We start from the raw sequence: 69,943 nt of genomic DNA on the forward strand, positions 1-69,943 counted from the left end.
CGGGAAGGGGGCTGTCCAGGCACACAGGTTTTTGTTGCTTTCTTCTGCCTGGATCTCTCCCCCACTGCCCCCCTCCTGCCCCACTCAGACTCTACTTCAAAACAAAACAAAAGCAGGGTCACCTCTTGGCCAGGCTCTATGTCCCTTCTAGACACTAATTCTAATGCCAGCACCTCCCACCCTTCCCAAGGTGTTGCTCCAGCGTCTTAGAAAAGCTCCAACCCCCAGGGCTCAGTGGCACTAGCTTTCAGGACCTGCACAGGCTCTGAGGCGCCAGCAGTGCGCTGCCATACTGGCTGCTCCCTTGGCACAGTATCTCCACCTCAGCCTGGTCCCTTTCTTTCTCAGCTCACAAAATAACTGCTGGAAGATGGTGGCCATGAAGACCCTCTCTCTGCTGCTGGTGTCCCTGCTCCTGGCAGTGGTGCTGGGAGAGAAGGAAGAGGGTCACTCCAGGTAGGGGTGAGAAGGGAGGGATCAGGTGCAGGGGACGGGACTGGGGAGATGACTGGGTTCTGATTTTCAAGAAGGAGGTGAGATGTGGCCAGCCCCGTGGCATAGTGTTCAGTGTGCTCTGCTTTGGTGGCCTGGGTTCACAGATTCGTGGGTTCACGGGTTTGGATCCTGGACACAGACCTACATCACTCGTCACCCATGCTGTGGTGGCGACCCTTATACAAAATAGAGGAAGATGGACACAGATGTTAGCTCAGGGCTAATCTTCCTCAGCCAAAAAAAAAAAAAAAAAAGGAGGAGTTGAGAAAGGGAGGAATCCCAAGCCAAGAGGAAAGAAGCTTAAGGGAAAAACCTGCTAGCAGTCTGAGTGCAGAGTGAGGACAGAACCAGAGGGTATTTATTATGAGCTACTCTTGCAGCAGTAGAGGCTGTGGTTAGATCTCTGGAAGGACTTCTCAGTGGTTAAGTGTCTGAAATAGATGACAGCATCTTTCTTCCTAATGAAAGCCTTTCTTCCTAATGAAAGCCTTAACCACTCATTTATGCATGCGTTTGATCAAATTTTATGGAGGGCCCCTGCGTGTCAGGTACAGGCGATATTTGCGAAGAGTGGTCCATGAATGTCTCCTGCCCTCATGGAGCATCTAGGCCCAAGGGGAAAACAGACAAAGAACCACGTAGGCGAGTTGCAAACTGTCATGAGTACTGTCGTGAGGAAAAGCAAGGATAATAATAGTGAATATAGCAGGGGACTCTGTTTGTGTTTTGAGGGACCAAGAGAGACCTGAGTAAAGAGATGGGCTTTCTCAGATGCAAGGCTAAGCCATATGCCCATGTGAATTCGGCTATGTAGATTTGAGGCACGGCTGTCAGAGCCACGTGCAAGGAGAGACAACATCACCTAGACGTTGAGAACGTACAGCTGGGCCCAGACTGCCTGGGGGTAAATCCTGGACCTACCACCCACTCTGTGTGCTAAATTAATCTCTCTGCACCTTGGTTTCCTCATTCACAAAAAAGGGATATAAATAGCGTCTACCTCCTAGAGGTGTTGTGAGGATTAAATGGGTTTATGTATTAAAGGGCTTAGAGAGGACCTGCGTCATTGTTAAGTGCTGTTGTATAAGAACTGCTATTGTTCCTACTGACTGGGAACCAAAGAAATGAGTCAGGTAGGGCCAGGGCAAGAGGAGTAAAGGAGGGAACCGTGATTCTGTCCTTTGGGATGAAGGAGACCCCTGATCCCTCTCTGCCCAGAAGCCAGAGCCACACACACTGAGGAACCAGGAAGCGGGCCCTTGAGCTGAGGATAAAGTCCTAGGGGCTTGATGCATAGACAAGAGGATGTCTCCATAAAAGCTAACTCCCAAGAAATGAGCTGGTGCGTTTTCAAATGTCGGCCTCTTGTCAGGGACAATCATTTATCCCAGCATTGTGATTCCTCGCACCCCCTGCCCCTTTCATGGCCTCCTGGTTTCTATCTCTCTCCCCTCCCTGCCCCTCAGATTCCACACTAAGGTCAGTGGCTCCAGACCTCGAGGCCCCAGGTACGCTGAGGGAACTTTCATCAGTGACTACAGTATCGCCATGGACAAGATCCGCCAACAAGACTTTGTGAACTGGCTGCTGGCACAGAAGGGGAAGAAGAACGGGTAAGTTGTGCACCCCCTTCCAATTCCCCATACTCTGGCTCTATCTTCCCACATTCAGAGCAGGCACCACACGTGGCCACATGGACCATGTGATGCACAACTCCAGGTGGTGTCTTTCACTTAGGTGAGGATGGTAAGCTTGACAACATAGTGACCCTGGCCAGGACCCTGACTCGGGCAGCAGTCCAGTCTGGGGGCAGGACTAGGGCAATTTTCTAATCTTTTTCTTCTAAGAAGAGGGGTCGGGAAAGATGTGGGGGGCTCACAGAGGATCCCCAGGGGGCTGGGGATGAAGGCAGAGAGAGCTGAGCTGCTGCCAATGACTATTTGATGTTGGCCCCTTCAGACTTTAGAAACAGGATAAACTGCCTTCATCCTTCTTCCTTCTCTTTGCCAAGTCTCTTTCCCTGCCCTTGCTGTTTGGTTAGCATGGTAGATTCCAGAAAGCTGTTCACTAGCAGCTGAAGACAAGCAGTGGGGAGGTTGGGGGGAGAAGGAGGTACCCTCTCCTCCTTGGGTTGAGGTACCAAAAGACTAGAGGTCTTTGGACTGGAGAATTTCTGGTCTCCCTCAGCCTCACCCACTCTCTAATCTTTATCTTACCAGCTGGAAACACAACATCACCCAGAGGGAGGCCCGGGCTCTAGAGATGGCCCATCAATCCAACAGGAAGGAGGAGGAGAAGGAGCAGCAGGGGTGAGTCAGCCCACAGGGGAAGGGGCAAGGGTGGGGCCTCCTGATCTGCCCCCACCTCACTGTTCCTTTTCCCAGACTCCAGAGCAGGGCAAGGCCCTGAGATAAGCATCCCTTTCCACTCAGAGTTCAAAGAGGGGTCTTTATCGAACTCCTGGAGGTCAGCCCAAGATTAAGGGGGAAGCCTGGGAAGAATGGGGGGTGCGGGTGATGGGGCCCTGGGAGGGGTCTTGGGGCCAGAGTTTCTAAGATTGATGACTTAGTGTGCAGAGTCACTGAGTCAAGGAGAAGGGCAGCAAAAGAGACCTCAGGAACTGCCTTCCCTGCCAAACTCTAGGAAGGCTCTTTGTGGAAGAGGGGGACCCTCCCAAGGCCCTGATATCAGTTACCTTCTCTCTGAGGAATCTATGGCACACATCATTCTAAAGCATGAATGTTCCCAAAGTAATCTCTTGGGTTTTAGAAATTCATTCTGGGATACGTGTAGAGGTGAATGGGCGGGATGCCTCCCACCAGGATTCTGTTTGACTTTGCTTGTATTGAAGAGCCCATATTTCCCTGGCCAACAGATCTGGGTGGAGCTTTGAAAGCTGAGATAACTGAGAGGCAGCTGTATTGACTCCCTCCCACCAACCCCAGTGCCCCCTCAGAGTCCCAGGCCCTGTATTTACTCTCCTGGGTGGGGCCCAGGCTAAAACAGCCTGCCTGAGGCTTTCTCCTTTGCAGCTCCCTACCCAAGAACCCCAGTGATGGAGATTTGCCAAAGGATTTACTGATGCGAGAGCTGCTGGCCCGGATAGTGGATCAGATGGAGCTCTGCAGGCTCAGGTGGGGGAGTTTGGTGGCTTTGAGTGTCTTGCAAAGTGGTTATAAGTTTGAGCTTTGGGTTCAGATCTTCACCCGAACAAACCCTGGCAAATTATTTAGACTCTCTGAACTTTGCTGTTTTCATGAAAATCAGAGCTATTTAAACCACTTCATGGTTTGTTTGTTTTTTTTCACCCTCCCTAAAGCCCAAGGACATACTTGCGTATTCTAGTTGTAAGTGGCTGGCCCCATAGTGTAGTGGTTAAGTTCCACACATTCCACTTCGTTGGCCCAGGTTCACAGGTTTGGATCCTGGGAGCAGACCAACACTGCTAGTCAGCCATGCTGTTGCAGCGACCCACATATAAAGTAGAGGAAGATTGGCACAGGTGTTAGCTCAGGACTAATCTTTCTCAAGCAAGAAACGAGGAAGAGGGGCTGGCCCAGTAGTGCAGTGGTTGAATTCGGTGTGCTCTGCTTCAGTGGCCTCGGGTTTGCAGGGTTGGATCCCAGGCGCAGACCTACACCACTCATCAAGCCATGCTGTGGCAGTGACCCACATATAAAGTAGAGAAAGATGGGCACAGATGTTGGCTCAGGGCTAATCTTCCTCAACAGCAACGACAACAGAAAACAAATTTAAGTACTCCTAGTTCTTCTGTGTGAGCCACCACCACAGCATGGCTACTGACAGATGAGTGGTGTGGTCCCCCTGACCCCTGGCCTGGGAACTGAATCTGGGCTGCCAAAGCAGAGCGTGCCAAACTTTAACCACTAGGCCATCAGGGCTGGCTCTATTGTGAGGTTTAAATAAGACAATGCAAGGAAAAAGCTGAGAGCAACCTCTGTGGAGTAATAAGAATTCAGTTATGTTGGCAGCTGTTATTACTACTTATACTTCTTTCGAAACTTCCTCCAGGTGAAATGCTGCTCTCATCTTCCCTGCCCACCCAAGCTGAGCTGCCCATCCTATTCTCAGCTTTCCCTCTGTACCCTTGTACCATGGCACCTTAGCAGCGATGGAAGCCCTAGAGTTGGAGGCATGTCGTCCTTCTCCTTAGCCACTGCTGGTCTCAATGGTCCTTTTTTGTTTTGTATTTTTTTTTTGAGGAAGATCAGCCCTGAGCTAACATCCGATGCCAATCCTCCTCTTTTTGCTGAGGAAGATTGGCCCTGGGCTAACATCCATATTCATCTTCCTCTATTTTATGTGGGACGCTACCACAGCATGGCTCGACAAGCAGTGCCATCGGTGCGCGCCCGGGATCTGAACCTGCAAACCCCAGGCCGCCGCAGCGGAGCGCACGCACTTAACTGCTGCACCACTGGGCTGGCCCCTCAATGGTCCTTGAATCCACCTCACCAGCTAGGAAGTCCTTCAATCTATTATGTCCCAGAAGCAAGGATGGCTAAATTCCATGGAGAGAGCTATCCACCTAAAGGGTGAGACAGGACACTCGTTCAAGATGCAGACACCAGACACCTAGGCACAGAAACCAAAACATATTCTGACTTTGATGCTGGGAAGCTAGGGAGGGATTGAGGTAACAAATCTGCGATGGTTTCCTGTAAGAGGGTAAGAAGGGAGAGAAGAATGTGACCAGAACGATGGAGAAGAGAGTATGAGAAAATCTCCGTAGGAAGGTGGGTAACAGTCTCTGTGCTTTTTTGAATCATTTTGATTACCTATAATTAAAAAGGTAATTTGGAGGTAGCAATTGAACTATGGCTGGTTGCCAAGATAAATTTACTTTGCTGACTCCAACCTGAAAATGACCCTCCTCTCTACCACTTCCCCTCCTCTCTCCATAGGTTTCAGTGACTCTGACCAAACCCAGCTCAGGACTGGATTCTGCCCTTCACTTACTCAGCTCCTGTCTCAGTCCCATTCCAGGGTACCCAAGAGAAGCTAAACCAATAAAGTTTAAGCTGAAATAAATCTTTATGCTTATTGACAAAACTCATTCAAATGTCTACTGAGCACTAATAGCGTGTTTCTCTGTGTGTGCATGCCCCCCAATGCAAAGGAGATATGGCTCTTAGCCATCTGATAATTCGTCTATTTCTTCTGCAAACACTTATTGGAAACTTAACATAGGCAGGGACTGTGCTGAACACTGGGTATACAGCAATGAAGGAAACTGACACAATCCTTGTCCCTGAGGGGTTTACAGCCTAGTGATGGAGACAGATCTTAGTCTTTAAGCACACATCCCCAAATGGGGCCAGCCCAGTGGCGCAGCAGTTAAGTTCCTGCACTCCCCTTCGGCTGCCTGGGGTTCACGGGTTTGGATCCCAGGCACGGACCGGCACACCGCTTGGCAAGCCACGCAGTGGCGGCGTCCCACACAAAGTAGAGGAAGATGGACACAGATGTTAGCCCAGAGCCACTCTTCCTCAGCAAAAAAGAGGAGGATTGGCATGGATGTTAGCTCAGTGCTGATCTTCCTCACACACACAAAATATATATATATAAAAATTTTTTTAAAAGTTAAAAAAACCACAAGCATATTAATAATCACATAACACGCTACACGATGTGAAGAAAGACTAGGGTGCTATGAGAGAAGACAGAGAAGAAGCCTTATCTAGATGGGGTGGGGAGTCAGGAGGGCCTCTCTGAGGAGATGACTTTTTTTTTTTTTTGTGAGGAAGATCAGCCCTGAGCTAACATCCATGCCAATCCTCCTCTTTTTGCTGAGGAAGACTGGCCCTGGGCTAACATCCGTGCCCATCTCCCTCCACTTTATATGGGATGCCGCCACAGCATGGCTTGACGAGTGGTGTGTCTGTGTGCGCCCGGGATCCGAACCCGGGCCACCAGCAGCGGAGCGCGTGCGCTTAACCACTACACCATGGGGCCCGGCCCTGAGGGGATGAGATTTAAACTGAGTGAGATTTGAAGGATAAAATGGCCAAATAAAGGATGAGGGAGTCTTAATAAATATTAGCGAGTATTATTATTATACAGCAAAATGGGCAGTGGAGAGAATAGCACAAGTCGGGGCTGGACAGGGAGGCTAAGGCAGGGCTTTAAAGGCCACATTAAAGCTTTTGGATTTCATCCTCTGTGCAAGGGCAAGTCCTTGAAGGATTTTAAGCAGGGGCCGGTCAGAGATCTATTTGCATTCCAAAACAATTCACTGATGGTAGTGAGGATTATATTGAGATGAACAGGGATGAAAGCAGAAGAGGAAGACCAGTGAAGAGGCTCTTGCAGGATTCCAGGTTTACACTAGGGTGCTGGTAGTGGGGTGAAGGGAAGTAGGCAAACTCAGGTTGTCCAAAAGTCAATAGCTTTATCTTCCAGTGTTCAAAGCCTTCCCCACCTCAGTCTGCTGCCTTCTCTCAATGCCCTGCATCCACAGAAAGCAAGGCTGTCTCTCCTTCTTCCCCTTAGCATGGGTTATCTTTGCCTGGAATGTCCTCCCCTCTTCCCTTGATCTAGTCATATTTTAGCAGACTAGAGTCAAACACGCCTAGACTGAAATCACTTACTAGGTCTGTGACTTGGCAAGTTAGTTCCTCTCTCTGAAGCCGTTTCCCCCGTCTGTAAAAAGATTAAAAAGTACCCACCCCGTAGGGTTGAAGTAAGTATTAAGATAAGGCCTAGCACAAAGTAAATGGTCAATAAAAGTTAACTTTTGTTATTATTATTCACATACCTAAACCTCAGTTTAAAAATACAAGAGCATTAGTTTAAAATCGGGGAGTGGAAAGCTGGATTGGCTGAAGGGCTAGGCCAGTAACATAAATGAGCAAAGTAGGGAGGGTGTAAGACAATGGAAGGATGGGCACTGTGAAAATGGAAGAGACGTGCTCGCCTAAAGGCATTCTGGTGACCAAGCAAAACTCTTTTGAGAATTGAATTTGCCTGAGGGCTGCCACTTTGCAATCTCTTCCAGCTCTGACATTTTTGGTTTCCTTTCCTCTCAACTTCTGCAGTGTTTACCACACAGTTTAGAGCATGCCTTTGCTCAGAGGATGTATTTTAGTGATTCTCCATGATAGGACTGATTGTCTTGGGGAGAAGTTTGGATCTCTATTTCTGGATTCTTGGGTGTTTCCAGGGATCAGTGAATCAGAAAGCATTATTTTTACAAATTTTGTACAATGTTCTTACTATAGACCAAGTGTGGTGCTCAGTACCTTATAAAAATCATTTTTTTCCAACTTTTGAAATTTTTCATCCTCCTTTTTGTTTTCTTTGTTTCAAATTTATAAACACTATTTAAAAAATCATGGTGGGGGCTGGCCCGGTGGCGTAGCGGTTAAGTGCACGTGCTCCACTGCTGTGGCCCAGGGTTCGGATCCTGGGTGCGCACCAATGCACCACCTGTCAAGCCATGCGGTGGCAACATCCTATATAAAGGTAGAGGAAGATGGGCACAGATGTTAGCCCAGGGCCAGTCTTCCTCAGCAAAAAAAAAAAAAAAAAAGAGGTTTGGCATCGGATGTTAGCTCAGGGTTGATCTTCCTCACAAAAAAAAAAAAATGAGGAGGATTGGCAACAGATGTTAGCTCAGGGCTAATCTTCCTCACAAAAAAAAATAAAAAATCTTGGTGATCTCATTTAAAGCTTCATCACAACCCTTTAAGATAATAACATAATAACTTAACCACGTACTACACTGCCTCCACGAGGCAGAGAATTAACAGCCCAGGTTCTCTGCCACCTTGCCACAAGGCCAGTGAGTCACTTAAAGCAAGTGAGGGCAACTGTGATGGTCAGCATTCATCCGTGTACTGGAGCAGAGCACTTCTGAGAGCCATTGTTAAATTGTCAGGACTTTTGTGACCAGACTGTAAAACCATTGATAGCTTGAAATTGGCCATGGTCAGAGTACTTACACCATGGCAAGTGGCAAATGCTATAAATCAGAGTTCCTCCCTCCCAACGTGGAGAGGTGGTTGGTTTTTTTTTTTTTTTTTGTGAGGAAGATCAGCCCTGAGCTAACATCCATGCCAATCCTCCTCTTTTTGCTGAGGAAGACTGGCTCTGAGCTAACATCCGTGCCCATCTCCCTCCACTTTATATGGGACGCTGCCACAGCATGGCCTGACAAGCGGTCCGTTGGTGCGCGCCTGGGATCCAAACCCAGGTCACCAGCAGCAGAGCGAGTGCACTTAACCACTACGCCAAGGGGCCGCCCGAGAGGTGGCTGTTTTTGTTTTTTTGTGTGTGTGTGTGAGGGAGATCAGCCCTGAGGTAACATCCATGCTAATCCTCCTCTTTTTGCTGAGGAAGACCGGCCCTGAGCTAACATCTATTGCCAATCCTCTTCCTTTTTTCCCCCAAAGCCCCAGTAGATAGTTGTATGTCATAGTAGCACATCCTTCTAGTTGCTGTATGTGGGACGCGGCCTCAGCATGGCCGGAGAAGAGGTGCGGTGGTGCACGCCCGGGACCCGGGCCCGGGCCGCCAGCAGTGGAGCGCGCGCACTTAACCACTAAGCCACGGGGCCGGGCCTGAGAGGTGGTTGTTAAATATTTACCAGCACATTACTGGTCAGCACACTTTCTCTAAAACTATAAAGGAGAACAAATGTGTCTGAATAAGGGAATGGGCATGTCTGCTTGAGGTGGAAATGAGGTTTGTCAAGGGCGAATGTGTGTACCTAAGGGAGTGAGTATGTATGTTGCATTTGATGGTACAAATAGTTAAATCTGAGGTCATGACTGTGAATGAGGGACCAGTGTATGTACCTTAAGGGGTCGTATAGTGAGTAAAAGAGTGAGAAATGAAGCAGACGTGTCTAGACGGCGTCAGTGAATACTTAATGGACAAAGTTTTTGTGTTAGGGAGTGGTGTAGTAGATGAGGATATGAGGTCAGTGTGTGTATATATGGGGCTAGTGTGTTTTGCACAGAAAACGGTGGGTAGGTATATTCGAAGAGGTCAGTATGTATGAGAAGGTGTCTGAAAAGACTAGTATGTGTTGGATGGGACAAATCTGCCTCTGAGAAAGTAAGTCTGTTTCTTTTGTGTGTGTGTGTGTGTGTGTGTGTGTGTGTGTGTGTGGAAGATCAGCCCTGACCTAACATCCGATGCCAATCCTCCTCTTATTTTGCTGAGGAAGATTGGCCCTGGGCTAACATCTGTGCCCATCTTCCTCTACTTTATATGGGACGCCGCCACAGCATGGCTTGATAAGAGGTGCATTGGTGTGCGCCGGGGATCCGAACCTGCAAACCCCGGGCAGTGAAGCCGAGTGTGTGCACTTAATTTTTTTTTTTATTTTTCCCCCAAAGCCCCAGTAGATAGTTGTATGTCATAGTTGCACATCCTTCTAGTTGCTGTATGTGGGACGCAGCCTCAGCATGGCCGGAGAAGCAGTGCGTTGGTGCACGCCCGGGATCCGAACCCAGGCCGCCAGCAGCGGAGCGTGTGCACTTAACCACTGCGCCACGAGGCCAGCCCCAGTAAATTTGTTTCTACGGGAGCTTATGCCGTCTGAGTTTAGTGTTTAAGGGTACACGTATGAAAGCAAATCTGAAGGTATGACTATGAAAGGCTGAATGATTGTTTTAGCCTTCGTCCTTGCATCCTTTAACAGCGGCTTTAGCAAGACAGAACGTTATTTCTCTTTCTCATAAACATCCAGAATCAGGCAGCCCAGAGCTGGTGTGACAGCTCTGCTCCACGAAATCCTCAGGGACCCACGCTCACTGGACTCATGGTTCCATCATCTCTCAAGGCCCAAAATGGCAACTAAATATTCTACCATCAATCTCTACTCCCCTCCATTTTTATCTTTTTACTTGAAACCTCTCTGGTAACATTCACATTCATGGTTTCACTTTGATCTGTAGCCCAGTCTAGCTCTTTCTGTAGAACTTTATACTAGTATATCTAAGTGACAATTGGCCATTTCTCTTGTGATGTCTCACAGAGTTCAATTTCAATATGTTCAAAAACTACTCATACTTATTTCCCCAGCTTCATCCTTGGTCTCCTTCCACCCCCAATGGCACCACCCTGTTGCCCAAGCCAGAAAATTGAGCATCCTGCTGACTTTCCCCACCCACTCTGCCCCCATCTTATCAGTTTTACCGCTTCACTTTCTTAATATCTCCTGAATCTGTCCCATTCTCTCTATCCTTACTGCCACTATCTTTGTTCTGGCCCCTCATCATTTCTGGTTTGGATTGCTACAATTGACTTAATTAAGTCTAGGTTGCCACTAATTTTTCTAAAACAAGATCTTGATCTTATGACTCCCTGACTTAAGAATCCTCCATTAGCTCCTTGTTTGTTTGACTCACTATGCTATCGAAATCACCTATGGAGCTTCCTAAACACACAGATGGCTGATTCCACCCCAGACGTGATGAATAACAATCATAGCTGATTATTTATTTATGCACCAGGCATTGCACTAAATGCTTTTGACTTAATCCTCACAACGACTTCATGCGTAGGTATTACTCCTTGACAACTGTGGAAAGTGGGCCACAAGAGATTCCAGACTGCTTGAAGTTACCAGATCACATATAGTGGAAGTGAGCTATGGAGCCAGGCAATCTAACTCGAGTCCAAGTTATTAACTGTGAGGCCTTTGCCACTCAGAATCTCTGCGCATGATTCCAAAAGGCAAACTCCATGAGTGTAGAATGGACTGGGTTTTATGCTCAATACGGAATCCTTGGTGCTCAACTCAGCGCCTGGCACGTAGTAGGCAGCTATTGAGCACCGGCTGACCTCCGGCCAGAGGCTGGGGTGGCGGTGGAGCGGCAGTCGCGGGAGGAGAAGAGGGTCCGAGGCGTCCATGCGGGTGGGGAGCACAAGGCCGCACAAATGCGACTGAGGCCCGTCATCCTGACCGCACGGCTCCCCCGCCGCCCGGCTTCGCGGAGCTCTGCCGGCAGCGGAAGGCGGGGCCGCCGGGCCCCCGGCGGTGGGACACCTTCGACCTCGCGGCAGGAAGTCGGCACATAGCTTCCGGCGCGCGGAGATGACGCGTGGTCCGCGCTTCCGCGTTGAGGAGCCGGCGGCGGATCCCGGGACTCGGAGACCTGGGGTCCCGGCAGGGGGGCGCCCTGAGGGCCCAAGGCGGGGATGCACCGCCGCGGGGTGGGAGCCGGCGCCATCGCCAAGAAGAAGCTTGCCGAGGTGAGGGCAAGAAGGAGGACCCACGGCCACCCCTGAGCCGCGAGGCACTGAAGTCTTTCGGAGCAGAGCTCTATATCCTCAGATCGCCTCCGCACAGAATCTGACACGAGCTTCTCGGGTTTCCGGGAACTAAGTTTCTCCAGCTTCCGGTGGATTGAAATGTCAGCATCCCTATGTCCACCAGCCCTTTCCCCCCACTTCCCCAAATTTAACTACAGACGAGTCGTCTATTCTACTTCCTCATCCCTCTCCCTAAGAAAAACCATTTAAGAGAGACCCCCCCTCTTTTCATACTTCAGCTGAGGCAATGCAAGTGGGAGCCTCCAGCGCCCACTCGCTCAACTCATGCCGGTCTCTTTGTCTGACAGGCCAAGTATAAGGAGCGAGGGACTGTCTTGGCTGAGGACCAGCTGGCCCAGGTGAGTCGGTTCGAGGGCTCCAGGCAGGAAGGGAGACCCGACAAGGTTGGACAGGGCGCCTTTGATATAAACTATATTACCGAGCAATGGGCTCGCTCTGCTCTCCGCGATCAGAGACAATCACAACGAGTTAGGGACTGAGAAACGGAGTTTTAATTCGATTAGCTGCCGTAACCGGAAAGATGGTAGACTAATGTCTCAAAAAACCATCTTAAAAGATTACAGAATCTTGGGCAGTTATATAGAGAAAATGGACAATAAGGAGGGGGTCCAGGGATGTTGGTCTCCAGGCGTGACGGTTTCCAGGCATCACATTCCATTCTTCTGTCAGCTGTGATGGATACCTTGTAGGTGTGTTTCCTGCCTGTGGTCAGCCTGTTCCTGGAGAGAAACTCATAGAACAAAGTTTTAATTTATCAAGCTATTGGGGAGTACATATGTAAGTGTAGGCCATAAATCAAGAGAGCATGTGAATTTTTTAGAGTAAGTGCAGCGCAGCGAGTAGTCACACAGAGGAGGGGCTGGGGCCATTTAGTGTAACAAGATGGCCTCACTTATGCTCACTTACAACTAGATTGTTGGATTGAACTAAAAATAGGGTATTTGGCAAACCTCGATTTCTGGGCTGCTGAGGTCTTGTAGGTGACTTGCTAATAACAATGATAGCTAACATCTTTGAGTGATTACATGCTTATAGCGTCCCAGGCACATGTCCGTTTTCTTTACATACACTGTCTTTCTTCGTTCCTCCTGACAATCCTATCGGGAAGAAACTCTATTCTTCCTAGTTTAGAATTGAGGATACTGAGATGTTCAGTTATTTATCCGAGGTTATATGGTTAGTAAGTGGTAGAGCTGTTTGCTTTAGGTCTTTTGGGGTTTTTATTTTAAATGCCTAAGAATAACATGAAAATATTGGCTAACCTGTGGCACCCACCGCCACCACCATCATCTCTAGGTGCAGACCAGAAATGCGTGTGAGTGATGGGGCTGTGGCTCCTGCACAGTTTCCTTCTTAACACTTCCCTTTTCTGTCCATGCCCTGAGTTTGCTCGGTTATTGTGACTGGTGAAGAAGAGGGAGGAGGCAGTTAAACCAGGAACCGGGCTCTTGAACTGAGGAAAGATGGTAGACACAGGCTATGTTCTTCCAAAGCTCCTACCCATAGGGGAGATGACATGGAGGAATCAGCTGGAAATGGTGATTATAATAATGTGTAAGTTTCTAATATGCAGCAAATGAGGAGATGTTGGGCCAGGAGTGGTTACTCTTGGGGCAGAAGATAGGCTGTGTTAGTTAGGGAAAGAGAAGGAGTAACAGGACATCAGAAAATCCTCAAACCTTTTGTACTTAGCTTTGAGATGTAATCTGGTAGACCTACACCCCTCCCTCCCGGATTCTCTGTCTGGAGTTGATCCCCAAGGAGGTCCGTGACTCAAAGATTAAACAACCACTGCACACGTAATTCATGCCAGGCTTCATTTTTCTCCTATCTAGCCTTTCTGTCAGTGGCTGAAGATTTCCAACTGCGTGAATGCTGCATTCCCTCATTTTTAAGACAAAATGGGGGCCGGCCTGGTGGCGCAAGCGGTTAAGTGCTTGCACTCCGCTTTGGCAGCCTGAGGTTCGCAGGTTCGGATCCCGGGCGTGCACCGAGGCACTGCTTGTCAAGCCATGCCGTGGCGGCGTCCCGTATAAAGGAGAGGAAGATGGGCATGGATGTTAGCCCAGGGCCCGTCTTCCTCAGCAAAATAAGAGGAGGATTGGCATCGGATGTTAGCTCAGGGCTGATCTTCCTCACACACACACAAAATAATAAAATAAACAATTATTATTATTATTTTTTGCTGAGGAAGACTGGCCCTGGGCTAACGTCCGTGCCCATCTTCCTCTGCTTTATGTGGGATGCCGCCACAGCATGGCCTGACAAGTGGTGTGTTGGTGTGCGTCCGGATCCGAACCCGGGCCGCCAGCAGCAGAGCGCACACACTTAACCGCTATGCCATGGGGCTGGCCCAAAACAATTATTTCTAAAAAAAAAGGATTATTAGGTGCACCTTCAACTTAATAACAGTTTTTCTGGGAAAAAGAAGTACCACATTAGAAGTGCACGTTGATTGTTAGATGCTTCCTGACTTTAGAACAGGAACATGTGGAAAAAAAATGTGTATTTTAAAATTGAGGAAATAGTACAGCATCTCATTTCTGCTGACAACACTACTGTGAAGGAGAGGCAGGGATAAAAAGAAAGAGAACAGTAAACAGCATAATGGTAGGCCTGAAGGAGATAGGTTATTGCAGCATTTGCCCTGCCACTGAGCCAGGGACCTATTTTTGGCATCTGATTATCACTTGGCCGGGCTGCCCTTAACCTCCCCTTTGTCCATCCTACAGATGTCAAAGCAGTTGGACATGTTCAAAACCAACCTGGAGGAATTTGCCAGCAAGCACAAGCAGGAGATCCGGAAGAATCCTGAGTTCCGGGTGCAGTTCCAGGACATGTGTGCCACCATTGGGGTGGATCCTCTGGCCTGTAAGGAGTTGTCTCTAGGGGTCCAGTGTTCTCCTAGGGTTCCTAAGGGACAGAAGCTCACCTAGTTGTCATTCACTACTGTTGGGGTATCCTCTAGAAGGGCCGGCCGGGAGATCCAGAACATGTTGTCTTTAGGGAGTACCTAGCAGGATGACTGAGTGCCCAGTTTGGTGGGAAAGATGGAGAGGCTGGAGTGCAAGCTGAGTGGTCAGTGTACATGATCTTCCCTTGAATGATCTACTGTGGAATTTTTAAGGCTATTTTTTCCCTTTATTAAAAAAAATTTAGGGGCCAGCCCAGTGGCGCAAGCTGTTAAGTGAGCGCACTCTGCTTCGGCGGCCCAGGGTTCGAAGGTTCAGATCCTGGGCGCGCACTGACGCACCGCTTGTCCAGCGATGCTGTGGGGGCGTCCCACATAAAGTAGAGGAAGATGGCCACAGGTGTTAGCCCAGGGTCAATCTTCCTCAGCAAAAAGAGGATGTTAGCTCTGAGCTGATCTTCCTCACCAAAAAAAAAAAAATTTAGTTTTAATAAAAGTTGTATGTGATCATGTAGTCAATCAACAAAGGAGAAAAAAGAAAAGGAGAAAGTAGAAGTCCCTGACCCTATCCCATAATTGCACAAATAAAGTACGGTTATCAAGTTAAATCTTTCTAGACACCTTCATCATATTTATAAACTTTTTTTTTTTTTTTTTTTTTGTGAGGAGATCAGCCCTGTGCTAACATCTGCCAATCCTCCTCTTTTTGCTGAGGAAGCCTGGCCCTGGGCTAACATCCATGACCATCTTCCTCCACTTTATATGGGACGCCGCCACCGCATGGCTTGCCAAGCAGTGCGTCAGTGCGCGCCCGAGATCCGAACCGGTGAATCCTGGGCCGCGGCAACGGAGCGTGTGCACTTAACCGCTTGCGCCACCGGGCCGGCCCTATAAACTTTTTTTTACATATATGGGATTAAGCTATAATTACTACTCTATAACTTGCATTTTTCACTTAATAAAATATTGTCTGCAGTGGATTTTTGAATGCCAAGTCTGCATATTCTTTCTCTTAGCCTTGTCTAGACCATATGTCTCATTATATTTCACTGTATGCTTTGGGAAAGGAAAACTCATTTTTTATAGAATCTTGAGCCAGAATTAGCAGCCAAATAGAAATGCCTTTTAGATTGCTCACCCTTTACAACCATCTGAGCCTGTTCTTTAGCAGGAATTACCAAGAATCAGATTGTATTGAGGCTCCTGAGTAGTCAATGGAGCAGAAAGATTTAAGGCTAGGCAGGGCTATCCCATAGGCTATCCCATAGGATAGATGTTTTAATTTAGCTTTGAAAGAAAAGATGTAACTAATGAATAACCTAGCTTTTGTCTGTCTTTTAGCTGGAAAAGGATTTTGGTCTGAGATGCTTGGCGTGGGAGACTTCTATTACGAGCTGGGCGTCCAGATTATTGAAGTGTGCCTGGCCCTGAAGCACCGGAATGGAGGTGAGAGTGGCTGGGTCCTGTGGCCTGGGCTTTGGACTTCTCTGAGATGAAGAAAATCTTGAAAGATGAGCTCTCCTGTCCTGCAGTCTGTAGACCAATGAGGTCTTGAGAAGCTGTTTGGTCTTGAGAAGCATCTTAGCTGCTTCATGCAGTTGAGTCCATGGCACGTCTCTGTGGCCAAGGGTAAATGGAATTACCTGAATGATTGTCTTTATTCTCCAAAGACCTTTGGCCAGGAAGGTCTAGCTGCTAGTCATTACAGAAAATAGTAGGGAGGTAGGAAATAGGCCTTTCCCCCTGATTTACGATGTGTCTGGGTTATGATTTGCTCATTAGTAATTATTGGCCTGCCCTGCATCTCCAAGGTATGGAGACTCTCCAGCTGAGTCTCTGTGCTCCACAAAAGGTGGCCTTAAAAATGGTTATCCAGTGGTCTTATCTTAAGAAGCACATTGAATGGTCTGTGTTGAAGTTAAGTGAGAAAGAAAGAAAACTTAAAACCAGTTATAAATCATTGGCTATAAATAGACACAGCCTTGATGTCAAGAGAGCATTTATGGTTTTTCAAAGCTGATACTGCCTTTTTTTTTTTTTTTGGGTGAGTGAGATCAGCCCTGAGCTAACATCTGTGCCAATATTCTTCTATTTTGTGTGTGGGTCGCTGCCACAGCATGGCTTGATGAGTGGCTAGGTCCGTGCCTGGGATCCAAACCCGTGAACCTGGGCTGCTGAAGCAGAGCCAAACTTAACCGCTATGCCACCCCTCCAGCCTCTGCCTTTTTTTGTTTGTTTGTTTAGCCATAAAGGTAATCCTTCATCTGCTTTCTGTCCCCCCTCTCCAATAGGTCTTATAACTCTGGAGGAACTACATCAACAGGTGTTAAAAGGAAGGGGCAAATTTGCCCAGGATGTCAGTCAGTAAGTCTTGCCTTCTAGCCCCTTGGAGTATAGAGAGCTCTTTAAAAATCAGCTGGAAATCTTTTCTCCCTACTGCTTGTATGTCTAGGCTAGTTTAGGAATCATTTTTATTCCTCTTTATGATCAGAAAAAATGTTTTTATTTTAGAAAACTGAAAACACAGAGAGAGGTATTTCTCAGCTGAGAGATTACAGCTGTTAAACATTTTGCATTTTAGTATATTTCCTTCTAACCATTTTTTTCATGCATACATATATATATATATATTTTTTTTTTTGATGAGGAAGATTGGCCCTGAGCTAACATCTGTTGCCGATCTTCCTCTTTTTCCTTGAGGAACATTGGCCCTGAGCTAACATGTGTTGCCAGTCTTCCTCTTTTTGCTTGAGGAAGATTGGCCCTGAGCTAACATCTGTGCCAGTCTTCCTCTGTTTCATATGTGGGATGCCACCACAGCATGGCTTGATGAGTGGTGTGTAGGTCCACGCCCAGGATCCGAACCTGTGAACCCTGGGCTGCCTAAGCGGAGCGCACAAACTTAACCACTACAAAATTACCCCATAATTTTTTAACATACTTAGGGCTGTGTACACGCTTGAGATTATTTGAGGTCAAGGAGACTAGAGTAGGCACTGAGAAAGGCTAGGGAAGGGGTTGAGGTCAGAAGATGGGGTATAAATTGACCTAGTTCACCAGCCTTTATGTATGACTCCAATTTTAGAAAAGATGAAAAAGCCTTGTCAGTATGTGGGCTGGAGATTGTTTTCTGGGTTTTCTTTTTCCCTAATTTGAGTTAGTTGTCAATTAAGAAATCAGAAAATCTGGCAGTACTGGGCCTGTATTTCCAAATGGCAATAATCAGCTGGGGTGCCCCCTTTAAAATGGGTAAGGATTCTCTATTTTGCCATAGTTTGCACTACTCTCTAATGTATCTTACGTTCAGCTCATTCAGTCACATTTTCTGATGGGTTCCTATAGGCATATTTTGACCTGTGTCTGGTGTTGGAATAGTTTGCTGAGTGGAGAGCCTGACTCCTATACCCTCTCCCTTGAATGTCCAAGCACCATTTGGTGCCCTTTAACCCTGCCTTTTTACTGACGTAGTTAAATGTTGTGCAGCTTTTTGAGTCTTCTGTTAGGGAATCCTGCCCAGGGCAGAGCTGAAACTGCATTGTTGCTAGGTCTGGTCTGCCAAGGATCTTTAAGCAGCTCTTCCTCACCTCAGAGATGACCTGATCAGGGCTATCAAGAAACTAAAGGCACTTGGCACTGGCTTCGGCATCATCCCTGTGGGCGGCACTTACCTCATCCAGTCTGTTCCAGCAGAGCTCAATATGGATCACACTGTGGTGCTGCAGCTGGCGGAGGTACTGGTGTGCTTTCTGAGAGAGAGAGAGAGAGAGAGAGAGAGAGCGTGCGCGCGCGCACGTATGTGCACGTGGGTGGATGTGCACGTGGGTGTGTGCGCATGCATGTCAGGGCGCCTGGGAGGCGATTCTGGAGCAGCTCTGATCTCCTCCCCATCACTTAGGTCTTGTGCTGAGACTGTCTAATGGATGCATTATCCAAATCTGTGCTTATTGAGCAGACGTTTATTGAGCAGCTACAGTGGAGAGCACTGGGTTAGGCTGTGGGGCATAGAACGATGGATACCAGATAGTTCCTGCTCTCAAGGAGCTTACAGTCTAGTGGAGTAGACAGACATGCAGACAACTAACTGTATTTCCTTGGGTAGACAGATTCTTTGATGTCTTCTTAAAACTACTTTATGGATTCTTCAAAACAAATGTTTGATGTTGTTTACCATCCCCCTTTTCCTTAGCATGTCTTAAACATATACCATATTCCCCCAAATTCTTACCATGTATTTAGGGGAAGACATGTTCAGTTTTGTTCTACAATGTAGAACAAAACTAAATAAGGGGGGCTTTTCTGGATTGGGGAATGGGTAGGGTGAGGCAGGGCAAGGGCTGAATATTTAAATATTTTACATTATGAACAGTTTATGATTATCACCATTCCTTCCTCTCAGTTAATCATTCTGAATCTTCCCTTGTCATACTTGAGAGTTCTCTGAGAAAGTCTAAATTGGTATCTTAGTACCAGGGACTCCACTTTTTTTTTTTTGTGAGGAAGATCGGCCCTGAGCTAACATCTGCCAATCCTCGTTTTTTTGCTGATGAAGATTGGCCCTGGGCTAACATCCATGCCCATCTTCCTCCACTTTATATGGGACGCCGCCACAGCATGGCTTGCCAAGCAGTGCCTCGGTGTGCGCCTGGGATGCAAACTGGTGAACCCCGCCCCGCTGCAGCGGAGCGCGCACACTTAACCGCTGGCACCGCTGGGCCAGCCCCAGGGACTCCACTTTTTAAGACTGAACCCCTCAACCTTCCTCTGTCACCCTGAAAGTCACTTCTCTCTCGGCTGGAACCTCTAAAACATTCTTTCTCTAGGCTCTCTTAGGCTTCACCCAAGGGGAGTTCTTCCTCCTGTCTGGTTAAATCAGTTTCCTGGGCAGATGCTGGGTTCTAAGGAAAAGAACACTTTTTTTTTTTATTGTGAAATTTTGGTTGTACATTATTATTTATCAGTCACCATATAAGCAGCACACTCTTAACTTACTTCCCCTTCCTCCTTCCTTCAGAAAAATGGCTACGTGACTGTCAGCGATATCAAAGCCAGTCTTAAGTGGGAGACTGAGCGAGCGCGGCAAGTGCTGGTATGTGACTGTCAGAATGGCTCAGAAAGAAGGGCCCCAGGTGGGAGGAGGTGGGTGGATAGGTACCACACAGGCAAGAACTTAAGCCTCGCTCTGCTGGCCTCTTGCCTTAAAGGCTACTGCTGCCACACCAGAAGTGACCGCAGCATTTCTCTGAAGATGGCAATGAGAGGTAGAACTCACAAAGGCAGACTTCTAACCCTGGCATGTGTGTAAAACCAGGCTGCCACTGCTGCTGGGGAGTCACCAACACCTTCTCTCTCTTCCTCACCTGGAGAGCCTGGTCACATGGTTAATAGAGTTTATACTGGAAGTAGCACTATTAGTGCAGAGTGTCAAGAATTATTAACTACTTATGGTAATTACATATCTATAATGATATACTATTATATGGCGTATTATATAGCTATAGTTTTATATATACAGATTTCATGGTATTAATGAAAGACGTATGTTGTAAAGAGGGAGTAGCATGAAAATGTAGGAGCCCTGGCTTTCAATACCTTCTTCCTTATCCAGGCAATTAAACTATAGACTTAATTTCATCTCTAAAGTGGGGATAACAAACATCTGCTTAATGATAGTGGGCAGAACCAACCCATCTTGAGCATATTTCCAGCTGCAGGAACTATAAATCCATTCTAATACTAATATGGTTCTTCCATTATCTTCTCCAGTAAGGTTTACCCACGTCTGCCTGTTACCTAGTAGATTAACTGAAAGAGTGATCTCATTTTGCTTTAGGGAGCAGGAGCCAGTGATTTGCTCAAGGCCATATAGCAAATATTTCTGTAGCCCCGCATTCCTTCCACATCCCCCTTGACTTGTCTTTACCCTCTTTCTCAGCAGCACACGTTAAGTGACTTGGTGCCATTTTTCACCTCAGGCAAAGGTCAAGGCCAAAGAGGTCATTCCAGTTTGGTTTTGTTTGTAAATGTGTGAAGGCACTCGTGTAGATTTAGTCTGAAAACCCCAATGAAGCCAAAATAGGTTTGGGGATTGTTTATCTACCCTACTTGTCTGTGGAAACTCCCCTTTCTCAAAGGACTCTCCCTACCTTTTCCCTCCAGGAACACCTGCTGAAAGAAGGGCTGGCCTGGCTGGACCTGCAGGCCCCAGGGGAGGCCCACTACTGGCTGCCAGCTCTCTTTACTGACCTCTACTCCCAGGAGATCACAGCTGAGGAGGCCAGAGAAGCCCTCCCCTGACTTGTGGAGTATGGGAGGGGGCACACAGCAGACAGGGAGAAGAGGGAGGAGCTGTTGGTGAATAAAACCTGGACAACTTTGCTTAAAAAAAAAAAAAACAGAAAAAATGTTCCAAGTTTTTTCTTCCCTCAATATTCTTTACCCATTATTTTATTTTTTTTAAAGTGCCTTCACATTGCATTTTTATTGGAGAAAACCTCATTTACCCAGTAAGGATAACCTGAGTAACAGATAACAGTGAGCACATATAAAATGACTTGCACAGGTCATCTACAAGTTCATGGTAGAGCTGGGCCTAGAATGAAGGCTGTCTGTCTCCTGGCTAGACAGTCTAGTCTCTTTGTAGCCCTGAGACATCAATTACACCCTCTGTTAATTCAAACCTCTTCCTTATAAACTGTTCCTTATCTCAAGCAGATCCTACTGGACCAGTAAATAACATTCACTCTTTCAGTCTCTTCCAGCTTCCTCTGTAGAGGTTCCAGGTTATGGCAGACTCAGCTGAGTGTGAAGGAAATCGAGGTCAGTGTTAAATGGTGGTTAGAGGAAAGAAAACAATGGAATTCGAGGGGAATCAACCAATAGCAGATGTGGTACTGTTTCTCAAATTCCCTACTAGCTTTCCCTCCTAAACTGATCACCAAGTCCCTCTAGCCTTAGTGGGAAAGGGAATCATTTACTGAACACTGACCCTGTGCCCAGTTTTATGTACACCTCATTTAATCCTCATAGCAACCTTAGAGTTAAGTAGGTATCTTTCACTTTGCAGGTGAGGAATCTAATTAATTTGCCAGGGGCCACCAGCTTAAGCAGAACCAAAGCTGGAGCCTAGGTCCACTAACCCCAGAGCCCACATTTTCCTCTATCATGGCTTCGCAAGGCACAGGACATTTTGTGTGTAATTTCTTCCTATACACATGGTCAGCCAAGAGGAAAAGCCGCTGCACCAGAAAGCAAGAGCCTTCAATAGCAAGTAGGGAAGGTGGTGATGAGCTGGGAGGCCAGTGTTAAGCCCAGTCTTCGTAGTCTGAATACTAAATTCCTAAGGGCTGCTTTAGTACCAGCAAACTGAAAACCCAATGGTTTGGATTACCCATACTAAGACACCCTTCCCTTAGTGGGGGATATATAGTCTTAAGCCCATCTCTACCTCTACCTGCCCTTGTAGGACATGCTCACTTCCCAGTTTTCTGAATAGGTTATTTCTTGTGAAGCAACTGAGGCTAAGATGGCATTCCTCTCCTTGACTGCCAGAGCTACAGCCTCAAAAAAAGGATCCTATTTCTGGTTGGTGGAAAACTCTTATCACCAGTAGTCCTGCTTCCACCTACATCACGTAACCCAAGTTTTCAGCTTCCAGACAATTCACTGAGCACTTTCTTTCTCCCTAAGTTTCAGGCCTAGGTGAGAGGTGTGATTGTCGAGATGATCCCATTCTTCCTCTTCACAAACCCTCCCACACCCACAGGCACTTCCTCCTTCTGCCAAAACAAACTTTATTGCACCAAAAAGAAAAAAAAAACTTCATTTATGTACAGTCAGATATAAAGACATCTCTTTGACTCCTGTGCATATATTTCCTCAACTCAAGATTAGGGCGTAAAAGTCAGGCCAGTATGCCAGACATGCTCTGTCCATGGCAGGGCCAAGGAGAGGATTGTCACTTGAAAGTGGGAACACTTAAATGGATGACAGACAACACTGGACCAACAGACCAAGGGCATTCTTCTAAGCCCTGTACTAGCTCTGGGAATGGAAGAGGGAAATTGGAAGCAGGGTTCCTTTCTGAGTCTCCTTGTGCGGAGACCCAGCCTTCAGGTATTCGAGATAAGCTTCCGTTCCCCAAGCCTACTTCCTGTCCAGTTTCTCTGCTTCCTGCCCTCCCAAGTAGGACATTCTCCTTTGTGCCTAACCCCCTTCCCATCTCCCCCAGGGAAGTCCCATGATCCACAAGGCAGAGGCCTTCATAGCAGCGGGCAGAGCAGGTACAAGTTATCCTCTCCCTGATGTGTGGCTGGATACTGACTGAGACCCTGCGTCACGTAGATCACCAGTACCCCACTGGGAACCATAACAGTAAGAATCTGGAAAGTACGGGAGAACACATCAAAAAGGGGAACGATGGATTCTCTCAATGCCCTGTATCACAGGGCACCTAAAGCACATTTTTCTGAGCCAACCAGCTAAAGGATCACTGCAGCTAAATACAGATAGATAAGCAACACAGCCAGGCAAACACCCATCAGAGCCAGTGACAAAGAGCAGCTGAGAAGAAGGGGCAGGGGAGAGCAGGGGAGGAGTCTCTAGAGTCCCAGCCCCAATCCCCTCTGCCATTGGCTACCCTTGCTCCCCACAAGTCCCTGGGCATTGAAGTGAGGAGGGGGGACTACAGGCTGGGGTGAAAATACACAAGGACAGCCAAACAAAATACAATGGGACTAGCATTAGTCTCCCCCCGCACCCACCCTCCCCCAGGAGGAATACCCTCATTGTGACTAGTATTTAGGAAAATCTGTAAGAGACTATTCTATGTAGTGGCTCTAATCCCATACACACAGCAGCTGCCTGCGTTGGGAACTTTTCAAATCAGTGATTGTGGGAACAAACAGCATTTTCAGCTTCTTACGGTGCCTGTGCAGGCTTTACCAAGACCTCAGTTCAGTCCCAGTCACATTTACCTTCTGTCTTAAATCTAAGAAGGGGTGAGGAAACAGGGGGCAGGGGAGAAAGGTGCTCAGGTGCTAGGTAAAGCTTACTGATCAGCAGCCTAGACTCCACCACTGTTCCTTCTCTTTGGTCTGTCTAGAACAGTGACTATAAATTAGGAAAAACAAAATTATGCTGGCCTGTGGGAAATAATGGCGGAAGAGAGGCAAGGAGGAAAAGGGCACTGGGAAGCCCTGCTTCAAGACTGCAGACAGACAGACAGACAGACAACCACCCAGACTGCTTAAATGTCACAGACAGCCCCCCACCCCAAGCTCCCTTCCAGATATTCCCATGAATCATTTGGGCACTCTCCCTCTTGGAATTGCCAATTTCTGCCTCCCACCTATCCCTAAGGAGCTGGCCATGTGGAGAGGTGTGTTGGTTGTTTTGTTTTTGCCAGAGGCCCTCGCCCTAGGTGCTCCTGCATAGGTACCTTGGCCTCTGATATGGGATGAAGGTAGCCCCAGATGCTCGAGAGCCGAGGAGGTCAGATCTGGAACAGCCTCCCCACTCCCACACCCTGGGATCCGAGCTTGCTTGGTTCTTGCCATCCTGCAGGATGACGTCACGTCTGGAGGGAAATACACAGTGCCTCTCCATCCCTGGGGTGGGGGGAAGGGACTTTTCTGGGACTCTCGAGTTGGGGGAGGAGAGAGGGGAGCAGGGTCTAAACCCTCAGGCTCCCGTGCAGGTCTGTCTCTGTCCCAGACGAGCTGCTATCAGAGTCCATTTCGGCGTTCTCATTATGGAGCCTCTCCAGCACTTTCTGACGAATCAGTCCCAGGCGCATCAAGAGGGACTGGTAGTCAAAGTGGCCGCGCTTCTCTCCAAAAGGGTCCTGTGGGGGAAAGGAGACAAGCAGGATGGAAGATTCAAGTCTGGGTGGCTCACCCTAGAGACAGCAGCTTTGGGCCCATGTGAAAGGCATGCTCAACCTCTGAGTCACGGGAATAGAGGAGGGCGTGGCATAGATAGCTCCGAACAACAGACAACGTAATCCTTGTTTAAGAATATTATGGCATGTTTACCACCCCAGAGAGGTCTGACTTGGGCTGACATTAAAATGTGTTTGCATTCCTCAAAAGCAAGCCAATGTGGAGAAAGGGGCACAGTAAAGGCATGATAGATAGGGAAGAGAAATTAAAGACCGGCAATGTAATCGTTACGTGTGCCTGTGTTTTCAATTACCTCATAAAAACCATAAAAGGGGAAAATTATCCTTTATTCCCTATACTCAAAAAGCATAACTTGCTTTTCTAAGGTCGTAGGTAGGTCTAGAACTCAGGAGTTCTGACTTCCACATAAGCACCTGTAGTCTTCCCCAGGGACCATCACCACATTCCTGTCCAGGTTTCTGGGTATCACTCCAGGGTGACCTAGCCTCAATCCTAGTCCTTGTCATTAGATCAAAGATCTCCCAACATTAGGCAGAAAGGGGTTGACTGTCAAAGTCTCAAAAGTAACTATGGATGAGGTGGAGGATAAAAAATGAATTTAAAATGCTATACAGGGACTGTGGCAGCAAAGGAGCATTGCCAGGGTTCAAACAAGTGGAGACCTCTTTCCTTGGCAGTCACAAAAAGTTACACTATTTTTCCTCTCACATTCTGTCTGCTTCTCCCACATAAACTCCCTCCACACTTCTGCCCACCTATTACCCTCATGATCAAGGGCCAGTGGACACAAGTCACAGTCACTTTGATTACAGCCTGCATTTTTCACTTCTGAGGGTTATATTCCCCAAAGGCTGAACTCCACACTTACTCTGGAGCTGTCAATTTTCCAATCTTCCTTCTTTCATCATTGGCTCCATTTCCACTCACTCTCTTCCTCCCCAGATACTGCTCCTCCCTTTCCTTCCCTCATCGCGAGTTATTTTTCCTTCACAGACTGAATACTGCAGATGCTGCTGGATACCAGCAATGAGAATTCCTGATGGGGAACACACTACAGCATGCATCATCTTTGATCTACTCTCAAAAAAGGGGCAGGCAACAAGTTAACCCTGAGCCGGCCTTGCCCTTTGGGTTTCAGTGTGGTAGGCAGGTGGAAAGTCCTTAAGGAAGAATAGGGAAACTACCATTTCTAAGCAGCACCCAGGCAAACAAGACATTTACTCCTACTGCTGGTGGTGCTGGGTGGGTGGAGGAAATAGTCCAAGAGGAGCTGGAGAAAACCTTAACAGGTCTTAGTCACTTATCCAAGTCACCACATTTCTAAGCAAGACCACCCAGAAATGATCCAAAAGACATAAGAACTGGTCCTTCAGGACAGGAGGGTTCTCACCTTCTTACTAACCAGGTCATTTATATTGGAGCTTCTTTACAATTTGGTTTAGTAAGAATCTTTTATTTTTTTATTTCTTTTAATTATTTATTTATTTTCCCCCCAAAGCCCCAGTAGATAGTTGCATGTCATAGCTGCACATCCTTCTAGTTGCTGTATGTGGGACACGGCCTCAGCATGGCCAGAGAAGCAGTGGGTCGGTGCACACCCGGGATCTGAACCCGGGCTGCCAGCAGTGGAGCGTGTGCACCTAACCACTAAGCCACGGGGCCGGCCCAGAATCTCTTCTTTAAAAGAAGCTTAAATTCTCAATTTTTATTGGAAGGGGAAGCGTACCTCCCCAGTAGAAGCACAGAATGAACAATTGGTTACCATCCTTCTAATAGGAATCTTTCAACATAGAACACTGCATACCCAATGCTTCCCTAAGCCTTCTTTCTCTTAGCACCCCCTGTGCTAGGGATGGCATTCCAATAGATGACTCATAATCCCCAAGATTCTGAAAGGGCTGAAGGTTCTTGGTTTGAAAAGACCACTGAAGGGCCGGTCCAGTGGTTTAGCGGTTAAGTGCATGTGCTCCGCTGCTGGCGGCCTGGGTTCGGATCCCGGGTGCGCACTGACGCACTGCTTCTCCGGCCATGCTGAGGCCGCGTCCCACATACAGCAACTAGAAGGATGTGCAGCTATGACATAGAACTATCTACCGGGGCTTTGGGGGGAAAAAATAAATAAATAAATAAAATTATAAAAAAAAAAAAAGAAAAGACCACTGAACAAGAAGGGAAGGAGTTGCCGGATGATTCAGATTCCACTCATGAGTATCTACTTTCTGCCAGGAACTTAGAACCAACTCCATATGACTTTAGGCAAGTCAGTCTCCTCTCTGGGCCTTAGCTACTCAAATGAACCAGGTTCCTTCTGGCTCTGAATTCTAGGACAGATGTGGATGTCACCATTATGGGGGATTTTACATGGTCTGCTGTAAGCCTCTGAGGTCAGCAGCAGGGGCTGCATTACCTGCATAGTCTGGCCTTGAAGGTGCAGGCGATCTTTGCAGGCCACCTCATAGAAGTCATAATACTCAAGGAAGGACTTCTCCATCACCCCTCTGGAAAACAAGCAGAGAAGCTTACGTTAGGAACAAGGTGGGGAGGGGTCACCTCTTCACTATCTAACTTTAATGCCAAACTAAACAGCTAGAGTTCCCAAGCCAGATTTGGTTTCCTACAGAAATCTTTCTATGCAAAAAGGAACAGCTGACCGCCCATAGTTGATTTCCCTTATACCTTAGGGATTATAAAATGAGAATGACTGTTAATACTGATCATTCGAATTCCAACTTCAACTCATGACTTGCTCAATCTCATCTTTTTGCCGTAGGCCATCCCTAATCCCAAACTTTAATTCAAAATTCTCCTGGGAAATCTGTTTCATTAACTCTGTTCATCTCTTTTTTTTTTTGTGAGGAGGACTAGCTCCAAGCTAACATCTGATGCCAATCCTCCCCTTTTTTCTTGAGGAAGATTGGCCCTGAGCTAACATCCGTGGCCATCTTCCTCTACTTTATATGGACAGACGCCGCCACAGTGTGGCCTAACAAGCGGTCTGACGGTGCGTGCCCAGGATCTGAACCTGTGAACCCTGGGCCGCCGCAGCAGAGCGCGCGCGCGCGCGCACTTAACTGCTTGTGCCACCGGGCCGGCCCCTGTTCATCTCTTTTTAATACTCAGAAATAAACATGAGGGGGCTGGCCTCGTGGCGTAGCAGTTAAGTGTGTGCACTCCGCTGCTGGTGGCCCGGGTTCGGATGCCGGGCATGCACCAATGCACCGCTTGTCAGGCCATGCTGTGGCGGCGTCCCATATACAGTGGAGGAAGATGGGCACAGATGTTAGCTCAGGGCCAGTCTTCGTCAGCAAAAAGAGAGGAGGATTGTTAGCTCAGGGCTGATCTTCCTCACCCACAAAAAAGAAACAAACATAAACACTAAGAAATGGGTTTACTATGAAGTGCTCTACACCTCATTTGGCTGTAGAACAATTAAGTGTCTTTACTATGTCCAGGTCCTCATCAAACTGGGTGCTCCCTGAGGCATGGACTACGTCTTTCCCATCAGGCCTGGCACTCTCCAAGAACAAAGCAGCTCTCTGAACTTCCTCTTGCGTAACCCTCAGCCACTTGCTCTTGAAAAGTATGAACCGCATCTTTCCTTCTTCTCTATCTCCCTCTGGTGCCCAACACTGGACTTTGTCCCAAAGGTTCTCAAAGGTACGAACCAGCTAAACCTCCAAAAGAAATACCAAGTGGGCTCTCTTGACACATACCGTAGGGGTTCAGGGCAGGGACACTTTCCTTCCATCATGTCACAGACTGCCACTCTGATGGTCTCATGCCGAATGCATTCATTGTAATTTTTGCTGTCTCCTGGATGTCTCTCCTGTAATGTGACAGACACCACAGCATCCAAGTACAAAATTTACGCAAAGAGAAAAGCCAATGGGAAGAGACTTCAGGATTAGTATGGGGTACGTGACCTGAGCTAATGAACTGAAGGGATACCTTTCCCACTGTACGGCAGATGCATGAAGAGCAACTAAGCCTTTATTTTTGAGACCATTCACCTCCCCTTGTGCATACCAATACCCATCTTGTGTTATGGGTCATTCGATCTATAAACAGCAAACTAGATCCATGAAATTTTGCTAAGTCTGAAGATAAAAGGCCTCTCAGGTAAGGATTAAATGGAAAACAACCAAATATAAGAATGATGGTGGGACAAAAAGGTATAAATGACACTAGAAGTGTCAGTGTGGAAAACCTATAGATGTCAGGATGCTTCCTGGTTAACTCCTTTACATGTCTGCAGGATTCCTCCATCACTGAACCAACTAGTACAAATCTATCAGTAGGAGAACTTGAAATTTTCAGAAGAAAAACTCCAACTTTGGTCTATAAAGCTAATATGAGCATGCGGGCGTGCATAAAAGGGAATACAGTCCCCCATCCTTTAACTCTCCCTTTGCTCTTCAACGCTCCTCCCTCCCACCAACCCCAGGCAACTAGAGTCTTGGCCTCTGATAAAAACAGATGATGAACAGGAAAAGATATCTATCTTCAGCCTATCATCATAGTTCCCAAAATGCACCACAGCAAAATCACAGGGGTGCTGTGGGATATTTTAAACTTTTTGAGTATTCAACACCCATGAAACACCACAAGAACCACTAGCTTGAAGTAGTAGTTCAGTTTTAACGTTAAACTGCATTATATTCTTTCTGATGACATATTATCTTTGTGAAGCTGGATTTTCAGTCACTATGATAAACAGCAAGAAGCATGTGACAACAGTAGGCATCAGAAGTGGGTGTTGAGTCCAATCTGATCCCAAGATTTTAAAAAGTTGTGTGGCGTTCAACAACTGTACACATCCTATTATTAAATCATAGTTATTTTAAAAAGAGGGCCGGCCCGGTGGTGTAGATGTTAAGTTCACATGCTCTGGTGGCCTGAACTTGGCGGGTTCAGACCCTGGGTGCGGACCTATGCACCACTCAACAGGCCATGTTTTGGTGGGCAACCCCTATATAAAAGGAGAGAAGGACTGGCAACAGATGTTAGCTCAGGGCCAGTCTTCCTCACCAAAAGAAAAAAAAAGAAAGAAAGTTGTTTGGACCTAACTACTTAACAAACGGAATAGTTGGGCATTTCTTTCTGCCTGGGGAATTGTGAAAAAACTACCAAGATGACAGGGTGCTGTGAACAAAGAACATTGGGAGTATTAAGAATAGAAGTCACATTTTTTTTGTGTGTGTATGTGAGGAAGATCAGCCCTGAGCTAACATCCATGCCAATCCTCCTCTTTTTTTTTGCTGAGGAAGACCGGCCCTGAGCTAACATCTATTGCTAATCCTCCTCCTTTTTTTTTTTGTGAGGAGGACTAGCCCTGAGCTAACATCCAATGCCAATCCTCCCCTTTTTCCTTGAGGAAGATTGGGCCTGGGCTAACATCCGTGCCCATCTTCCTCTACTTTATATGGGACGCTGCCACAGCATGGCTTACCAAGCGGTGCGTTGGTGCACGCCCGGGATCCGAACCTGTGAACCCCGGGCCGCCGAAGCGGAATGTGCACGCTTAACCACTTGCGCCACTGGGCTGGCCCCTCCTCCTCCTTTTTTTTTCCCTTTTTCTCCCCAAAGCCCCAGTAGATAGTTGTATGTCATAGCTACACATCCTTCTAGTTGCTGTATGTGGGACGCCACCTCAGCATGGCTGGACAAGCAGTGCGTCGGTGCACGCCCGGGATCCGAACCCAGGCCGCCAGTAGTGGAGCACGCACACTTAACCGCTACGCCACGGGGCCAGCCCCCAAAGTCACATTTCTTGAATTTCCAAACAAGAAGAGACCTAGAAATCAGCTCCTTGGTTAGCCAGTGGGTTCATATCCATTTCTACCTACTCCTGAAATCAAATACACTATTTGGAAAGGATGGTTTAGGGAATAATTTTTGTTCATTCTTAAAGGGTATTTTCCTTTGTTCAGGTCTATAAAAGAATCATCACTGTTAGTGTTACAGTTTCAAATGAATTAAACTGTTTTAATCGCTTAGACTAAATTATCATCTTTTGGGAATATCACTGAACTCTTTTCCTGTGCTCTTGAGTAATCCTGGAAGGCACTCTGGAATGATGGAAGAACTCTGGGCTCCAGGGCAAATACTGGGTCCTACCCTGATCTGTGTGTCCTTTCTTTTGTTGTGAGGAGGATCAGCCCTGAGCTAACATCCACTGCCAGTCTTCCTCTTTTTCCTGAGAAAGACTGACCCTGAGCTAACATCTGTGCCCATCTTCCTCTATTTTGTATGTGGGACACCTGCCACAGCATGGCTTGATGAGCAGTGCATAGGTCCGCGCCCGGGATCCAAACCTGTGAACCCTGGGCTGCCGAAGTGGAGCATGCGAACTTAACCACTATGCCACTGGGCCAGCCCCTGTGTGTCCTTGTGAAAGTTAATCAACCTCAGAGAGGTTGATTACTTCACTTGAAAATGGGGATAACAATATTTACCTCACAGAGTTAGTACGAGGATTAAGTGAGAAATTATATATATAAAAACTTGGCAGTGTCTGGCATATAGCATACTCTTGGAAAATATGAGTTTCCTCTGCTTTCTCTTGGGCAGTGTTGACTAAAATATTCTTGCCCCACCTAGCTCCTTTGGCTCTGCAAGTAACAGTACTTCATAACTCCAGAAGAATGTCTGGCTCAGCAGCAGTTACTAGGGAGCACCTTAAGGTGATACTCGAGAACGGAGGCATATAGAAGAACCCAAAGCAGGCTCAGAATTAATTTCCAAATGACTCTACTGACTTCCACATGGTAGATTAATCCAAGTAAAATGGATTTAACTTGACAGTGTTACTGTAACTTACAAGGAAAAAAATTCATTATTAAGGAGCACACATGCCAGCTCCTTTTTTCTCCTGTGACAAATTTAATACATGGGGCTGAGGCAGCTCAAGAAAAAAAAGTCCCTTAAGCAGACCTCTCAGATCTCTTAAAACCCAATGTTCCACATCCCAGAGCTGGGCGCACCTGGCCTTACCTGCTCAAAGCCAGGCTCATTGTGATAGGGATTCTCAGTCATCAGGGACTGGATGGAGATGAGCACGGAAGAGATGCTCTGGGCTGGGCTCCAAGCAGGGCCAGTCCATGTACTGCAAAACACATCAGAGGGAAGGGAAGAGGATGAGGCAGAGAGATGGGAAAGGCCCTCACAGAAAGACCAGTGCACAAGTACCCTGGGGCCTGACAGCACCAACATAAGTGACTCAACTTTCTCTTTCACTATTAATACTCCGGACTTTCCCAGCCTCTGTCTCACCCTCATTCACCAGAAATCAGTCAACTGCCTAATCCTCTTATCAAGTGGGACAAAAGAAAAGAGGGTAAAGCAAGCAAGATAACTTTGAAGGGATTTTCTTTGGGCTAGGAAAGAAACAGTAGCCAAGGAAGGTTCCGTTCATCAAAACGAAAGGAATAGGGTAAGAAAACAGTTCCAAAGGCAGTTTAAATGTTAACCTCTGTGGATGTCAAAGAGCTTATTTATTTATGGGTGGTAATGGAGTGAGGAGAGAGAAGTTGAGCACAGAGGCACAGAGGGCACTGAAGCTATCTGGTTAGAGGCCATGTGGTGGGGTTGATGTTCAGGGATCCAGTTCTGTATCAAGCCCCCAAGGCGTGTTAAATTCTCTGAAAACTACAGAACTCTGCCAAAGGACAGGAAGGGAATAAAGGGCATTTCTAGATTGTGGGGGGTCTAAAAATGATATACGGAAAATATCTTGAACGTGACAGAAACGCCCAAATTGCTTCTCTCTTTCATAAACCTAATCGAATATTGGGAGGAGGGCAGCTTGGATATTAATGACATTTATTTTTAGCTCAATTAATTGAAGAGATGGCACCTGAGCTGGAAGCTAAACACACCCTGAGCCGGGACTGGCTTGTTGAAGTTAACCAGCCACCTCCCTTTCCCTGCTGGACTTGAGGAAAGCCCAAGTGAGTGATGCCGAACAGAACCTCCATCAGAACCTGCTCTTCATGCCTCTCAACCTGCTCTCTCCTCAGCTCTGCCCTCCGAGGAACTCCAGACCCTGTGCTCACTAAAGCGTCACATATTCAGGGATTCAAGTCAACAGGGTAAACTTCTGCTAAATTTCCTTTGTCAGTAAGTCAGCCCAATATTTTTTCCTAGGTAGGGAGAAGAGGAATGAGGCTGATAAAGTGAAGATACTCAACTAAGAATGCAAAGGAACCTTCTACTCTGTGATTCCTCATGTCAAATTTTCAATTTCAAGGTAGCTTCTCCTTTTCCACTCAACACACTTTTCCCACTTTTCCCCCACCGTCTTACTTCCCGTTTCTACTGTGAGCTGATGTATGCTCAAAATAGTTTTATATTGGCCTAATGAAGGAGGACCTAATACAAAAACACTTTCATGAACAAATTTCATACAGAAACAACAACTAAATTTCCTCACCATTGTGGGTTATATATACCACTATCCTACCAGCAAAGACAATTATATACACTAATGAGATAAAGAACTTCTCTAAGGACAACCTCCTTTAAAGGACTTCCTCACTGCCACAATCACAGAACACATCCCTGGATCTGAGAGATTAGAAAAAAAGAATCATGTCTCCAGTTTGTTTCAGCTGCCTTTTCCCCACACAAACCTGGAAATGTACTGGACAGGAAGAAAGAAAACAGGGACATCAGTTTGGACAACTTTCTCAACTTCAACCTGCATTTGTTCTCTGCCCCAGTGAAATTCAGACCACACTAAAAAGACCAATCCAGAATATGCTAGAAGACATTTCCATTCTGAATTTTTAACCCCCAAGGCAATTAAAAGGGAATGGATGAGAACTGCATGAAGTGAAATCTCAGTAGCACCCAGAAACAAAATATACTTTAAAGTTCTGTGTTTCATATCTGATGTGATTTCTAACTTCAGACATTTTTCATTCAGTTGTTAAAATATCATAATCATCATCATCACCACCACCGCCTCCAAAGCCACTCATTGAGAGACTCAGAAATAAGCCACCCACAATCTTGAATGGCACAGATCTGCAGCCTTTCTCAACCTGTTCGGAAGAGAATTAAGCCCTGACGCCCTAAGCGAGTGGTTCTCAAACTGGACTGTGCACCAGAATCACCTGGAGGCTTGTAAGACACAGATTGCTGGGCCCCACCCCCAGAGTTTCTCATACACGAAGTCTACAGTGGGGCCCCAGAATCTGCATGACTACAAGTTTCCAGGTATTGCTGCTGCTGCTCAGGGGGAACCACTTCACTAAGGCATCCATTGTATGTCATGAGTTAACTTCTGTTTTGTATCTAGAATGATACTAGTTGTGTACCATCCTGGGGAGAATTAAGGAAATAGTCACTCCAATCATCTTCTGTGTTCTGTGGTTCAGATGAGGAACGCTGGTTGATAAAGGCTGGCCTAGAGTAATTATTTGCTGACAACCAACTTGGCCACTTAGAAGTCTCCTCTTACCCTAGAATACTCAAGCAGACTTTCCCATTGCGGTAGAAGTTGGGGTTAAACCTCACTGTGTTATTGCCCGTTGTCATCAGTTTGACCCGAGGTGGGTGGATGGGATAGTCGGGCGGACACCGAAACACGAACAGGAAGAAACCCCCTTCATAAGGAGTGTCAAATGGGCCTGTGATCAAAGCATGAATCTGCAAAATAAAACCCCATCTCAAAATTGTGAGGTGATGTCCCATCCCAACCCCTCCTGGCTTCCACTTGCTACCCATGCCAGAAGCAGGACTCTCATCTGGTATCCATATTCCACATCCTCACGGTGCAGAATGAACAGCCTGTACTCACTGACACTAATAAATATGTTTGGAATTTGAAGAAATCCCATTACAGTGGAGTGGCATCTTACTCATGGGTTACATTCTAAAGTTAGAGCACAATGTGAAAAACCGAATCTAGTCAAAAATCACCCTCGAGTGTCCCTGAAAACTCCCTTAAAGCACAGTTGTTGTTCAGACTTTCCTGATTGGTGTTATGTATAACAAAAGGATAAAACACCAATGTGCAAAATATAATATGCATCTGTAAAATATTACCCTAGCATGCTTAATTTTAAGAAATATATACACATTTTTACTGAGTACCTATGTTTGGATTTGCCTAGGTTAAGCATGCGTATGATGGAACTCCACCCTCCATTTATGTGGCACAAAGAGGAGGGAAGATGAATGGAAAAGAAGAAAGGGATTGGAGGCCACAGCACCAGTGCCAGTAAGGTGCAGAGCTGAGGGCTGTGATGGAGGCCTAGGGTGTCTGCTTTCTCTGCAGAGGATCAAACCTACTCTGGAGGATGTGGCTCAGGCAGCATCCAGCTGTGTCAAAGATATAAAGAAAAATGGGGAAAACTCAGGGTCCACTCAGAGCCATTAGACCACCCCTAGAACTTTCCCCAACACTGTAGGTTAAAAAAGAATCAGCAGCACTTACAACAGAACACTAAATTCTCTTCCTCCAGCCATGATTATTAAACAAGATTTTCCTTCCTGAAGGGAGGAAAACCTGAACTGACTCAGTTATATTTCTTCTACAAAGGCTCCTAGCTTAAGTCTGCTCAGAACTTAAATACAAGAGGAAATGGACCTGCAGTCCAAGGCCTCAGTCTACAGTCCCTCCCTGGCCCGGTGGCACTCTGGATGATCTTTTAGCCCTCAATCATTTGGAATAGCCAACTCAAATGGTATCGACATGACATCAGTTCTGGGACCCCAGGGACTAGCGTATTAACACTGATACTTGACTGAGGACAAGATGTCCCAGGAAAAACATTTCCAACCACATAAAAAGAAAAAAAATCAATTTAAAGGGAAACCTACTCAAAACAAAATAGATATACCAACAATACAAAGTCTGAATTTTTACTCTAAGAAATTTGAAACTATGAGTTTTCATTTAAACAACACTAGATTTAGGAAATCTGATTTCTTCCTAACACCAGTTTAAGTGAAAATTCACTTCTGAGTGCAGAGCGCTCAATGACAGAGAAGCCTAGGTATCTGTATCAGGGGAATCGAAGCTTTCTCTGCGTTTGTGTGTGGAAGACAAGAGAGGAATGGTCTTTGGGGTGGAAGGGATATTCAAAAGCAACCAGCACAGACAGGAGCCTAAACAAGGCCCTTTAACTACAACACTGTTCACTCAAGCTTGCCCCATGCCCAGCCTTCTCTGCATCTGATTTACAGCACCATACTTAAAGGTCAAGAGTGGCAGGATGGGGGAAGAGTTGGGTAGTAGAATCAGTAGGGCAACTATATAATTTATGATCCAAACTGGAGCATTTTTGAGAGTGAAAAAGTGCCCTATTAATAGTAAGGCTCGGACGATAGGTGGAAACTGGGATTTTCCAAGCCAACCAGGACCTACTGGCGCCCTCATGACAGACACCTGTTCAAGACTCTGCTCCACCTCACTGTGTGACCCTGGGCAAGCCACTTACTCTCCTGGGGACTTGATTTCTTCATCTATGTAATCAGAGATGTGAGCTGGATAATCTCTTTTAGGCTCTTTGAACTTTATGGGCCCGATTTCCCAATAACCCCCGACCCCCATCAAGTTACATACCTTAGTCATGTCAACAGTATCAGGTACAACGAACATTCCTGGAGGAGGCTCCTTATAAATGGACATGATATCCCTGTATAACACCAAGAGGGGGTGGGGGAGGGAGTGAGGGAGAGGAGAAAAAAGGGGAATCCCTTGAGCAGAACAGTTGTTATCACCTCAATGAGGCCAGGGTTCGAGAAAGTGGTGCTTGGTACCACAAATGTTTGCACTGTCTTGTTGGCTGAAAAATCTCAGCTGAGTACTTGTCAGGCAAGCAGAGAGCAAATTATTATCAAAAGGGCATTGTTTCCTCAGGGGGAGGGTAGGGAAAGGGGAAAAAAAAAAAATCAAGAGATCCCAATGGCATCAGATGTCACCCTGGAAAAGCCACTCTCACTTCCTCCCACATGGCAATTCATTCACTCCCCACCTCCGAGATCCCAGGTAGTACGGCTGAATGCTAAACGAACAGTTTTCAGTAACTGGGAAGGCATAATCAACTCCACTAAAGCACTAATTCCATAAACCACACAGTGGACCATTGTTGGCAAGGGGATTATATGAAGCAAGTGAGCTAGCAGGGAGTAGTAATGGTCTTCTTGCCCAAGAGACTAATAGTGTAGAGATCTCTTCAGGCTGCCAAGGGGACCCTCTGAAATTGCTGCGAATCTCACATCCGGGAGATGCCATGTAGCGACAACTACAGAAGATGAGAGGATTTCGAGGCGATATCTCGCAAACTAGAATGGATCAGCTGTGAGTAAGGGTCTAAAGAAGGACATTCTAGGTAAGAAAAGTCTAGGGACTTGCTAGCATACACAGGGACATAAAAAAGTGCAAATAAGTGACAGAGCAAAGGAAAGAAGTACTGGCAGAACTCAAAGGTATGTCAGGATTGGAAGACTGAAATGGCTGAAGGAGTACCAGTTGAGAAGGAGTGCTGAGTTTCTTAAGTTAGAGCTGGCAACCCTGATGGAGCTGGCGTCCTGTGTCAGGCACTGGGCCTGGTACTTTACACATAATGGGCTATTTAATTTTTATTACAACCTTGAAAGGTACGTAGAGACACCTGAAGACACCTGGAACTGGGGAATGAGATTACCTAGATGAGGATGACAGTGATGGGGGCATGGGGAGAGAAAGAGTCTGGTCACCAGGAAACAGGTTTCAGGATTAATAGTAGCTAAAAGACATTACCCCTTTCCTATCTAATAGGTACTATGCTAAGCATTTTTGCTAAAATATTATCTAATAAATGATATGATCTAAGATCAGTCACCCAAGAAATAAGCAGAGAAAGGACTTGGGCCTTTGTTCCTCTATTTGAATTGGGTATATTCGCTTCAGAAAAGTAAACCAGATGGCCCAGAGGAAAAAATACCGGAGAGTCCTGAGTGGGATATTACAAACCAGAGTGAGACTGGGAGGAGGAAGCCTGAGCTCCTGGAACAGGTGTGAGAGTGGATAGCTTTGGGGTTCTAGAAAAGTGGTTCAAGGGAAGATTGCGGGTATGTGATGGGAGCGATCAAGACTTGGGGAGGGGACCATGTGAAGCGGGTTTAAGGAGAAGGGGAATAAAAAGGAGGTTGGCCTCGAGTTTGAGGCCGGCAAAGCAAGCTGTGTGTTACAAACGGGGCTCGGGAGGAGACGACGGGGGGGACCGAAGGGTGGGGCCTCGGGCAGCATCTAGCAAGGCTGGGGTGTGTAAGTGGGGAAACCAGCGGCGCGGAGGGCGGGAGGGGGTGTTACTGAAGCGCGAAAGGGTCGGGTTTCGGGCGGGAGGTATGGGGGAGGGTGTCCGGGCCGGAGGTGGAGGGCTCACGGGAGGTGGCCGAGGGGCGGGGTCGGACCTGGGCACGCGAGGAGGGCTTCGGTGCGTGTGGGGCTGGGGGCCGGGGAAGAGGGGACTTGGATCCCGACTCTCCGGGCTGGCAAGACGTGGGCCTTGGAGCTGGGCCGCTGCGAGGGCAGCGCGGAGGCAGCGGGGGGACTGTAGTGGGAAAGGGTGGGGGGCGGGGAAGGTCGAGCCCCGGAGCTCCAGGCTGGGGGAGGAAAAACCCCGGCTCACCGCTTGATCCGGAGTAGACACTGCGGCGCGGTTCGCTCGCCGTCCCAGTCGGAGCTGAGTGTGGGGTCCCAGTGGCTAAGCAGCGCGGCCCCGTGGGCAGCGGCCGAGGGCGGGAGCCCGGGCAGCGGAGCCAGGCCGCTCCCCGGCCCCCCGGCCCCGCCCGCTGCCGCCGCCGCCGCCCACACATCCGGCAGGAAAGGCGGCCCGAACCCGCCGCCGCTGCTGCTAACGCCAACAACACCAGCGACGCCGCTCGCCCCGGGGCCCGCCGCCCCGGCGCCCGCCGTGGCCGTCGCCGCCTCCTCAGTCGGACTCTCCGCCATCGCTGCTTCGCTTCCGGGACTGCTCCGCAGCACGTCCGCCGACCAGAGCGGCCGCTGCTCCCTCCCGCTCCCGCACCACCGAGAGCCGGGCCAGAGTGTCCCCACCCTCCGCTTCCACAGCTTGGGCCGCGCTGGCTCCGCCCACCCGTGCCCCGACCAGCGAGAGGCGCTCTGCAAGAGCGTCCACCCACGGTCCTCCAGGGCGGGCTGGGGGGAGGAACTAGCGGACCGCGCGAGGATTCTGGGCCTGCGTTGGTCCCGCGATTTGCTGGGGAGGTTCTGAGGCGTGTCGGGACGTCTGGGTGCAGTTGAGCCCGATTCCGTGGGATATTCTATTTTCAAGTGTTGAAAGGGGAGGAAGGGAGGGCCATATCCCTCCTTACGGAGAACGACCCGCAGATGTGCCCATGGGGATCCATCCACCTTCCTTGCAGGGAGGCGCTGAGGAGATGAATTGACTCGCTTAAGGCCCTTCCTGTCCGAAAGGCTCTGATTTCTCTCTGCACCCTCACCCACGGAGGGCATGCTGCCATTGCCGCTGCCTGCAACAGGATCAAGAGGAAGGAAGGAAGGAATCAGAACCTGCGAGTGAAAACTACCTCGTTTTAGAGTTTATCCAATATATGTTTATGAAGGGCCTACTAAATGCCAGGCAGTGTTGCTAGGCGTTGCCATAGGGATAATGCAATAGACGTAGAGAAGCTTGGTAAGGGGAAGTCAGAACTCTTGACTCCAAACTCAGTATTTTTGCTTCCCACAGGTCCTTGAATATACAAGAATGAAGGGGAAGTGAGTTTAAATCCTGGGAGGATTCCTCAGGACTTTCCTGAGATTTGTAAGGTGAAAAATAATACTACGGACTAAGTAAAACAGAAGCCTTCTAAAAAAAGCTTTCCCTTTTCTCCCCAGTAAGAATACAGGCTTATGTTTTTATCCGGAAAGCCTTGGGGCCAGATGTGTTTCAGAATTTAGAGTAACACTCCCAGGCAGGGCCTGGGGCAGCACCCAGTCACCAAACATAGATATTTTTGCAGCAAAGTCTATGAATATTCATACTAATGTGGGTACATTTATGAATATTCATACTAAATAGGACGAATAGCCTGGCTTTGGATTATATTTTGCCACCAAATTTGTTTTTTAAAAAAAGAAGCCCAGTGGGGCCGGCCCGGTGGTGTAGCGGTTAAGTGCAGGCGCTCCGCTTTGGTGGCCCAGGGTTCACAGGTTCGGATCCCGGGCGCGCACAGATGCACTGCTCGTCAAGCCATGCTGTGGCAGTGTCCCACATAAAGTAGAGGAAGACAGGTATGGAAGTTAGCCCAGGGCCAATCTTCCTCAGCAAAAATGAGGAGGATTGGCATCGGAGGTTAGCTCAAGGCTGATCTTCCTCACAAAAGAAAAAAAGAAGTCCAGTTTTCACAGCTTTGTGAATTTTCCAGTAAGGGACTGTGGACTTGAATGATAATGGCCCACATTTATTGAGAGCTAAAAATTTATTGTTTTAGCTGACATTTATTGAGTGCTTAATATGTGTCAAGCACTTTGTATACTTTGTCTTATTTATTCATTTCAACAACCCTATGAAGTAAGTACTATTATTAGTCCGTTCTGACAGATGGATAAACAGAGGCTTACAGAGGTTCAGTCACTTACACGGGTCACACTGAGAGCAAGCGGCAGAATTGGGGCTGTAAGCCAAATCTGTCTGACTCCAGAGAAAAAGTTTTAACCACTATGTGATACCGTCACAGCTTGGAACTCTCCCACATTTATCGCAGTTTACCTTGTACTACTTATGGTCCTTTGGCACCTGTTGCTCCCACCCCCCAACACACACACACACACACACACCCACACCCACACACTCTCTTGGGGATCGAGACTATGTATTATTTATGAATCCAGCACAGGGTCTTGGTACAGCTTAGGTACATAAAATGAAGCAAAATGAATTAATGCAACATTTTATGCAGATTTTGTATTTTGTTGGTATAGTGTTTTACCACTCTATAATAAAGATGCCAGAATATCTCTGAAAGGATATGCAAGAAACTGGTAACAGTGGTTGCCTCTGGATGGTTTGGCTGTTGATGAGGTGGGCCAAAGGATGTGTATCTTTATATATATACCTTTTGTGCCTTTTAAATGTTGTGCTCTGCATCTATTGCCTATTCAAGCTATATGTGTTATTCATTTTTAAGGGATTCTAGAAGTTTGCTTGGGTATTATTTATTAAGATGGTCAAAAGTCGGGCCGGCCCCGTGGCTTAGCAGTTAAGTGCACCCGCTCCGCTGCTGGTGGCCTGGGTTCGGATCCCAGGCGCGCACTGACGCACCGCTTCTCCGGCCATGTTGAGGCCGCGTCCCACATACAGCAACTAGAAGGATGTGCAGCTATGACATACAACTATCTACTGGGGCTTTGGGGGGAAAATAAATAAATAAATAGGTCAAAAGTCAACTTGCTGGGTAACCTCACACAAAGAAAAACACTACTCCGTAGCTCCTCCGTGGCTACAGTCTGCAGAGGCCCAACGATGGCCCATTGGGTAAGAGGGTTCCTCAGTGCATCCCGTCCTCACGATTGGACCATTGTTTTCAAGTACAGGGTCCATTAGCAATGGGGCAATGAACAGACAACACTCACCTTAGAGTCAGATAAAGGAGGTTCAACTTTTGATCTGTACTACTCTGCAAATGTCCTCTTTGAGCCTATTTCTGCATCCACAGAATGGTGATAATTCCTACTTCTCAGGGTTTTTCTGAGGATTAAGTGTGACATTTCCAGAAGTGTTTTGCAAAGTGGCAAGCACTGTCCACATAATTGGCACCTCACTTGCCCATGTACCCTCTCTCCTCGAGGCCTTTGCTCCTATTTTCTCTATCTGGAATACCCTTTCCCTCTAGTCTGCCAGGGGAAATCCTAGCTATTTAAACTCTCTGAGCCTCTGTTTCTCAATCAGTAATATCGGTAAAATAATAGTAGCTATAAAGAAAAGATAATGTGATAATGAATATGCACAATACCTGGCCAGAGTAAATGTTCAATAATTATTAACTCACTATTCTTACCATCTTCAAGGCTGGCTGGAATATTACTTTTTCTGCCAAGCCTTAACACCTCCAGGCATATTATTATTTATTCATTTTTAATTACTCCATCCTTTGGAGTAATTCATACCTTTATTATAGCACATACTACTTTTTATTTTAGTGGTTTGGTTACTCATCTGTCTAGCTACTACATATAATGTCCTCTAGGGCAGGAAGCATGGAGCACCTATCTTGTGTCTCTAAAACCTGACATTCAGTTAGTACTGCAGGATTGGTGAACAGAATGGAAATGAGGACATGTAGCCAGTTGCCCTTCCCTGGCCATGGGTCTTTAGGATTTCATCTCCTCCTCAGATATGCCTATTTTTTTTCCAAAGGGCTGAGCTAAGTTTGCACAAAGAATCTGCAAATCAAGGCCTGAAGGGCTGCAGAGGGTGGCAGCTGCTTAAAGGCCTGGCTCACCACCTCCCAAGGGGACTCCAGGGCCTCTAAGCTGGGGAAGAGGAAGCACCAGGGAGAGGTTAGCAGAACATTGTAAGTTGGCATTGCTTAGTCCAGTGCTCGCTGACTTTCTCAAGGCAACACCTGGCTGCTTTTCACTGGCAGCTTGGCCAGAGGGCAAGAGTGTGCCTTCTGGAGGCACTCCCATGCCCTCTGTGGACGGTTGACACAACTGAAAGGTCTTCCTTCAGGAACTTGGATCCAAGCCTCTCTCTCCTCCCCAGCACCGGACTGCCCTTCACTGAACCATCTCTTAGTGCAATGAAGTTTGGTAGCACCTTGCTCATGGCAACTAGGCAAGTGCCCTCCCCCAAGGACAGAGATCAGCAAGTGTCCTAGACTTCAGGTCACTGTTGTGCCTCAACCCTCTCTAAAAAAGATACATCGTGAGGAAACTTCTCCCCTTCCCCAAAGTCCTGTGTCCCATTGCCCTCTGGAGTAGTCCTTTCCCTCCAGGGCCTCCTAGCCTTTTGTCTTGGGCTCAATGCCAGGGATAGATGAAGAGTTCCCATCCAGGTCATAAATCCTGGACTAAAAGGAAAAATCAAAACTTGGACTGGAGGGCTGGCCCTGTGGCCTAGTATTTAAGTTTGGTGTGCTCCACTTTGGCAGCCTGGGTTTGTGGGTTAGGATCCTGGGCGTGGACTTACACAACTCATCAGCCATGCTGTGGCAGCAACCCACATGCAAAATAGAGGAAGAGTGGCAACAGATGTTAGCTCAGGGTAAATCTTCCTCAGTTAAAAACAAAACAAAACAGGGCCGGTCCCGTGGCTTAGCGGTTCAGTGCACGCGCTCTGCTGCCGGAGGCCCAGGTTCGGATCCCGGGCGCGCACCGATGTACCGCTTCTCTGGCCATGCTGAGGCCGTGTCCCACATACAGCAACTAGAAGGATGTGCCACTATGACATACAACTATCTACTGGGCCTTTGGGGGAAAAAATAAATAAATAAAATTATAAAAAAACAAAAAAACAAAACAAAACACCTTGGACTGGGTGATTATAAATAATGTTATATTAAAAAATTTAATAATGCATGTATTATGTGTTATCTCATTATGTGTCTCTCAGCACATCTTTATATTACATATCTCATTGATACTGTACATGTATATATTACATGTATTAGCATTATTTGCATATATTTACCTGTATTATCTCATTTTGTTGTCACAACCACCATGAATTGCTCTTATCCCCATTTTAGAGATGAGGAAATCAAGGTTCAGGGGAGATAATTAACTTCCCAGTTAGGAAATGGCAAGGCTGGGATTTGCACTCCCCTCTGACTCCCAAGTCCATGCTCTTTGCTACCATGCTGAACTCTTAAGGTAGTGGTTACTAATTGTTTTTTGGTCATTACCCCCCTGAGACTATAATGAAAGCGATAGACCCTCTCCCAAGAACAATGCACCTCTGTATCCACTCACAAATATTTTGCACTAAGCAAAATGGACCATAGACCCTAGATAAAGAACCTCAACGGTAACGGATGAACTAGCCTGATTGGCGGTAGGGGAACAGTCTCTCTTGACTCTCTAGGGTTTCATAGGCCCACACATTCTCAACCCTGCTGATTTGGATTTTTTTTTTAATTAATTAATTTATTTTTCCCCCCAAAGCCCCAGTAGATAGGTGCACGTCATAGCTGCACATCCTTCTAGGTGCTTTATGTGGGACGCCGCCTCAGCATGGTCGGAGAAGTGGTGCGGTGGTGCGCGCCTGGGATCCGAACTCGTGCCGCCAGCAGCGGAGCGCGTGCACCCAACCGCTAAGCCACGGGGCCGGCCGTGATTTGGAATTTTTTTTTTTTTAAAGATTTTATTTATTTATTTTCCCCCCAAAGCCCCAGTAGATAGCTGTCTGTCATAGCTGTACATCCTTCTAGTTGCTGTATGTGGGACGCCGCCTCAGCATGGCTGGAGAAGTGGCGCGTCGGTGCGCGCCCGGGATCCGAACCCGGGCTGCCAGCAGCGGAGCACGCTCACAACCGCTAAGCCACAGGGCCGGCCCTGATTTGGATTTTTAAGTCCAGCAATTCCAAGGCTGTTTGGAGCCCAGGATGAAGGGAAATTCTTACCAGCCCCTTGGCAAAAACTAGGTTCCTGAAGCTTCACAGGAAGGAAAAGGCAACCACCTTCCCTGGGGGCTGCTCCTTGATTACCACCAGAGGGTAGTGACCTGGCAAGGACGCCAACCTGACATCCCAAGGAGTTACTGCATTCCGTTTGTGTAACAGCAATACCAGTTAATCCACTGCTCCCTCGGTGATACCTCAGCTGCCAGTTGAACCTCAGGCCCATTCCTTCTCTTTGGCTCTGAGATTCCTGGGCTCTGCTTCACGTTCTATCACTGGCTTGCTGTGGACAACCTCGAGTTACTTAAGGTGAATAGGCTAAGAGGACAGGCAGCAGATTATGGTAGACCAGTAGTTCTTAACTGGGAGTGATTTTTGCCCCCCAGCTAGGAGACGTTTGTCAATATCTGATATTTGGCAATTGGTTGTCACAACTGGGCGAGGGCAGGTTGCTACTGGCATCTAGTGGGTAGAGGCCAGGGATGCTGCTAAACATCATACAATGCACAGGACAGCCCCCCACAACAATGAATTATCTGGCCCCAAATGTGCCAAGGTTGAGAAATCCTGTATCAGAAAACCATGACTATTGAATGAATGTTAGATGAACTTGGATGGAATTGTTGGCTGCTATATGATCTTGAGCATGTCACTGAACTTGTACAAACCTTAGATGATTCAGCACAGTGATAAGAACACAGGTTCTGGAGTTTGAATCCCAGCTTTAGTAACCAGCTGGGTGGCCTTCAGAGGATGCCTCACCTCTGAGCCTCCCTCTGTTTCCTTACCTATAAAATGACTTATTTCATAGGGATGTTGAGTTATTCATAGAAAGTACTTAGCACTGTGCCTGACATACAAGCACTCAAATGTTAGCTGATGTTATTACAAGTAACACTAGCCTCCTCACTTTTCCCCTCCTACAACACATAGCTTCTGTACCCACATATTCGATAATGTATAGTATCATTCACTATTGTTTCCACTCTGTTGATGCCCCAAACTTCTTGAGGGCAAGAACCTTAGATTTCTTTGCCTTCCCCAAGACTCCTAGGAGGATGCTTCGCACCTAAATACCTGCATGACTGTCTTTAAATTGCATGTAAATTGAATCAATTCTTTTTTTTGGGGGGGGGGGCAAGGAAGATCAGCCCTGAGCTAACACCTATTGCCAATCCTCCTCTTTTTGCTGAGGAAGATTGGCCTTGGGCTAACAGCTGTGCCCATCTGCCTCTACTTTATACGTGGGACGCCTGCCACAGCATGGCTTGATAAGCGGTGCATAGGTCCATGCCCGGGATCCAAACCTACGAACCCCAGGCCATCGAAGCGGAGTGTGTGAGCTTAACCACTATACCACTGGGCTGGCCTTGAATCCATTCTTATTGACTCACATTCTTTGGTGTTTTAACCCTCTTTGCTAGCTGCCCTTCAGCTGGAAGTTGTTCTTAACACTAATTAGGAATGTTCTTGATTTCACTATTTCACAGAAGTTTTGCAATAAGTTAAGGTATAAGGTTTTCATAAAATAGGTCCCACTTATGTGTTATTACTCCTTTTGAAACCATCCAATTTGAGACAGACCATGTCTATCAGCATCTCTGTGTTCATTCTGTCCCTGTGTTGCTCCTGCTAGGGCTTAGAGAAGCAGCAAATGAGGTTGTATCAGCTTAGCTTTCTCTCACCTAGGTTATCAGCCCCACTTTAGCCAAGGTGGGGGGGAGCCTGCTGAGCACAGGCTGAGACCACAAGGAGGACGCTGCGTGAAGCTCTCTAAGCATTCATTAGTTGGTTCACCGCCCCAAAACACCCTTTTTATCCCTAGCAAAGCTAAGATTGTAAATTCTCCAGGAACAGAGACCGTGTACCTCATCTGCATTACTCAAGAACATCTAAGAAAGGCTAATTGAGAATGAAGATGAAACTTACAAGTGGGGCTAAATGCAACAATTGGAGGCCTACATCCACCACTAACGCGCTATATAACTTCTTTGGGACTAAGTTTCCCTATCTTTGCTACCTCGATTGTGTGGCCAGAACGAAAATACATTGCTGTGGGACATAAATGCTGTGGGATAGCACAGCAGTTAAAGGTTTAGGCTGGCCTGAAGGGGAATTTCCACGTTGCCACATACCAGCTCTGTGATGTTGGACAAATTATTTTGCTTCCTTAAGCCTCGGTTCCCTCATTTGCAAAACAGGTATAATCACTGTACTTATAATTCCTACGGTTGTTGAGGTACCAAATGTAAAACACTTGATACAGAGCTTGGTGCAAATCAAACCCCATCAAAAATGTTACACATTATTATACTAAATTTGGAAAAAAGCACCAAATATCATTATTTAGACAGATCCACACTCCCCCTGAGAGACAGCGAACCCTCCACGTTCTTACAGTCATGGCCGTGCTACTTCTCAGCCCTGAGGAGTTCCTAATCACCAACGGCTGACCCAATCCCACTTCCCTTGTCCCATCTTTCCACCAAGGCCCTCCCCAAGGGGAAAGGACAGAGGCACAGGCACATGGGTTTAGAGAAACGTCGTGTTTAATGGTAAAGCTTAGCACACTCCAGCACCGGGCAGGGCCTGGAGTCGAAGCAGCAGGGATGGGTAGGTGACCCCCATGGAGCCTCACATGGCGAAGAGGATGAGGAAGGCGACCATCAAACAGAAGAGCCCCATGGCCTCAGACAGGGCAAAGCCCAGAATGGCATAGGAGAAGAGCTGCTGCTTGAGAGACGGGTTCCTGCCAGGGACAGAGATCGATGCCAGCCCAGGGAAAGGAAGGGGTGAGGGCACAGGTGGTGGTGGACAACAGGTAGGTTAGGTGAATGGGGAATGCTCAAACTGTGAGAGGACCTAGCCTGCATAGTGGGGGGTGCTCACACTGGGAGAGGGATTTGGACAGGCAAGCAGAGTACCAACATGGTAAGTATAAGTGAGCCAGGTTGGAGGTCACTGGAGAAAACAAGAGGTGGGTGGAATCAACCTGAAGCTATAGGGAGCTCCTCCTGCTGAGGCTTCCCCCAAATAGGGTGGAGTTTACGGTGGGAGATGCTCTTGGCCACCCCCAAACTTACCTGGCATAGCCAATGATCAAGCTGCCAAACACTGTTCCAATGCCAGCCCCCGAACCAGCCACACCAACTGTGGCGGCCCCAGCACCAATAAACTTGGCTGCGGTGTCAATGTCCCGGAAGACAACACTGGTCTGGAACTCACGTCTGGCCACTTGGAGTGGGGAGCTGCTGCAGGAAGGCTGCTAGAAGGAGGAGGAGAGAGAAGGAAGTAGGGAAAGAGACAGCAAGGAGATAGTGAGGCACAAAGACAGGTGCTGACTCCACACCCTCACCCACCCACCTGAGCTCTCAAACTGTTGGCAAACTGCCTGTCAAGTACAGAATGCTCGGACTGCAGAGCATGCTGGGAATTAGTCTCAGGGTCTGTTTCCAGACGGGGCTAGGGAAATTTCGTGGTTAGGGAAACCTCACTTTTATAAGTTGCTCACCTACAGTGCTCAACTTGAGGAACTTAGAACTATTAAAGCACCTCGGCTTCTCTAACGCTCCTCCCACTTTGGCCTAAAGGCAACTCAGCTAACTTGAAGGACCCCTGCCTGGGGAAATTCATCAGACGGTCCATACTCCTTTACCTGTTCAGATGGGATCTCTGGCCTACTCAGGAAGGAGGCAGACACAGGCCTGATTAGACCCCTGGTACAACAGCGGATCTGTAAAATCAGAGAGACACATCCCCCCAAATCAGGTGAGGAAAAAAAAAAACCAGTACCTAACTGCTGATCTTCAGTCAAAAATGACTACAAATGTTATAAACAGAAAAGTCCAATGTATTTCAAGGTCAATTAATGTATTCCTGTTTCTACCAACTAGACCTGCACCAGAGACAGCTGTCCTGAGCCCCTGGTGTAGTCAGCAGCGGCAATATTCCCGTTTGAAAAACTGGGTACCGGGCCGGCCCCATGGCTTAGCGGTTAAGTGAGCGCGCTCCGCTGCTGGCAACCCAGGTTCGGATCCCGGGCGCGCACCGACGCACTGCTTCTCCGGCCATGCTGAGGCCGCGTCCCACATACAGCAACTAGAAGGACGTGCAACTATGACATACAACTATCTACTGGGGCTTTGGGGGAAAAAAATAAATAAATAAAATTATAAAAAAACAAACAAACTGGGTATCAAAGTTCACTTCTATGGGCACAGCCCTAACATCCAGTATCCCAGAATGGAACAAGAACCCACACTACTATCAAACCAGGTACACGAAGGGTTTTGTACCCAGATCACCAAAAGAATCACAAGGGGTAAATCTTATTTTGCTAAAATGGTACTCACTGTTACATACCCTGAATGGAGTGGACTAGTAAGCCTGGTGAGGCTCCTGAAACAGCCGTCTGAGCAGAGCCCTTTGTAACATGGCTTTCTTGAAATATTTTTTAGTGCAGTGGTTCTCAAACTTGGCTGAACATTGAAATCACCTGGGGAGTTCTAAAAAACACAGATGCATGGGTTCCGCCTCCATTCTCAGAGTCTGTGCATCCTGGGCATCAGGATTTTTAAAAGTTCCCCAGACGATTCTAATGTGCAGCCAAAGTTGAGAATCACTGCTTCAGTGGGCTGACTACTGCCCAGCCAGACCGGGGGTAAAGGTCAGATCCAGATTCTCGGACCACATTCCAAAGCCAAGACAGCTTGGTTTACAGGTCCAAATAAACAGGGGTTAACTGCATCACATCCTACAGCCTCCCCAAAGAGCCAACATCATCAGGGTGCCAAGCTCCTCTCAGTTCATTCATTAAACATTGATGGCTCCCACAGCTGGCACTACAGATCACCCCGGAGCCGCAGCTTACCAGAGCAGGAGGAATGAGTAATGCTCCGGTGGTCTGCATTTTTTCAGTCTGCACAGGAAAAAAAAAATTCCATTGACAGCCTGGTTGTTTGCTTATAGTGGCGACCTTCAGTCGTCCCCTTTACCCCCGCCCGTCCTCCCTGGACCACGCTCTTCCTGCACTGTGCCCCAGCTGAGGAGGGCATTAGAGGTCAGTGTGTCCGCGCGAACTTCCCGGTCCACTACTTTCAGCGCAGCGGGTCTGCAAAGGAAGGTCACGGAGATGGGAAGTAGAGGAAGGAGGCCTGAGCGCCAGAAGGGAAATGTAGCCATAGGACGGTCTCTTGGAAAGACTGGAGACAGATACTGGGCAGATGCCGTGCAGGGTCCTGCCCATTTTACATAGCAGTCCCCGGCCCGCCTCAGCCGGACAGTTAATCGCTCATTACCGTTGGTAATTAACATTGTTAAGGCTATAGACGCCCATCGCCTCTCCCGGCCCTAGGGGCAAATGCCCCTCCATACAGCCCAGCCCACACCCCTGCCGATCGCTGGCTTCTTGGCCCCAAGTCACCTGCACTCCCACTGCCCTGCTGCCCCTGCTCGGACCACAGCGCTCGCCCCGCTCAAGGTGACTGACTCACCTCCCAGCTTTAGCTCTAGGTCTCAGCGCTCAACTCCCCCACCCACGTGTCCCGGGGTTCTCCCACGCTTATTGGCCGCAAACCCTCTGAACCCCCATTGGTTAACGTCCTCAATTCCTCCTTTCTTATTGGTTTTCCGCAGCTCCTTCCTCTCTCTCCACGGGAGCTTCGTGGCAGTTCCCGCCTCCCTGAGGGTAAAGGCGGGATTTTCCTCCGAGATCTGGCTTCCGATTGGTCGATCCCTGAAATGCTCAACCATAGAGTCGGCGGGACTCAGAGGTTCCGTAACCTCCCGCACAAAATGGCGGCCAAGGTGGAAGCTGCGGAAAAGGCGTGGGAGAGATGACCGGAGGGCTTACGCAGACAGACACATGACCTTGGCCCTGAGCCTTCATTCGGGCGCTCCAACCTTGAGGCGCGTTGCATGTTGGGATTTGTAGTCTGGTCGGAGGCTGGAGATCCCGCGAGACGTTCCTCCAGAGGCTGGGAGAGGCAACGCCTTTGCAGCGGTTCCCGCCCTGGTGATTTGTGGAAGCCTTGCTTCCGTGTTGGAGAATAAAGGCAGCTCGCTGGCCTTGGAAGTTCGCTAGTGGGTGAGCGCGCCTTTGTGGCCCTCTGCGGGTGTTCAGCAGTCCTGGACGGCCAACCGGACTTTTTTAAAAATATTTTTTCCACTTTTTTTTTTTTTTGTGAGGAAGATCAGCCCTGAGCTAACATCCATGCTAATCCTCCTCTTTTTGCTGAGGAAGACCGGCTCTGAGCTAACATCTATTGCCAATCCTCCTCCTTTTTTTCCCCAAAGCCCCGGTAGATAGTTGTATGTCATAGTTGCACATCCTTCTAGGTGCTGTATGTGGGACGCGGCCTCAGCATGGCCGGAGAAGCGGTGCATTGGTGCGCGCCGGGATCCGAACCTGGGCCGCCAGTAGCGGAGCGTGCGCACTTAACTGCTAAGCCACAGAGGTGGCCCTAAAGTATTTTTTATATTGTAAAAATAACATTCTAAAGATAAAACACCTTAATACCCCGATAGAAAAATGGGAAAGGATAGGAATAAGCAATTCACTAAAGAAAAAATATAAATTAAAGGAAAGAATGTTCAATTTCACTAATCAAAGGAATAGAAGTTTAAAGGCAACATTTCGCATTTATCTAAAGAGCAGTTTTTATTTATTTATTTTTTATTAATGTGAGCCAGGCACCCCCTTAAACTGCTGGTGAGAATGTGAATTAGAAAACCTTTCTTGAAAGCAATTTGACAATGTTTATGTATTGAAAGGCTTTGAGTGGTCCATTCTCTTTGACCCAGAAATTCTTAAGGAGTTGAGAGCCTTTATACTACATCCTCTTGGACCCACGAATATCACTTCTTCAGGAATCTATCCTGAATTAAAAATCAGAAATGCAAAGATTCTCTTCAAAGGATGTACGTTGCAGAGTTTATCGAAATTGGGAACAAGTAAGTGGTTAATAAATTGTGATATCTTCACTTGATGAAATAAGCTGATATTTAAAATCATGTTTCTGAAGAGGATTTTATTTTATTTTTTTTAAAGATTTTATTTATTTATTCCCCCCCCCAAAGCTCCAGTAGATAGTTGTATGTCATAGCTGCACATCCTTCTAGTTGATGTATGTGGGACACGGCCTCAGCATGGCTGGAGAAGCAGGGCATCCGTGCAGCACCCGGGATCTGAACCCCGGCCGCCAGCAGTGGAGTGTGCGCACTTAACCGCTAACCGCACGGGGGCGGCCCAAACATTTTTTTTTTTTTTTTTTTTTGTGAGGAGATCAGCCCTGTGCTAACACCTGCAATCCTCCTCTTTTTTGCTGAGGAAGACTGGCCCTGGGCTAACATCCGTGCCCATCTCCCTCCACTTTATATGGGACGCCGCCACAGCATGGCCTGACAAGTGGTGCGTTGGTGCGTGCCCGGGATCTGAACCGGCGAACCCCAAGCTGCCGCGGTGGAGCGCACGCACTTAACCGCTTGCGCCATCGGGCCGGCCCCTCTGAAGAGTATTTTATATTGGGAAAATTTGCATGATGTAAGACATGAAAAATGCAAAACTATGTAGCATTGTGAAAAAAATATGGAAAAAAGATTGGAAGAAAATAAAATAAAATTTTAATTGTTCTGGACAGTGTAATAGGTTGATTTATATTTTTATGAGTATATATTAAATTTATAATAGAAAAATATTAAAAATTATACTAATCTGGAAATTCAGAACTCTGGACTCAGAAAAATACTTTTTTTAAAAAAAATTATTTATTTATTTTTCCCCCAAAGCCGCGGTAGACAGTTGTATGTCGTAGTTGCACATCCTTCTAGTTGCTGTATGTGGGACGCGGCCTCAGCATGGCCGGAGAAGCGGTGCGTCGGTGCGCGCCCGGATCCCGGCCTGGGCCGCCAGCAGCGGAGCGCGCGCACTTAACCGCTAAGCCACGGGGCCAGCCCAGAAAAATACTTTAAGATTGAGACTTAAGGGCTGGCCCCCTGGCTTAGCGGTTAAGTGCTCGTGCCCCACTGCTGGCGGCCCGGGTTCGGACCCAGGCGCCCACCAACGCACCGCTTCTCCGGCCATGCTGAGGCCGCGTCCCACAAACAGCAACTAGAAGGATGTGCAACTATGACGCACAGCTATCTACTGGGGCTTTGGGGGAAAAAAAAGGAGCAGGATTGGCAATAGATGTTAGCTCAGAGCCGGTCTTCCTCAGCAAAAAGAGGAGGATTAGCATGGATGTTAGCTCAGGGCTGATCTTCCTCACACACACACACACAAAAATAAAACTATTTAAAAAAAAAAAAAGATTGAGACTTAAGATATCCTGCCAGCATAGCCAGCATAGTATAATAGAAAGAGTGTGGAGTTTTGAAGTCACATGGATCTGAGTTCCTGTCATGGCTCTACTATAACTGGATATGTGTGTCTCTGAGCAGATTACCAAATCTCTCCTGGCTTTAGTGTACAAGCTACCATTTATTGAGGCCTCCCCATATGGCAAGCATTGTGTTAGGTGCTTTCACTGTAAAAGAGGGTTAATTCTACTTACCTTACAGAAATATGAGATAAAGTAAGTGCCAGGCATAGGTTGGTGGTTGATGAATGTTTCCTTTCTGTTACTGCTCTAGGACAAGTTATATTTTTATGTGGCTCATCCCTGACTTTGTCTACATGTATTAATTTTTTTTTCACATACAGATTTGTCACATAGCTCTACTCATAGCACACATTCAAAGTTGTCAAGTTTATCCTGTGACCTACTGGAAATCAGGCAGTTCAGTGTCAGGTTTAGAAGAATTTTGGAGTTCAACAAGCAGGATTCAAGTCCTGGCACTGCCACCTACCGCTGGATGATTTGGGGCAAGGCTCTTAACCTCTCTGACTCTGTCTTCATCTCTAAAAGGGAGATATCCCTTTTCCAACAGGATTGTTATAAGGAGTAAATGAGATCATATATGTGGAGATGCTCTTTTAATTATTGAAGTGAAAAGTTCTGGTAAACCAGGAGAGGCTGTGTGAAGTGCAGGGTAGTCGGGAAACCTCAAATCCAGACCTACGTCTTGGGGGGTTGTACCAGCTGGCTTGGAGGAGGCCACAAAACTTCTGTGGGAACTCGGAGAGAACTCCTGAGTCAGGAGAAATGCTTTTGATGAAGGCTGCAAAAGGCAAACTTGTGGATAATAAGCCAGCACATCCCTCTTTCCAAAGGCATTTCTGACTCTTTTCAAGACTCAACTCAGGGGCTGGCCCCGTGGCCTAGTGGTTAAGTGTGCGCACTCCCCTGCTGGTGGCCCGGGTTTGGATCCCCGGTGCACACTGATGCATTGCTTGTCAGGCCATGCTGTGGTGGTGTCCCATATAAAGTGGAGGAAGATGGGCACACTTGTTAGCCCAGGGCCAGTCTTCCTCAGCAAAAAGAGGAGGAGTGGCATGGATGTTAGCTCAGGGCTGATCTTCCTCACACACACACACACACACACACACACACACACACACAAAATAAATTTTAAAAAACCCCACCTCTTCCACCTACAGTCTTTTTTTTTAAAACTTTATTTATTTATTTTTCCCCCCAAAGCCCCAGTAGATAGTTGTATGTCATAGCTGCACATCCTTCTAGTTGCTGTATGCGGGACTCGGCCTCAGCACGGCCAGAGAAGCAGCGCGTCAATGCGCGCCTGGGATCCGAACCCAGGCCGCCAGCAGCGGAGCATGTGTACTTGACTGCTAAGCCATGGGGCCAGCCCCACCTACAGTCTTATCTCAGATCTTCTCTCTTTTCCTTCAAGCCCAGTCCTCACTCTTACTTTGGAATTTAATTCAGCAAACATTTTTGAGCACTTAACCGCTCCAAGCTCTGCACTTGGTGCTGGGAGTACACAAATGGATAAGACCAGTTTCCACCCTGAAGAAACTCAAAATTAACAGGAAAATAAATATGTATACAATTAATTAAAACATCTTAATGAGCACCACAAGAAAACTACCTGTAAAATATAAAGAAGGGAGGGAATAACTCTATCTGGAGAGAACCAAGGAAGACCTTTTGGGAAAAAAAAGATTTCCGGGCTGAGTTTTGAGGATAAATATAAAGTTAGCTAGATATATCAAGGGAGAGGGTGAAAATGGATGACGCTATTCCAGGCAGAGTGGACAACATGTATAAAAACACAGGAGAGGGCTGGCCTGGTGGCTTAGTGGTTAAGTGCGTGTGCTCCGCTGCTGGCGGCCTGGGTTCGGATCCCGGGCGCGCACCGACGCACCGCTTCTCCAGCCATGCTGAGGCTGCGTCCCACATACAGCAACTAGAAGGATGTGCAGCTATGACATACAGCTATCTACTGGGGCTTTGGGGGGAAAAAATTAAATTAAATTAAATTAAAAAAACAAAACAAAACAAAAAACACCAGAGAGTTGGTGTAGCCAATCTTAGACCAATCAGCCATGGCCAGGGGACAGCTCAAATATGGTGCTGCACTTCCATTTCTGGCAGTACGGCTAGACTAAATATTCTGAAAATCCTCCTGCCACAACACCTAAAAATGCTACATAAAATGTCACAGATATATTTTTAAATGCATAGCCTTGTTTTTGACAGCTAAAAGAAAATATATTCTATGTTATATCCGAATTACCAATTTCCCACAGTCTGGAAAAAGATCTCCTCTGCCAAATGGCCCAGCTGGTAATGATATATTCTGTAATAACAATAGTAACAAATATAAAAGGAGGGGTTTTTTGGGGGGGGAAGGATGTGGGGAGAAGGGTGTGGGAGGAAGGGTATAGATGGTTCATGGTGATAAATACTAGCTTTTAAGTGCATAGCTGAGCTCACAAGAAAGTAAGGAAAGTCCTTCAGGTCCAAAAACAAAGAGAGAATATAAAACCAGAGCAGTAAATATGTAATATTAAACTGAAGCCACCATGGCTGGGAATATAGTGGGACAGATAAAGGGGTGTCAGTCACAGAAATGAAGTGGCTTGAGTTTTAATCCTCCGTGGGTAGAGAAGGGTTTGGGGCCTGTGTAAGACAGGGAGTTGGAATTGAAATTTCCAAATAAAGCTAAGATCCTCAAAAGGCTACACCTTTTCAAGGTGGACCTAAAAGAATCCATCCACAGGGAGGTAACAAGGAAGCTTGTCTGCCTATTCCTGGCTCTGGGTGGAACAAAAAGCTTTCCTGAGAATTTGTAACTACTAACTTTATGTCGGTTTTGGATTCAAATCTATACTCTGTGGTCTGGGAATGTCCAAGCTAAGGAATCGGCATTAAAAGTGATTCTAGACCAGGGATGTCCCTGGGCTGAAACAACGTAAAATACCTCTGGACCCACGCAGGATTCCCACAATAACTGAAAATTGATCTCCGTAAATAAACAATCCACAATGAGCACGGATCAGCAAACATAACAAACAGCAAGAATTTCAGGTAACACAATTTTCAGATGGCAACTCAACTATAGGAGAGGCAGTAAAGGGCAGTGATTAAGGGTGTGGGCTTTAAAGCCAGACTGCCTGGATTCCAGTCCAGATGCTCTACTTACTCTCCAGGTGATCTTGGGCAAGTTGATTAACTTCTCTGTGCCATTTCCTTATACAGAGTTGTTATGAAGATTAAATGAATCAATATTTATAAAGTAACCAGAACAGTGCTTAGCACATAGTATCATAGATGTTTGTGATTATTTAAAACTAAGTATGTTTACAATGATTACAGACATAAGGAGTAAAGGGGAAAAAAAAAAAAAGGACTAAGATGGTGTAAAAAAGAACTTGCAGGTTTGAAAAAGAAATAAATGAAACTTTTAAAAATGAAAAATATAGTAATTGAAATTAAGAAAAAACCTTAATGGATAGGTTAAACAAGAAATTAATGACAATTGAAGGAAAAGTTAACAAACTGGAAAGTAGGTCTGAGGAAATTAATCCGAATGTAGCACAGAGAAATAAAAGATCAAAAATGTGAAAAGATGGTTAAGAGACATGGAGGGCAGAATGAGAGCCAACATCTGTCTAATAAGAATATTAGAAAGACAGAATAGAGAGAATGGGTATGAGGCAATATTTGAAAATATAATGGCTGAGAAATTTCCAGACTGATAAAAGACCTGAATCCTCTGATATAGGAATCTCAGCAAATCCCAAATAGGATAACCATAAAAACAAAAATCTACCTCTATCCTCATTTTAGTGAAACTACAGACCACTCTACAAAGAGAAGATGTTAAAAGCTATCACAGAGAAAAAACAGTTTATCTACAATGGAAAGTTTCACTGAGAAGGTAACATTTGAACAAAGACTTGAAGGAGGGGGAGTAAGATATGAAGATATCTGGGGAGAAAGTGTTCCAGGCAGAAAGAACAGCAAGTACAAAGGCCCTGGGACAGAAGCATGATTAACACATTCTAGGAATAGCAAGGAGCCAGTTTGAATAGAGAGGAGGGAGCAAAAGAGAGAGTCATTGGGGATGAAGTCAGAGAGATAATGGTGGTGATAGTGGGGTGGGAGGGATGTCTTGTAAATGGTGGCCTTATAATGATTTTGGCTTTTACTCTGGCTGAGATGTTGACTCATTAGAGCATTTTGAGTAGAGGAGTGACATAGTTTAACTTATATTTTAAAAGCATAACTCAGAATAGAGTATTGAGGTGGAGGTGGGGAGACAAGGGGACAAGCAGGGACACCAGTTGGAGGTTATTGTAATAATCTAGATAAGAGATGATGTGGCTTGGACCAAGATGGTAACAGTGGAAGTGGTAAGAAATGACAGGATTCTGGTTTTATTTTATTTTTTTTAAATTATTTTTTGTTGAGGAAGATTCTCCCTGAGCTAACATCCATGCCAGTCTTCCTCTATTTTTTAGTATGTGGGCTGCCAGCGTGGCATGGCCACTAACAGAGTGGTGTAGGTCCACGCCCGGGAACTGAACCCAGGCCGCCAAAGCAGAGCATGCTGAACTTAACCAGTAGGCCTCCAGGGTTGTCCCTCAGTTTTATTTTAAAGGTAGAGGCAATATAATTGCTGTTAATGGTTGAAGAGGATAAGAAAATGAGAGGAGTTAGAGATGACTCCAAGTTTTCTAGCCTGAGCAGTGGGAATAATAGAGTTGCCATTAACTGAGATAAGGTTTGATTATGATTACAGCAGGATTTTTTTTGGAAAGTGGGATTAGTATCTCAATTTTACCGTATTAAGTTTGAGATGACTGTTAGAAATTCAATAGAAGATGACAAGTAGGCATTTGAATATATGAGTGTGGGGTCCAGGAGAAGTCTGGGCTTGAAATATAGATTGGAGTCATCAGTAAATAATTAGCATTTAACATCCTGAGACCGGATGAGATCATCAAAGAAAGAGTGTATCATACCTAGACACATCATAGCCAAACTGTCGAAAGACAAAGAGAGGAGGCCAGCCCGGTGGCGTAGTGGTTAAGTTCATGCACTCTGCTTTGGTGGCCTGGGGTTCACAGGTTCGGATGCCAGGTGCAGACTGATGCACCACTTGTCAAGCCATGCTGTAGTGGTGTACCATATAAAGTAGAGGAAGATGGGCATGGATGTTAGCCCAGGGCCAATCTTCCTTAGCAAAAAGAGAAAGATTGGCATCGGATGTTAGCTCAGGGCTAATCTCCCTCAGAAAAAAAAAAAAAAAAAAGACAAAGACAAAGAGAGAATCTTGAAAGCACCAAGAAGAAAGTGACTTATCGTGGACAAGGAATCCTCAGTAAGATTAACAGCTGGTTTCTAACCAGAAACTATGGAGGCCAGAAGGCAGTGGGATGACATATTCAAGTGCTGAAAGAAAAGGGCTGTAAGCTAAGAATTCTATATCTAGCAAAACTATCCTCCAAAAACCATAGGAGAAATTCCCAGATAAACAAAAACTGAAAAAATTCATCACTAGCAGAACTGCCCTACAAGAAATACTAAAGGGAGTTCTTCAGACTGAAATGATAGGACACTAGACAGTAACTCAAATCTACATGAAGAAATAAAGAGCACTAGCAAATGTAAATACATAGATAAATATAAAAGGCAATATAAATGTATTTTTGCTTGTAACTCTTTTCCTCTTCTATCTGATTTAAAAGATAATTACATAAAGCAATAATTATAAAGCTGTGTTAATGGGGTTTATAACATCTAAAGTTTTAATTTGTATGACAGTAAGAGTAAAAAGGAGAGGGGAAAGAATGAAGCTATATTAGAATAAAGTTCTTGTATACTATTGAAATCAAGTTAGTATTAATCTGAACTAGATTGTTTTAAGTTAAGATGTTAATTGCAATCCCCAGGGCAATCATTAAGAAAATAACTAAAAAAATACAGTAAAAGAAACAACAAGAGAATTAAAATGACATACTAGAAATATCTATTTGACACAAAGAAGAAATTCAGAAATATGTAAAAATTAAACAATATGGTCCTAAATAACAAATGGGTCAAAGAAGAAATCACAAGGGAAATTAGAAAATACTTTGAGATGAATGAAAATGAAAACACAATGTACCAAACCTTATAGGATGCAGCGAAAGCAGTGTTTAGAGGTAGATTTATAGCTATAAACACCTATATTAAGGAACATCTCAAATCAACAACCCGATCTGCCACCTTAAAAAACCAGAAAAAGAAGAGAAAACTAAACCCAAAGCAAGCAGAAGTAATAAAGATAGCATGGAAATAAATGAAATAGAGAATAGATGATAGAGAAAATCAATAAAACTAAAAGTTGAATTCTCTTCTTTTTTTTGAGGAAGATTGGCCCTGTACTAACATCTGTTGCCAATCTTCCTCTTTTTTCCTTTTCTCCACAAAGCCCCAGTGCATAGTTGTGTATCATAGTTGTAGAGTTGTAGCTCTTCTATATGGGATGCCACCTCAGCATGGCTTGATGAGCGGTGAGTAGGTCCATGCCCAGGATCCGAACCGATGAACCCTGGGTTGCTGAAGCAGAATGCGCGAACTTAACCACTATGCCACCAGGGCAGACCCTAAAAGTTGAATTCTTTGAAAAAATTAACAGTATTGACAAACTGTTAGGTAGACTAACCAAGAAAAACAGAGAGAAGACTCAAATTACTAAAATCAGGAGTGAAAGAGGAAATGTCACTACTGACCTCAGAGAAATAAAATGGATTATAAGGGAATACTATGAATAATTATATGCCAACAAATTAGATAACTTAGATGACATGGACAAATTCCTAGAGAGACACAAACTATTGAAACTGACTCAAGAAGAAATAGAAAACCTTAACAGATCTATAACAAGTAAAGAGATTGAATTAGTAACAAAAATTTTCCCAAAAGAAAAGCTAAGGCCCAAATGGCTTTACCAGTGAGTTCTACCACATGTTTAAAGAATAATTAACATCAGTCCTTCACAAACTCTTACAAGAGGTAAAAGATGAAGGAGCACTTCTCAACTCTTTCTATGAGATCTGTATTACCCTGATACCAAAACCAGATGATAGCATCACAAGCAAAGAAAACTACAAATCAGTATCTTTTATGAATATGGATGCAAGGGCCCTCAGCAAAATACTAGCAAACCAAATGCAGCAACATACAAAAAAGATTATATGTGAATGGGACTATATCGCAGGCATGCAAGGTTGGTTTAACATACAAAAACAATTAATGCAATACAGCATATTAATAGAATGAAGAACAAAAACCACACGACCATCTCAATAGATACAGAAATGGCATTTGACAAAAGTCAACATCCTTTCATGATAAGAACATTCAATAAACTAGAAATAGAAGGGAATTTCCTCAACTTGATAAATGTTATCTATGAAAAACCCACAGCTAACATCACACTTAATGGTGAAAGACTGGATGCTTTCACCCTAAGATCAGGAACAAGACAAAGATTTCTGCTCTCATCACTTCTTTTCAACATTGTATTGGAGGGTCTAGCCAGGGAAATTAGGAGTGAAAAATAAATAAAAGACATCCATATTAGAAAGGAAGACGTAAAACTATCTCTATCTGCAGATGACATGATCTTGTATATAGAAATTCCTAAGGAACCCCCCAATCTATTAGAACTAAGTAATAAACAAGTTCAGCAATGTGGCAGAACGCAAGATCAATATATGAAAATCAACTGTATTTCCATACACTAGCAATGAACAGTCCAAAAATGAAGTTAAGGGGCCGGCTTGGTGGCGCAGGCGGTTAAGTGCACGTGCTCTGCTGCGTGGCCCGGGGTTTGTTGGCTCGGATCCTAGGCACGCACCAACGCACCGCTTGTCAAGCCATGCTGTGGCGGCGTCCCATATAAAGTAGAGGAAGGTGGGCATGGATGTTAGCCCAGGGCCGGGCTTCCCCAGCAAAAAGAGGAGGATTGGCAGATGTTAGCTCAGGGCTGATCTTCCTCACAAAAAACAAAACAAAACAAAAAAAACAACCAACCAAACAAAAAAAAAAAACAAAAATGAAGTTAAGAATACAGTTCCAGGGGCCGGCCCGGTGGCGCAAGCGGTTAAGTGCGCGCGCTCCGCTGCGGCGGCCCGGGGTTCGCTGGTTCGGATCCCGGGCGCGCACCGACGCACTGCTTGGTAAGCCATGCTGTGGCGGCGTCCCATATAAAGTGGAGGAAGATGGGCACCGATGTTAGCCCAGGGCCGTCTTCCTCAGCAAAAAAAAGAGGAGGATTGGCGGATGTTAGCTCAGGGCTGATCTCCTCACAAAAAAAAAAAAAAAAAAAAAAAAAAGAATACAGTTCCAGGGCTGGCCCTGTGGTGTAGCCGTTAAGTGCGTGCACTCCGCTGCTGGCGGCCCGGGGTTCAGATCCCGGGTGTGCACTGACGCACTGCTTGTCCGGCCATGCTGTGGCAGCATCCCATATAAAGTAGAGGAAGACAAGCACAGATGTTAGCCCGGGGCCAGTCTTCCTCAGCAAAAACGAGGAGGATTGGCATGGATGTTAGCTCAGGGCTGATCTTCCTCACAAAAAAGATAAAAATAATAAAAAAACAACAAATAACTCTTTAAAGAATACAATTTCATTTACAATAGCATCAGAAGAATAAAATTATTAGGAATAAATTCAACAAAATAATTATAAGATTTGTACACTGAAAAGTATAAAAAACATTGAAAAAAATTAAAGAAGATGAATAATGGAAAGACATCCCAGGTTTGTGGACTGGAAGACTTAACATTGTTAAGATGACAAGACTCCCCAAGTTGATCTATAGATTCAATGTAGTCTCTACCAAAATCCCAGCTGGCTTCTTTGCAGAAATTGAAGAGCTGATGCTAAAATTCATATGAACAGCAAAAACAATCTTGAAAGAGAAAGATAAGGTTGAAGGACTCACATCTCCCAATTTCAAAACTTACTACAAACTACAATAATCAAGACAGTGTGGTACTAGCATAAGGATAGACAATAGGTCAATGTAATAGAATTAAGAGTCCAGAAATAAATCCTTACACTTACAGTCAATTCATTTTCAACGAGGGTTCTAAGACAACTCAATGGGGGGGGGAGAATACTAGTAGCAACAAATGGTGCTGGGAAAACTGAATATCCACATGAACAAAAGGATGAAGTTGGACCCCTACCTCACACCATGTACAAAAATTAATTCAAAATGGATGACAGACCTAAAAATAAGAGCTAAAACTGTAATCCTCTTAGAAGAAAAATAAATGTAAATCTTCATGACCTTGATTTAGGCTATGTTTTCTTAGATATGATACCAAAAGCACAAGTAACAAAAGAAAAAATAGGTGTATTGGACATAATCAACATTAAAAACTCTTGTGTTTCAAAAGATACCATCAAGGAAGTGAGAGGACAACTCACAGAAAGCAAGAAAATTTTGCAAATCATATATTTGATGAGGGACTTATATCTAGAATATATAAAGAACTCTTACAACTCAATAATAAAAAACAAATAACCCAGGGCTGGCCCCCGGTATAGTGGGTTGATTTCACGCACTCTGCTTTGGTTGCCTGGGGTTCCCAGGTTCGGATTCTGAACGTGGACCTACGCACCACTTATCAAGCCATGCTGTGGCAGGCATACCACATATAAAGTGGAGGAAGATGGGCACGGATGTTAGCCCAGGGCCAATCTTCCTCAGCAAAAAGAGGATTGGCGACAGACATTAACTCAGGGCTAATCTTCCGCACCAAAAAAAAAAAAAAAAAACAACAACAACAAAAAAAAAGAAGGGAGCTTTGGGCACGCCAATATTAAGAGGTCAGGGAAATGAGAAGTACTAGCAAAGGAGTCTGAGAAGGAACAACTTCTCAGGAAGGAAGTAGAGGATAAGTAAGGCCAGGTGGTGTCTTGAAAGTCAGATGAAGAAAGTGTCTCAAGGAGGGAGTGATCAACTGTCCTAAATGCTGCTGATAGGTCAAATCAGGTAAGAACTGGACTTGATTTCTGGATGTAGCAACCTGGAGGTCACTGGTGAACTCAACAAGAGAAGTTTTGTGGTTTGGTGGGAGTGAAAGCTGATTAGAGTGGGTTTAAGAACATAGTTATTTGTCACCATTTTTTATGGCTGTTTAACTAAAACTTACTTTGAAAATTGGTAACGAAAGAAAAATAAAAAAACATTTATCTTGCCTTTCTAGTAGGAACTACATTTTAGCATAATCAAATAGATTCAGTTGATAAGGAAAAATTTTACTGAATAACCTAGAATTTGAAAATCATCATTTTGCAAACACTATGATATTATTCCTTCATGCAAGGATTATTAGTTGGTTTAAAACATCAGGAGAATGAGCAGAGAGGGAACCAGACATTCAGGTATTGCCAAAGTAACAACACACGGATTACTTTCTAGTCACAAGGGGGAAATGTAATTTACAGTGGAGGGATTAGGCTGTCCTTACTCTGAACCCAGTGTCCAATAGTGCTGTCACCATTGGTGTCACCAGATACTGTGTTTTATGATGAGATGCAATATGAAGTATACATGATATATCATATATCTACTCAAACCATTAAGCCTTTATAATTTTATTTATTTATTTATTTTTCCACCAAAGCCCCAGTAGATAGTTGTATGTCATAGCTGCACATCCTTCTAGTTGCTGTATGTGGGACGCGGCCTCAGCATGGCTGGAGAAGCGGTGCGGTGGTGTGCGCCCGGGATCCTAACCTGGGCTGCCAGCAGCGGAGCGCGCATGCTTAACTGCTAAGCCACGGGGCCGGCCCCCATTAAGCCTTTAGATCTAACTTTCAGTTTACAAGAAATTCAGGTGATAGATGAACAAGTTAAACAGTACCATGAGGGAGCAACCAGACAAATCCAGAAGATTGGATATCTGGGCTAGTATCTTTGACAAGTTAGTGTCCTGAAAAAGAGGATTGTGCTAGAAGACCAGATGTAATGTATGGCCATAGGTTGAATACTGATATGGACACGTCAGTTATATAGGGCATTTTTGGGATAATTGGGAAAAGTTGATTATGTTTAGGTATTAGATAGGATGAAAAATTTCCCATTTGGAAAGGCAGGGATGATTAATTGATAAAATGAGGTTATAAAATGATATGTACAATATGATATCATGCTGATTTTTAAAAACCCATACATTAAAAAGAGATATGTATCATAGGTAGTACGCTCTTCGACATCAGCCTTAGCAACATATTTTCAAGCACCATGTCTGACCGGACAAGAGAAACAATAGAAAAAATAAACAAATGGGTCTACATCAGACTAAAAAGCTTCTGCATAGCAAAGGAAACCATCAACACAACGAAAAGACAACCTAACAATTGGGAGAAGATATTTGCAAACCATACATCTGATAAGGGCTTAATCTCCAAAATATATAAAGAACTCATGCATCTCAACAACAAAAAAAACTACCAACTCAATTAAAAAATGGGCAAAAGACCTGAACAGACATTTCTCCAAAGAAGATATACAGATGGCCAACAGACACATGAAAAGATGTTCAAAATCATTAACTATCAGGGAAATGCAAATCAAAACTACAATGAGATATCACCTCATGCCCGTCAGAATGGCTATAATTAACAAGACAGGAAACAACATGTGTTGGAGAGGATGTGGAGAGAAGGGAACTCTCATACACTGCTGGTGGGAGTGCAAACTGGTGCAGCCACTATGGAAAACAGTATGGAGATTCCTCAAAAAATCAAGGATAGAACTACCCTATGATCCAGCTATTCCACTGCTGGGTATTTATCCAAAGAACTTGAAAACACCAGTGTGTAAAGATACATGCACCCCTGTGTTCATTGCAGCATTATTCACAATAGCCAAGACTTGGAAGCAACCTAAGTGCCCATCAAGGGACAAATGGATAAAGAAGATGTGGTATATATACACAATGGAATACTACTCAGCCATAAGAAACGATGAAATCCAGCCATTTGTGACAATATGGATGGACATTGAGGGTATTATACAAAGTGAAATAAGTCAGAGGCAGAAGGTCAAATAGCGTATGATTTCCTTCATTAAGTAGTAGATAATAACAACAATAAACAAACACATAGAGACAGAGATTGGATTGGTGGTTACCAGAGGGGAAGGGGGGAGGGAGGAGGGCGAAAGGGATAATTCGGCACATGTGTGTGGTGATGGGTTGTAATTAGTATTTGGTTGGTGAATATGATGTAATCTATGCAGACATAGAAGTATAATGATGTACACCTGAAATTTATACAATATTATAAACCAATGTTACTGCAATAAACAAAAAATTTAAAAAAAGAGATATGTATCTAAAAGACCCAGTTATTACTGGAGTGCTAAGTTAGTAACGTTACTACTCTCAGCATGGTTAGAATATGACATTTTCATTTTATTATTGTTGCTCATCTACGTTTTCTAAATTTCTACAATGCTTGTATATTTCTTATGAAATAATAACAGGTTATTTAAAAACATAATATAAAATAGTGAAAAAGACTGAAAATGACAAAAATAAGAGAATGAGAGGAAAAAACTAAATATTTTTTTGAGGAGTTTTGCTGTAAAGGGGAATGGAGAAATGAGGCTGTATCTAGAGGAGGAAGTGGGGTCAAGTGAGTTTTTCTTTGAGATAGAAAAAATAGCATCATGATTTTATGCTGATTGGAATAAACCAACAGAGATGCAAAAAACTGATGATAAAGGAGGGAAATGGGAGGATTTCTGAAGCAATGCTCTTAAGTAGCCCAGAGGAGCTGACTTTAGATAACTATATTAGTATCAGGCATAATATCCTTTAAAGCAAAAAGCACTACTACAGAAAAGAGGATCATGTATACATTAATAAAGGGTTCAATTCATGAAGAGAGTATAATAATTCTAAACTGTATGCATCTAATTGACATTGACAGAATTATAAGGAGAAATTCAGACATTCTCCATCATGGTGGGAGATTTAACACATCTCTGCCAGTAATTGACAGATCCAGTAGACCAATAATTAGGATATAGGGGATTTGAAGGACACAATTAACCACCTTCATTGATTGAACTTACACAGAACTCACCACTCAGCAATTAGAGAGTATACATTCTTTTCAAGCACACATGGAACACTTATAAAAACTGACCACTTGCTAAGCCACAAAACAAGCTTCAATAAATACCAAAGAATCAATATCACAGAGACCACGTTCTCTGACCACAATATAATTACATAAGAAATTAAAACATTGAAAACTATGCATCTAGACATTTAAAAAAACTTTCAAATAAGACTGTTAGAGTCCATACCAGGAATTGAGGGTTAGTATCTAGAGTAGGGGAAGTGAAGACTCATGGCCAGGCAGACACCCCAAAAGGTCTCCACTACATTCTAGGCTGTGTTGCCTAGTGCACGTGCGCACACGCACACACACACCTTCTCCCAATACAGCCTAAGATGACTCCACCAAGCATGACACAGCAACCTCAAGGACAGCCACAACTCCTCCTCTTCTCAACGTTAAAATCATCCATGTCTGGCTAGTATCCAGAGGCGACATCATGAGGCAGCTGTTCCCCAAGTACATAATCTCCTGTTGTCTAGTCTTCTAGTTCAGGCCCAGGGTGTGTGACTCCACATCATCCTGTCATCTATGGACTAAAAGATAAATATATTGCCCCACCCTATGCTCACTTGGACTTCCTTCCATGCAGCAAAGGTCTCAGATGGTGCAAGGATCAGGACAGACTCATGGACACTGGTTCATTTACACAGGTGTAGTGCCAACACCTTTTTGAGCCTAGGTTTATTGTATTTCTTTTCTTTTCTTTTCTTTTTTTTTTTTGGTGAGGAAGATCAGCCCTGAGCTAACATTCGATGCCAATCCTCCTCTTTGTGCTGAGGAAGATTGGCCCTGGGCTAACATCCATGCCCATCTTCCTCTACTTGGTATGGAACGCTGCCACAGCATGGCTTGACAAGCAGTGCGTTGGTCCGCGCCCGGGATCCAAACCTGCGAACCCTTGGGCCGCTGAAGCAGAGCGTGCACACTTAACCGCTGCGCCACCAGGCCGGCCCCGGTTTATTGTATTTCATTTTATCCACAACTTACACCTTCAGCCTAAGGATCTCAGTCATTATCTCTGCACAAAGTTCTTCTAAGTTCCAGCCCAATTCCTCTCTCTTTCTTATGATTTAAAAAATAAATGGTACAATCTATTTAAATCAATTTTGCATCTCCCAGCATTTTGCTGATCAAGACATGTTGATCTATTTTTTTTTGAAAATTTCTCATTGTGTTAAAATACACATAGCAAAATTTACCATCATAACCATTTTAAGTGTACAGTTCAGTAGTATTAAATACATTCACATTGTTGTGCAGCCATCACCAGTGTTTATCTAATTTTATTGAATTTTTCCCAACACAAAATATTCCTAAATATCCATGGTCACATTAGCATCAATTATAAGGTACATTTCCCTATATAATACTGACCATAACAAAATCTCAATTTTATTTCTGATTAGCAGTACCTACCATTAATCATTACTTGTATATGATAGTGGGAAAGAGAAAAAAAAAAAAGACAACCGTAACAGCTACCCTTAAGAAAAGGGTTAGTGGGCCGGCCCGTGGCTTAGCGGTTAAGTGTGCGCGCTCCGCTGCTGGCGGCCAGGGTTTGGATCCCGGGCGCGCACCGTCGCACCACTTGTCTGGCCATGCTGAGGCCGCGTCCCACATACAGCAACTAGAAGGATGTGCAGCTATAACATACAACTATCTACTGGGGCTTTGGGGGAAAATAAATAAATAAATAAATAAAAATTAAAAAAAAAAAAAAAGAAAAGAAAAGGCTTTAGCGGGAGGCCTCTACAAAAGCACCATGCTTGGCCATTGGTCCAGACGTGGCGCTGTATCTTGCTGAGTAAGTCTGTACAGGTAAATGATAGAGCCAGCAAATCTCAAGGGCATCATTGTGTAGCTCACTCTCTGGGCAGTGGAGGGAGTTCCTTGGTCCCTATGATCTACCTGCTTGGAGGACTTCTCTTGTATATCCAGCATCCTTCAGGACTGCTCCGCTCCTGTAGGGAGCTGTGCAGGTTGGGCCATCGGCTTCCTCCCGTTGCTGGTATGCTTTTTATGTGGTTGGGACTGAGTCTTCCAGCAACATTGGTTGAAGAAAATCTCAGGCCTCTGTTTACCAGCATTATATATTTTTTCTGGTGCTACAATTCCTATAAAACCTTGAGGGCCTCAACATTTCATTTGGGGATCTCTGCTATAAAGCCCAAACCAGGAATCTTTCTTGGATGATTCCCAGGCCTGGTAAAGAATCAGATCTGGGCATGCCTAGGGGTCTCTGCTCATCTATACCAATTTCTCTCCAATTAAGGGTCTTAGTTGCAGGGTTTGTATGGGGAATACTGGGGGTAGAAGTGTCTGATGGGAGCCTTTCCCCTCTAATCTGCCTTGGAAGGTTAACCCTGCGCTCGCTTTCCACAACTTTCCAGGTCTTCAAAAATGGGAGGCAATTTCATATTTGTCCAGCAGAGGGGGCTCAATGGAAGACACTTTGGAGAAACCCAATGTTTGGTTTTTTTTTTGACAAAGCTGGATTCTCTTACAGCCTACATTCAGTACCAGGAAACCATGCTGGTTCTGCCTTCCAAATCCGTCCAGGATCTGACCACTTCTCCAGTGCTACGGTCTAGCCTGAGCCCCCTTCATTTTCTCCTCTGGGTTACTGCACAGACCTCCAAACACTTGCCCTGCATTAACTTACTTCCTTATCATTTGTCCCCGTCCAACCCAGCAGCCGGAGAGGTCCTTTTAGGATATGAGAACACTAAGTCACTCCTCTGCTCAAAGTCCTGCAATGGCCTCCCATTTCTCTCAGGGTAAAAGCCGACATCCTGAAACTCTACCCGACTTGGTCCCCTACTGTCTGTCTGACCTCTCCTACAACTCTCCCCCCACACTCCCCTCCTGCCCCGCTGCCTTTTGGCTGTTGCTTGAACACCCAGGCGTGTTCTTGCTCTTCTCCTTTAAGTCCACATAGCTCACTCCCTATTTTTTCACGTGTTTGCTCAAATCTTGCCTTTTCTATGAGGCCTGCCCTGACCTCTCTGTTTAAAATCGCAACCACCACTTCCCTACTTTCTCCAAACTTCTTACCCTGCTCTATTATTTCCTCCATAATATTTAGCACCTTCTAACATACCATTCTATTCTCACTCTCACAAACAACTGTAATTGTTTGTTACCTTTACTATTTATCATCTTTCTCTCTCCTACAATTTGAGCTCCCTGAGGTCAGAGATCTTAGTCTGTTTCGTTCACTGTTCTTAGAACAGTACCTGGATCAGAGTAGGTACTCAATAAATATCCGTTGAGGGGCCGGCCCCGTGGCTTAGCGGTTAAGTGCGCGCGCTCTGCTACTGGCGGCCGGGGTTCGGATCCCGGGCGCGCACTGATGCACCGCTTGTCGGGCCATGCTGAGGCGACGTCCCACATACAGCAACTAGAAGGATGTGCACCTATGACATACAACTATCTACTGGGGCTTTGGGGAGGAAAAAAAAAAAAGAAAGGGAATAAAAGGAAGAGAATTGGCAATAGATGTTAGCTCAGAGCCGGTCTTCCTCAGCAAAAAGAGGAGGATTGGCATGGGTGTTAGCTCAGGGCTGATCTTCCTCACACACACACACACACAAAATCCATTGAATGGATCAATCAATACCCTTGTTCCAGCAGCTAAGACCTTACGTTTTCTAATCAATACTCTTGGGTGTGGGGAGGTGTAGAGAATCAGAGACTCTGACACCGCAATCCAGCAGGATTCAAGGCTGATTCTTCGTCTGACTGCAACAATCTCTGGTAGATCATCCTGGGGTTTACCATCTTTTGCCAACTGGGCCATTGTTGGATAACAGCTTGTCTCTGGCTGCACCTTACTGAAGTCCACAAGCAATGACCAACACACTCTGTTTTGCTATAAAGTCACCTGAAGCCTTGGTCTCTGTGGACACATGGACTGAGCACCATAAGACATCAGGGAAGAGGCAACTAAGCACTTCACTGCCACATAGCAAGGATGGCTGGCTTCCCTTTTTGTGGTCGCATATTCCTTCCCACACCCCTCTGCCCAACCCAGCCAAGTCCACAGTTTCTCTCAAGGTTTATTACATGAACTCTACTCTGGATGCTAAATTCTATGTCATTTAAGACTCTGGTTGCAAGTAACAGAATCCATGTCAAGCTAGTTTATTGAAAAAATTGGGAGGACTTATAAAGATACAGGGGCATTTCACAGGAAGTGAAAGCTGGCGCT

General features: G+C 45.8%; 4 protein-coding genes across 8 annotated transcripts; 2 read left to right on the forward strand and 2 right to left on the reverse strand.

Annotated features, from left to right (window-relative positions):
- Window positions 1-370: 370 nt before the first annotated feature.
- GIP (gastric inhibitory polypeptide) lies at window positions 371-5,547 on the forward strand. The gene is made up of 5 exons (XM_058560755.1): window positions 371-456; window positions 1,938-2,108; window positions 2,715-2,804; window positions 3,528-3,629; window positions 5,421-5,547. The coding sequence occupies exons 1-5, from the start codon at window positions 371-373 to the stop codon at window positions 5,428-5,430; spliced, it is 459 nt and encodes a 152-aa protein (XP_058416738.1). The 3' UTR covers window positions 5,431-5,547.
- A 6,035-nt stretch (window positions 5,548-11,582) lies between these two features.
- Window positions 11,583-21,175, forward strand: SNF8 (SNF8 subunit of ESCRT-II). 2 transcript variants are annotated; one of them, XM_058560753.1, is made up of 8 exons: window positions 11,583-11,721; window positions 12,090-12,140; window positions 14,535-14,673; window positions 16,055-16,159; window positions 17,005-17,077; window positions 18,303-18,444; window positions 19,725-19,799; window positions 20,870-21,175. In XM_058560753.1, the coding sequence occupies exons 1-8, from the start codon at window positions 11,668-11,670 to the stop codon at window positions 21,005-21,007; spliced, it is 777 nt and encodes a 258-aa protein (XP_058416736.1). In that variant the 5' UTR covers window positions 11,583-11,667; the 3' UTR covers window positions 21,008-21,175. The 2 variants fall into 2 exon arrangements, with proteins under 2 accessions (XP_058416736.1, XP_058416737.1); XM_058560754.1 differs by lacking the exon at window positions 11,583-11,721 and adding an exon at window positions 11,741-11,882.
- A 1,311-nt stretch (window positions 21,176-22,486) lies between these two features.
- On the reverse strand, window positions 22,487-38,646 carry UBE2Z (ubiquitin conjugating enzyme E2 Z). The gene is made up of 7 exons (XM_058560751.1): window positions 38,235-38,646; window positions 36,185-36,257; window positions 34,076-34,263; window positions 31,606-31,717; window positions 28,326-28,438; window positions 27,020-27,110; window positions 22,487-24,554 (listed from the first exon to the last, which is right to left on the reverse strand). The coding sequence occupies exons 1-7, from the start codon at window positions 38,555-38,557 to the stop codon at window positions 24,384-24,386; spliced, it is 1,071 nt and encodes a 356-aa protein (XP_058416734.1). The 5' UTR covers window positions 38,558-38,646; the 3' UTR covers window positions 22,487-24,383.
- Window positions 38,647-46,720: 8,074 nt separating this feature from the next.
- Window positions 46,721-49,778, reverse strand: ATP5MC1 (ATP synthase membrane subunit c locus 1). 4 transcript variants are annotated; one of them, XM_058560757.1, is made up of 5 exons: window positions 49,683-49,778; window positions 49,061-49,108; window positions 47,846-47,923; window positions 47,274-47,455; window positions 46,721-46,939 (listed from the first exon to the last, which is right to left on the reverse strand). In XM_058560757.1, exons 2-5 carry the CDS (start codon window positions 49,097-49,099, stop codon window positions 46,825-46,827), a joined length of 414 nt encoding a protein of 137 aa, XP_058416740.1. In that variant the 5' UTR covers window positions 49,100-49,108; window positions 49,683-49,778; the 3' UTR covers window positions 46,721-46,824. The 4 variants fall into 4 exon arrangements, with proteins under 4 accessions (XP_058416740.1, XP_058416741.1, XP_058416742.1 ...); XM_058560758.1 differs by having other exon boundaries at window positions 49,613-49,689; XM_058560759.1 differs by lacking the exon at window positions 49,683-49,778 and having other exon boundaries at window positions 47,274-47,452; window positions 49,061-49,533.
- Between the last annotated feature and the right edge of the window lie 20,165 nt (window positions 49,779-69,943).

The sequence above is a fragment of the Diceros bicornis genome, chromosome 18 (genome assembly GCF_020826845.1).
Source record: "Diceros bicornis minor isolate mBicDic1 chromosome 18, mDicBic1.mat.cur, whole genome shotgun sequence".
Lineage (NCBI taxonomy): Eukaryota > Metazoa > Chordata > Mammalia > Perissodactyla > Rhinocerotidae > Diceros > Diceros bicornis.

Excerpts from the sequence above, each read along its gene's own strand:
- SNF8 (XM_058560753.1), top strand. The coding sequence starts at position 11,668 with ATGCACCGCCGCGGGGTGGGAGCCGGCGCCATCGCCAAGAAGAAGCTT. Across the intron at positions 16,160-17,004 it reads CCTGAAGCACCGGAATGGAG|GTCTTATAACTCTGGAGGAA; the intron begins GTGAGAGTGGCT and ends CCTCTCCAATAG. Across the intron at positions 18,445-19,724 it reads TGGTGCTGCAGCTGGCGGAG|AAAAATGGCTACGTGACTGT; the intron begins GTACTGGTGTGC and ends TCCTTCCTTCAG.
- ATP5MC1 (XM_058560757.1), bottom strand. The coding sequence starts at position 49,099 with ATGCAGACCACCGGAGCATTACTCATTCCTCCTGCTCTG. Across the intron at positions 47,924-49,060 it reads TACTCATTCCTCCTGCTCTG|ATCCGCTGTTGTACCAGGGG; the intron begins GTAAGCTGCGGC and ends CTGATTTTACAG. Across the intron at positions 46,940-47,273 it reads TTGATCATTGGCTATGCCAG|GAACCCGTCTCTCAAGCAGC; the intron begins GTAAGTTTGGGG and ends TGTCCCTGGCAG.
- UBE2Z (XM_058560751.1), bottom strand. The coding sequence starts at position 38,557 with ATGGCGGAGAGTCCGACTGAGGAGGCGGCGACGGCCACGGCGGGCGCC. Across the intron at positions 36,258-38,234 it reads TGTCTACTCCGGATCAAGCG|GGATATCATGTCCATTTATA; the intron begins GTGAGCCGGGGT and ends GGTGTTATACAG. Across the intron at positions 31,718-34,075 it reads GTCTGCTTGAGTATTCTAGG|TACATGGACTGGCCCTGCTT; the intron begins GTAAGAGGAGAC and ends TGTGTTTTGCAG.
- GIP (XM_058560755.1), top strand. The coding sequence starts at position 371 with ATGGTGGCCATGAAGACCCTCTCTCTGCTGCTGGTGTCCCTGCTCCTG. Across the intron at positions 457-1,937 it reads AAGGAAGAGGGTCACTCCAG|CTCTCTCCCCTCCCTGCCCC; the intron begins GTAGGGGTGAGA and ends CCTGGTTTCTAT. Across the intron at positions 2,805-3,527 it reads GAGGAGAAGGAGCAGCAGGG|CTCCCTACCCAAGAACCCCA; the intron begins GTGAGTCAGCCC and ends TCTCCTTTGCAG.